The sequence below is a fragment of the Saccostrea echinata genome, unplaced genomic scaffold, assembly GCF_033153115.1.
Source record: "Saccostrea echinata isolate AGI-Se365-2 ecotype Australia unplaced genomic scaffold, CSIRO_AGI_Sech_v1 ptg000024l, whole genome shotgun sequence".
Classification (NCBI taxonomy): domain Eukaryota; kingdom Metazoa; phylum Mollusca; class Bivalvia; order Ostreida; family Ostreidae; genus Saccostrea; species Saccostrea echinata.
The window spans coordinates 877,501-941,798 of record NW_026889773.1 but is presented as its reverse complement, the minus strand read 5'-3'; the positions used below and the strand labels follow the sequence as shown (position 1 = coordinate 941,798).

At 33.3% G+C, this 64,298-nt stretch overlaps 1 protein-coding gene across 3 annotated transcripts; it reads left to right on the top strand.

The window, feature by feature from the left end:
• The first annotated feature begins 10,006 nt into the window (after positions 1-10,006).
• Positions 10,007-28,683, top strand: LOC133191684 (repulsive guidance molecule B-like). Of its 3 annotated transcripts, none has more exons than XM_061327417.1 (4): positions 10,007-10,492; positions 17,824-17,972; positions 18,309-18,820; positions 25,577-28,683. In XM_061327417.1, the coding sequence occupies exons 1-4, from the start codon at positions 10,464-10,466 to the stop codon at positions 26,255-26,257; spliced, it is 1,371 nt and encodes a 456-aa protein (XP_061183401.1). In that variant the 5' UTR covers positions 10,007-10,463; the 3' UTR covers positions 26,258-28,683. The 3 variants fall into 3 exon arrangements, with proteins under 3 accessions (XP_061183401.1, XP_061183400.1, XP_061183402.1); XM_061327416.1 differs by lacking the exon at positions 10,007-10,492 and adding an exon at positions 14,396-14,889; XM_061327418.1 differs by lacking the exon at positions 10,007-10,492 and adding an exon at positions 17,640-17,694.
• The last annotated feature ends 35,615 nt before the right edge of the window (positions 28,684-64,298 follow it).

Below are 64,298 nucleotides of genomic sequence, written 5' to 3'. Positions count from 1 at the left end.
AAATGCGACTGAGAAAAATAACTGTAAAGTGTGATTAAGTTGTATTCAGAGGATGTAAACGATATTCTATAACATGTCAGGTTTGTGGAGAAATCTAAAGGCACACCTGTGTCCGACAGTGAATTTTATTTTGGGCGTTGTTTCCAATCACCTGTTACCAAGTAAAAAGTGTCAGAAGAAAAGAAAGAAAATTATGTAATGATTTAAAGTGTTTTATTTACCAATGTTTATATTTCTTTTGTAACATATTCAAGTAATGAAGTAATAATGTTTTGTCAATTATATGGTATGCTTGAAGGAGTAAAATGAAATATCATTCTGACATTATGATTTTTCTTACATCTAGTAATATATATGTTACTAAAAACAATGGGAATAAGTAGGGGAAAATTTTCTATTTGTTTGTTTTGTAATAAAATTGTGAGAGTTATAATGAATGAAATAAATCATATGACAAATGTTTGAGAATCACCTACCGTCTAATCGCTCTTTAAGAAGAATCCCTTGGAAACATGCTTAGCTTAAAATAGTCACGTGATACTGGTGAGTATTTTTGTATAATTTGTCATAGTTCCGGTACACCCACACGTCTTTGATTGCAATTCTGTCAATTTGGCCTTGGAGCAACGTGTATTTTCTGAGACATGTGAATGCTAAACAAAAACTTAGCTATTCCACCCTATGTTTGACACTTGAAAGCTATTTTTATTTGGACATTAAATCTGTTAAAAATGCAGCTGCAGATCTTCTGATACGCTCTGTATCTCATTTCCGCAATAAAAAGTAGGAAACCTTGGAGAAATCGTTTCCACACAGTTGTTCTCAAGATGTTTTTACTCGAAATGAAAACAAATGATACCATGCACTCACTCTTTGAACCAGATACATGTATAAAGTACTTGTAAACGCTTGTTGTTCTCGACAAATTTTGAGACCAGGTACTGATTTTATGCTGGACAAATGGCCAGATTTGGTATAATGTACAATATTTCGTAAAACAACTGTAAACTTCAGTCGCTTTTAGAAGGAGTTGTTATGATGACGTACTCTCACACTTCTACATTCTAGAATCAGCAGCCTTCATCGCATCGACTTCGTGTCTCTCTTTTTCAGACATAGAGAACTCTTACAAAAATAAATCCACCTGGACTCGAGCAAATACAGAATCATATAGGGATATATTTACATCCACTGGCTATTTTCTCCATCAATGTTTATCTGAAGCAATTCTTTAAAACTAGTAAGATCCAGAATTTAAAGCCATTTGTATGAAAGATTTTTAAAGAATTCCATAGGTCAACAGACTTGTTCATGGCTCTTCCGTCAGTGTAACTTACGGATCATTTTATCTACTGTCACCAGTTTACCAACTTTGGATGAATAAATTTATGCAGATATAAATATGAAATATAAAATTGCTTTCTTTATTTACACGGGGACAAACGACTGCAATCACTGTGTATTTTTCTGCAATATTGAAACTGTTCTTCTCCGTTTAAACAAAGAAAGTATTTCGTTGTTTAAATACGTCTACTGAAAAAAAAATTTCCTGAAAAGCAACGCATTATGTTCCCTGTATCATATCAGAATTTGGTAAAACTAAAAGCATTAAACAGAACAATTCTTCCCGAATCACCCTTTTCTCTAGGTTCTTTCATATTCCAAGTGGTTCTCTCATCTCAAGATCTGTCAAGAAATTTTTAAAAAGTAAAATAGCCTAGATGTTACCCAAATATGGATAGATACCCTATAACAGAATTTGTGATCAATTAATATAATGTGCATAGCTTTGGTTATATATATATTTTTTCCTTTTCCGAACAGAGTTCACTGGGTGTAATTTTTGTCTATTTATCATGCAGTAAATTGAGAAAAAGTTATTTTAACAATTAAAAAAAACGAATTGTGATTTTTTTTTTACTTTTTATCCCCGTAAGAAATATGAACTGAATAGAGCAAAGAGAAAAGAGCTACCGACAGAATAGCTGCAGAACTGTGCCTCTCTGGTTGTAAAATTGTGATAGATGAACCAGAAACAACAGAACAGTTCACTTACTAATAAATAGGGTAAGATTAACAATAAGTACTACCCTGGATCCTATGAAGGATCCTAGCTGATACGTGTACATGTACAATACTTAATGTTTTATAAAATGCTGTACTTCCACAGAATTTTGTAGCATACAGCGTTATAAAATTTAAATCCAACATTAATTAAACTACTTTTGAAAAAGTTAAAATATAACGTTGAATATTTTGGAGCTTTATATTGGATATTGAGACTACTAATAGTATTAGAAATGAATGCCCGCAACAAAAATAACTTTTTCTTCATTGGTGTAGAGATCAATCTTAATTCTGCTTTCGTGTTCTTTTTCGTCATATACGAGTACTCAGCTATAAATAGCTTAGCCTACTACGATGAACATACATATCGAACACGATTAATTATTGTTGTTTTGAATATGATGTCCAGAATGTGCATTTAATTGTTGATAAAAGATTTTCTCGGGGGATAATGTATTTGTATTATATATTATAGGTACTTATATAAATATTATTTATCTTGTACATCGCTATTAAGTTAAAATATATACATGTAATTGTTCAGAGCGAGATCCACAGAACTTGATAAATACTCTGTAAGAACTGTGTAGAATAATTGTAACTTTGTGTCAATAATAACCACAGTTTGCTTAGATTTAGTTATAAATTATAAATATTTAATAAAACGGAACCATGGGCATATTAAAAATGAATACGGTGTAAATTTTTGGATGTGCATTGGTCATATATACAAACTCATCGTCATCTGAAGACAATTGCAACATGGCTATGATCATGAAACAGGGTCATCATTTATCAAAATTTTTACTTTAAACTTTTGACATCATTCTATATCCGTCCGAATGAAGGACGCTTCTCTGCTTACGACCAAATAACATTTTTTTATATAGTCCTAATAGTAGCGCTTCTTTTCCTTAAAGTTGGAGTCCTTAGGCGTGTTGTGAACAATTTCATATTTTCATATTCATTTGAAACACTGAATTACTTTTCTCCTATTTTTTACGAGTTGATGGTATCAACTCATGTTATGTGACTTGTAAGGGATTCCCCAATGTATCGAAACTAATCACATTTTCGTTTGAGTACTTTGCGTGCGGGTTCTTGTATAATATTGGTTTATTTACAGTTTTCGTAATCTACAGAACAAGAATATGTTTCCTGATATGCTTTGAAGTGTTTATAAACTTATATATTTATTATTGATTTTAATGGAATTTGTGTCTATCCGCTAGAGAAAATAGTGTTAGGGACATGCGGTCAACAAAAGTGACATATCGTGCAAACAAAGTTTTGATTTATAAATCAATAAATGTTTAATATAATAAGAAGTATTTTGAAAACAGATTTTTAAAGAAAATTTACAAAATTGAACATTGTACAAAAAAGGTTATTTTTACAAGATTGACGTGCTGGTGGTATATAAATAAACTAATATTCTTGCGCTGTTATGCTAATGAACAGAGCAGTTTTCCCGCGCTAGTGATGAATCGTTCAACACAGAGAACACTGCCTATGTTTGTAAACAAAGCGAGGAGTTTGCAGTAAAGAAGATCGAAGTAAACCAATTACTTATCTCAAACGGAAGAAATGAGCTGTACCAGTTGAAAAAAAAAAATTGAAATTAAAGTTCTGATTTCTTGTGCAAGCAACAAAAGATTTCGATTGCTTAAAGTGTTAGGGGTTAGATTTTTTCAGCAGCGGACAACTTTGTGTTCCAATTTACTTTTCCTTGTTAAAAACAGTGTTGAAAATTCCCGTCTTCCACAATCTAGATCTGTTTCACAGCAAGCTTTAAATACAGCAATGGTCACTTACTACGCCTGTGATTCTTATCTCATTAATTGTCGGCATTACACCGGAAAGTGGTTTCCTTTAATATGTGCAGCTGTGTTTTGCTATCAGATACTGACCATGTGATAAAGTGAATTAGTACTGTGAAGGCAATAAATAAAAACAAAATCAAAAAAAATTAAGAGGGTGTTACTGATAAATTAAATGTGAAATACATATTTATAAATGTGAAGAGATTAAGAAATCAAATTAATTCAAGAGTATAGACAGATCATGTAAATAGTCAATATCATGTCATTGTGATGAATTTGAAGTCTTCAGTCGAAAAGCCGAAAGAATTGAAATATCAAACGTGCATACATGTATCAATGAAAGTGAAGTAGTTGAATTTCAAGAAAGGCTAAACCGAGAGAAATGATGTATAAAATGTTCATGTATCAATTAAAGTCAAGTAGTTATATTTATTTCAAGAGTGACTAAACCAACGAAATGACATATAAAATGTTCATTTCAGTTAAAGTCAAGAAGTTGAATTTCAAGAGTAGCTATATCAAGATAATTAAAATATTTATTGTGCATATCAATGATCATAAAAGACAGGGTGCTGAATATCAAGAGTGGCTAAATCAAGAAAATTGAATTATAATACGTGCATGTAAATTTTGAAAGACAAGGAGTTGAATTTCAATAGTAACTAAATGAAGAAAATTGAATTATGTAATATACATTTAAACGAAAGTAAAAGATATGAATTTTAAGACTGGCTTAATCACGAGAATTGGAATATATTGATGTGCATTGAAAATGTCAAATTGTTTGTCAATTTAAGAAAGCAGTGAAAATGTTCAATGTACATGTTAATGAAATAATTCAATTTGCGCTATTTGTGAGTAATAATTCTCTACTTGTAATACTATTGTAGATTTTGCCAATTAGTTTGAGATATGTGTGTTTAAAGCTTTTTCTTGTTTTTGTCTATTTAGGAGTTGTTTTAGTTCTGTAATATGATTTTATACAACAGTTGTGCCATTTTTCCCTATATGAAATTTCTAGTCACTTGATATATAATATTTCTGTCAAATGATATTGCGTGCCCAAAAAATGTTCCCGGTAGTTTTAATGATGATATTCTGTGCTCTGTGACCATTTCAATGATGATAGTATCCTTTAATATTTTGTAAAAATACAAATTACTTTAAATGCAAGCTACATTGTCATTTTACAAAAAATCCTACAACTAATTACATGCGCGAATCTAGAAGGGGGGGGGGGGGGGTCCGAATCTTCCTGGAATTTGCAGAGTTACTAAAAGTATATACTGAAGCAAAATAAAATGACATTGGACCCCCCCCCCCCTTGAAAACATGGACCCCACTACCACGAAATAGGTGTTTTTCACGTTTTGGAAATGGATTTTAGGGGTTTTTTTGTTTTGTTTTTTTGTTTTTTTTTTGCATGTCAAGAAATTTTTGGGTTGGAAATTTTTTTCACTGGGCTGGACCCCACCCCCCCCCCCCCCCTGAAAAAAATTCCTGGATCCGCGCCTGAATTAGTATTACATTGTATTTGTTTTCTATATTTAAAGGTTCGATTTGTGATAAATTATTATACATTCCAGTAGATATTAAAAAAAAATAAAATACATTAAAAATGCACGATAGAAAAGGTGGAAATAAAATGATACAATTTTATTTCTCAAAGAAAACAAAAAGAAAAGATTAAGTGATAGTTTTCATCATTGCACATAATATCACATAATCCATATATGGACTAGAGACCTCAACTGATTTAACATTATATAATCAATACCATCAACTCGTAATAGTACTTTCAGTACTTTGATTTTTAGTTTCAAATGCAAACATTGAGATTTAACAGGAGCCTCTCTTCCTTGCGGTATCTGCACAACTTTTTTTGTAGTTTGAATGTGTAGTAGCCACGTCTTGGCATCGTCTTCACACCATCTGGAATTGAAATAATATCGTCTGAATAAAGAATTGATATTTATGACGCACAATTAGGCCGAGCAGAGCGATAAAACCCCGTTTTCGCGCGTTTTTATATCATCTGCAGATTATATCAGAGTTATGCAATTTAGGCATCTTTTCGCGTCAGGAATTAATCACATGGGATTATATAATCATCTCCTGTTAATTCTCCTTTTTCGCTTTAATACTTGCTTTTGGTCCCGATGATTAAGATTGATATTCCATTTCTTTGCTGACTTTATTATATTCCTGTATGACAAGATACCGGAATAATTGGACTATATGGCGTTTTAGCACTGTGGTCATACTCTCAAATTGGTAGCTGCTCCAAACATAAACCATAATCATGGAAGTCTGGCTGCTTCTGTCTTTTCCAATCGTACGTCATGTCTTTTGTTTCATCCATATAATTCAGTTTTATTTCATATTGCTAATCTACAGAGATTCATTTGATTTGTCAGTTCTTGAATAGAGTTAGCCAGATGTTCACACCAGCACATCTCAGTTAGACAGAAATGTTCCACTACTGTACCCTTTCTGTCTGGTTACAACAATTCCGGTTAAGAAAACAAACAAACAAACAAACAAAAAAAAACCATAACAACAACCAAAAAAAAAAACACCGTGAAAATGAGCTGATGTTGCCTATGAAAAAAAAAAGATTTCCGATCTCAAGTATATTTCTTTGAGTGATTATATCAACAAACCAAAATCTTTAGGTAGTCAGTGTGCTTGTTGGAGGGGTGGGAGGTTTGAATATATTAAGTATATAGTATTTCCCACCTGCCCACCCCACAATTTTAACAGTTGAAGTCTATCAATAAGTAACGCAGAATTATTAGATCTGGAAAATTATTTCTAACTTTACTTCATCAATCTAGATATATTATATAAATTAAATATAAAGATATTTTTAAAGTAATTCTGAGTATGTCTTGTCTTCCAGTTCAGGAATTGCAAAGACAAAGACATTCATGAAATTTTTGAGATGGAAAGTGTATAATGTAATTTTTTAATGCTTTCTTTTAAATTTCCACTTCGTTTAATAGTTTTAAAAATATTCTTTCAAAAGACACATATTATGGAATTTCATATACGACAGCTAACTGCTGAAATACCACTGCCAACTTCTCGCTGACACTGCTTATAGATAATATTGCATAATTGTTTTATCTTTAATACGCAATTACGCATGCTTTTCTAAACCATATTAAAGCAATAATATAATAACAATAAACAAGAGGGCCATGGGCCACAATGCTCACCTTAGTCACTATAGCCCTGCTGTGGCCCCATCCTACCTTCGGGCAATCTAATTAAAATTAGATCCTTGATCCACTCCAACTAGATTGACCTTCGGGGGTCATGGTTTGAATAAACTTGAAATTACACTACCTAAGGATGCTTAATATGACTCATCATGGCTTAGTTTTTCTTGAGTAGAAGATATTTTTTTAAAGATTTTTTCCAAATATTCCTATGTAAAATTTTGATCACCCATTATGGCCCCACCCTACCTGTTCTTGTGACCTGGGGGTCATAATTTGAACAAACTTGAATCAACATTACCTGAGGATACTTCCATATAAATATGATTAATCATGGCTTTGCTATTTTCAAGGAGAGGAATTTTGAAGATTTGTTCCTATACAGTGTATATATTTCTACTTAAACTTTTGATCGCCCATTATGGCCCCATCCCGTCCCCTTGGGTCATCATTTCAACAAACTTGAATCTACACTACGGATGTTTCCGTATAGATATGATTAACCAGGGCTTTGCTGTTCTTGTGAAGATTTTTAAAGTTTTATCCTTTATACTCCTAACTAAGTCTTTGATTGCCCATTGTGGCCCCATCCTACCCCGTGGGCTCATGATATGAACAAATTCCAATCTACACTAGCTGAGGGTGCTTCCATATAAATATGACTAATGTCTTTGCTGTTCTTGAAGAATTTTAAATACTTTTTCTTAAATATTCCTATGTAAATATTTGATGGCACATTGTGGCCGCACTTTCCCCTGGTTGGGTCATGATTTGAATAAACTTGAATCTACGCTACCTGAAGATGTTTCCTGGATGAAGATGTAAATATGACTTATCATGGCTTTGCTGTTCTTGTGAAGAAGGTTTTTAAAGATTTTTTTCTACATGTTATACTCCTTTTTAAAAATTGTATTACCCATTGTGTCCCACACTACCTTCGGGGGGGTCGTTCATGATTTGAACAAATTCTGGAGTTTGACCTACTTTTGAAAAACTTAAACCTTGGTCATAACTTTTGAACGATTGGTGCTTCAGCTTTCATATTTCACCAGTATATTTCTTGTGAGAAGGCCTTTCCTTTGACAACATTAATTTTGACCATTTGACCTTGACCTTGATGTTTGACTTACTTTTGAAAAACTTAAACCTTTTCCATATCTATTCAATGGTTGCTGCTAGGGCTTTCATATTTCACAGGTATATTCCTTGAGATAAGACCTTACTTTGGGTACCAACATATTTGATTTGCATTTGAGAAAGTTTAACCTTTGCTATAAGTTGCTATACGGGGGCATCATTGTTTCACAAACACATCTTGTTTTTGTTTAAAAAAAGAACAGGTTTATGAAATTCATGATCACTGGATCAGGGGTTCTGGTGCTAGGGCAGGGCTCTAACTGCACATGTAGGGAAAATGTTAGTCTATATTGAGGGAAAATTATTCAACTATCATAATGATAATTTATCACTGTAAATAATGCAGTTGATAGGTATATTGAATAAAAGAATCATACAAGAATTTGCAATATATAATACAAAAAGCATTTTTACAGTTTTAAATGGCCAGGTAAATTTATAAGTAATAAATAAATAAACATTAGACAAAAAATACTTTATATTTAAATTTGTATCAGAAATATTAGTGAAGAGCAGGAGGGATTGAAAGAAAGGGAGTGTGTTGGGTTTTCGCTGACTACACAAGACTAAATTGTTCTTATGATTGGTGATAGTGACAAATGGAAGTGTAGATAGCACTGGGATACACAGGCAATTAAACAAATCTTCTTTCAGAGTTGTTGCAGTTTACCATACAAATGATTATTATAATATCGATTCTTGATTGTCCCATTTCTCTCGATTCTGAGCAATATTTCTTCCTCTGTCAATTTTGTTTGCTTTATTATGTACTGATAATTATCAAAATTTCTATTCTATGGATCCTTAACAGGGTTATATCATACTCAGGTAACCGTTGAGCCCGTGGGCCTCTCTTACAAAACTTTCAGCTTATAAAGAGATTATTTGTGCATGTATGATAAAGATAACAGAGTTGGTTATCATAAGAAAGCAGTGGCAGTAAGCAGATTAGTGTACAGTTAACTTGCGCGGATTTAGAGTATTTGTTTGTGAAGAATCATCATTAACAATGTATAATTGGGCATAAAAAATTACCTCTTTTTTCTTCTTCATATATTAAACTCTCGTACAGAAGAAGCGTTTATAATTCCAGAGCTTGTTTCCAATCAATTTTACAATAATAAATTTATAATACAATGATAAAAAAAAAATCTTATTACTAAATTCGTGTGTGTGTGTGTGTGTGTGTTTGTTTGTTTAATTTTCTGCGATTTGAATATGATGAATAACAGTTTTGTGTACCTAGTTCGTTCTATGTATTAGAAAATACATTTTACGAAAACACGGAATGTTTAAATTAATTAAACAAGAAATGTTTGATCAGAATAAAAAGTAGACTAGTAATTTAAAGTCAGTATTTTTAAAATTTTTCAACCTCATAGAACAGAAACATTCTTGCAAATTTATATATACAATTCAAATGCAACTTCATTTTTTTAAAATCATAATTGTATCATGTTTGTTTGTTAGTTTGTTCTTTTTTATCAGGAAGCATTTTGCTTGATGTTGTAACGGACATTATATTTTTTTTTATTTTGGGTTTGTTAATAATTTACCATCGTAAGAATTCTTTATGTCGAGGTTACAACACTTGTATTGCATTACAGAAATGCAGCTTCTTTTTCCGTCGAGGAAAAAAATATCAAGTCATAAACAAATCCAGCACACATTAATTAAGATGTAGTTATTCATCCAGTCTTCAATAACAGTATCATATAATCAAAATGATGACAGACTCTCTGCTTTTATTTCCAGTTCAACCAAAATAAACAGGGGATGGCGGCGTATTACATTACACTGCTGGCTTAGTAATTTCTTGTTTTGGCCATCTTTATGTTGTTGGGATTGCGTGACAAAATGTCGTTCTCACTAATTCATTTGAAATGAAACTATCGGTAGATTACAATATTATAAGGTGGATATCTTTGTCGAGAATTTAATCACAGTCTGGCTGTTTGCGCAAAAAATAGTACTTTTGTGGAAGAAAATAAGAGCCAAGGCATCACTGCGCTAGGATCCAGAAAAAAAATGTGTGCACCTGGGTGAAATTAAATTCAGATTCAAATACTTCACCAGATGAAAGTCGGGATCATTTTAACGACTGGAATTTGCCTCATTTCGTCGTTTTTGAAATTTCAATGCACAAATACCGTGTATACTATTAAAACAAAGCATATAAGACCAACTGTGTCTTTAAGGCTAGTTGTGGAAGATGTCACGTGACCCTTCCTCGAGTTGCAGGTAAGTGGTTATTGTATAGTTTGCTCTAGATTTTACAGCTCGCAATTTTGAAATAATATGAAACAAAATTTCTTATGCTCTTTAATACTGTTTTTGTTCTTTTTTTCCTTCCCCCGAGGACGTACTGAACGCAGAACTCTTAATCTAAGTAAAAAACCATTAGGCCCAATGGGTTCCTAAGATGTCATTTAACAAAATGATTTGTCAGATGTTGATCTTGAGTCACAAAACATTTGGCATTTCTACTTTCAAAAGATTAACTTTGCTTAAAACAAAAATAAAAATTTATTGTCAAACTGGGGACCAGTATTTGAGGTCGCTGAAGCCTTAAGAAAGAAAATTATGAAGGCTTTGCTGGTCCATCAACTCCTCAAACCAGGAAAGGGTTCCAGCTTTAGAAAAAAAAGAAACTGATTTATATTTCTTTTTCTTATCTGTAGTACTTCTAGTATTTGTTGTTGTTTTTTTTGTTTGTGTATTTGTTTGTTTGTTCTTTTTTTTTTAATGTTACAGCTAACTGAATGCACAACTGGTGAAAATAAAATCAACCCAAAAGTTATGTGATGCAAAGTACTTAGGTTCACAGTTCGAATCTCGCATTTTTGGTGATCTTGGTTTATAAAATCTCAATATCAAGGGATGGGGAGAGTGGTCCTAGTTAGTTTACTATACACATTGTGACAGTATGCATTACTAAACAATTCAAGAAATTGTCTCAAATGTGTCCTCTATAAATGGTCTTGTATAATCCTACATATATCTATATAGATCTCGTAATTCTTACAAAAGAGGATGACGTTTGCCGTTCCTGATTATTGCTTAAAGCTTTCCTTTCTGGTATTCATATAGTCATGTTTAGAGGTTTGCCATTGGAATATTTCAGCAGATCATCTTTCTGAATCGTGTCAAATGTTCTTTTGAATTTCATGTCTGTTCTTGTTTTGACAGGATCTACTCTTTTTAATTTTTTGTGCTTAATCAAAGCTTAACCAAGTACGACATGATCATCACTTTTTATACAATATACAAAAAACAATATAGGAATTAGGTGTTACTTTACGCGATTCAATATGGTGCGAGACGTTCGAATACACTCCATAAATATTTTTTGCTGATATTGGCTCGTCCATAGCGAAATCTGATTTCATGGATACATCGCTGCAAGAATGGCTGTCGCCAACCAATGACAACTGGACAGCGAAATGCATTTTTTAAAGATTAAATGTTTACACTTGATCTGTGTTGCCTATGCGAATTTCAATTGGTTCTTCGGTTATTTTAATGTTGTATTAACATCCTCTCATTTTCAACTTAAACTAATGGTCCATTTACCGCCAAAGGGGTAGATGTTTCCATGGATCTTTTGAAAAATGTGTTTTATTCTGAATTTCAGAACTGAAGTATTTTTTTTTCTGGCGTTACTCACATTGGGTTCAGGGGAAAAGAAGTTAGGGTTCTTGCTTTGAAATGTCTGAATATCTGCATTGAACGCCCTGAATTTAACGTAGTAACCTATCTTGCCAACTCCATCCAAAAACGTTTGACTTTTTATTCTAGATAAATGTTGTGACTTATGAAAGAAATCAGCTATACGTACAGTTTGAAAACCGAATGCTTGTTAATTATACCTTCAACATGCGATTAAAGAAATAGACACCCACTTTAAATAACTTAATTCACAGCAGTTTAGAATTGACTGGGATTAACTTTTTTCCCTACAAAGATGTGTAAAAGTAACAATGTATAAAAGTAACGATGTACTGAATAACACGGCATAAAGTAACAAAGTATAAAAGTAACAATGTATTAAAGTAACGATGTACTGAATAACACGGCATAAAGTAACAATGTATAAAAGTAACAATGTATAAAAGTAACGATGTACTGAATAACACGGCATAAAGTAACAATGTATAAAAGTAACAGTGTATAAAAGTAACGATGTACTGAATAACACGGCATAAAGTAACAATGTATAAAAGTAACAATGTATAAAAGTAACGATGTACTGAATATCACGGCATAAAGTAACAATGTATAAAAGTAACAGTGTATAAAAGTAACGATGTACTGAATAACACGGCATAAAGTAACAATGTATAAAAGTAACAATGTATACAAGTAACGATGTACTGAATAACACGGCATAAAGTAACAATGTATAAAAGTAACAATGTATACAAGTAACGATGTACTGAATAACACGGCATAAAGTAACAATGTATAAAAGTAACAATGTATAAAAGTAACGATGTACTGAATAACACGGCGTAAAGTAACAATGTATAAAAGTAACAATGGGTGTTTTAAAGTAACAAAGTATAAAAGTAACAATGTATACAAGTAACGATGTACTGAATAAAACGGCATAAAGTAACAATGTATAAAAGTAACAGTGTATAAAAGTAACGATGTACTGAATAACACGGCATAAAGTAACAATATATAAAAGTAACAATGTATACAAGTAACGATGTACTGAATAACACGGCATAAAGTAACAATGTATAAAAGTAACAATGTATACAAGTAACGATGTACTGAATAACAAGGCATAAAGTAACAATGTATAAAAGTAACAATGTATAAAAGTAACGATGTACTGAATAACACGGCATAAATAACAAAGAATAAAAGTAACGATGTACTGAATAACACGGCATAAAGTAACAATGTATAAAAGTAACAGTGTATAAAAGTAACGATGTACTGAATAACACGGCATAAAGTAACAATGTATAAAAGTAACAATGTATACAAGTAACGATGTACTGAATAACACGGCATAAAGTAACAATGTATAAAAGTAACAATGTATACAAGTAACGATGTACTGAATAACAAGGCATAAAGTAACAATGTATAAAAGTAACAATGTATAAAAGTAACGATGTACTGAATAACACGGCATAAATAACAAAGAATAAAAGTAACGATGTACTGAATAACACTGCATAAAGTAACAAAGTATAAAAGTAACGATGTACTGAATAACACGGCATAAAGTAACAATGTATAAATTAAAGTAACAGTGTATAAAAGTAACGAAGTACTGAATAACACGGCATAAAGTAACAATGTATAAAAGTAACAATGGGTGTTTTAAAGTAACAAAGTATAAAAGTAACAATTTATAGTAAAAAAATTACATCATACAAAGCCATTTATAAATGTTAATTAATATTTGTATTTCAAATTTGTGTTATTCTTTGTTTATGTAGTTGCTTGATCCCATATGCGTGTAATTTGCAAATAAATATATAAAAGTAATAATGTATAAAATTACCAATGTAGAAAAGTAACGATGCAAATTTCTGTAGGATTCATGTACAAACACCACAGAGGTAATTGGGAAACATGGAGTATATGTTAAATCTGGATTTGTAGTTTCTTTTTTAGACATATATAAAGAATTCATTAAAATATTTCCGGAAGATGTATTGATCTCTTGGTATATACACTTTCAAAATGAGTACAATATATGTGCCTATTCGATTGCAGCACCATTTTCAAATCTTAATTAAAAAAAAAAAGTTTTGTCGTTACTATTTGACAAGGATCCCTTAGTCCTCCTTGACAGAAATGTAAGGGGCAATTTCTGTGTTTCATGTAATCCTGAACTCAAATACTTTTACTTTCTCAGCCTTGGCAAATAAAATGGTAACATTGTCGAGATCTTGTGAATCACTGAGTAAATAAAAAGGTGTGAGCCCCTTGTCTTTGATACGGCACGGAATATTTCCATTTATATCGCCACTTGTAACGACAAGGGTATTGTTAGTGAATTTATATATTTGATCTGGAAATTATTTGTGCATTGACAATATCCCCCCGAATGGAGGCTTCACGCCTTAAATGACAGGATTTTCCTTTTTTCTTTACAAGCTCTATTAGGGAGAGAGAGTAGAAGAGGCTATTGAGCAAACTGTAGGGAGGTTATTTGCACGTGGTTGCGCTTTAAAGAATTTTTTTCTACAGCACTTCAAGTATAAGCCGAATTGAACACAATGGCCGCATTATAAAATATGTGGTGAAGTTATATATTAAATTCCGCGCACCTGCCGGGAAAATTATAACTATATTATGACTGAAGCAAATGGTGCAAAATTCGACGGTGGCAAAAATCTGTTCACGTTGGGATTTGTCAAAAAAAATTTAGTTTTATGACATATTATAGTGTGTCAATTGGATATGATTTTTTCCTCCTTTGAGAGGCATGCATATAATGAAGTAAACAGCTGAAGTAATTCTGGGCAAAAGATTCAGATATGTTACTTTCGGTGAATCATTCAAGAGAAAATAAATTGTGAGAAATAAAATGTTTTACTGTTTTGTTGCAACTTGCAATGAACAGTTAAACATATGTTTGTCATTTTGAAACAGCCCCAGAGATTCAGGTAGGCGTCTTTTTAAGTATATTCAACTTTTCTGCAAAAATCAGAAGCTTGTTTATTTTTGTTTGAGGTAATTGTGTCAGATAGCATAACAGTTTATTACAATACGACCTGATAAAGGTCTGAATGTGCTGCTAATGTTTTCACTATATATTGAATGTTATCGCTAAAGGTGTGAAAAATTATTGTAAGCCTTTTGCATTTGTAAGAATTGTAATCCGTACGTCTTAAAACTGAATTGTATACCGTTTTTATTTTTCCAACTTGAAGTAATATTTGATAGAGATTGGCGCAAGAGGATTTACATGTTCTATTCTTCCTGGCCACTAGCGCGGAAGAAACTCAAAACTATCAGCTTAAAAATTTGGATTTCATTGAATAGAAGCTAGCCTCTTCACCCGTATACAGAAAGGATTACGATGTTATATACTCAGATAGGTCTGACAAGCAAACACGTGATTCTAATCCGACATTTGAAAAACGTTGAATTCCTATAATTCAGTGTGAATGTCAAGTCTGACTATGCGTGATTTTCAGACTTATGGTGTACACGTCTCCGATTTTTATTACTTTTGTTTTACTGTGTTCAATTTGTTTATAAAGAATTTATGGTTTGATGGATAACTGTTTTTTCCGCTTCATTTTTTCTGATATACAGCGCGGACGTCTTGGAACATAAACGCGGACGTCGTAGAAAAGTATTATATAATAAATGAAATAAATAAATGGTGCCATCGATCAATTAAAACTTGGCGTAAGAGTTAATCAAATAAATTCTATATTCAAAGAACAAGACAAGAAGTATTGCCAAAATAATGTTTCAGTTGATACTCATCATTGGCATCTGTGGCCAGGATGGTAAAGTACAGATTTCCAATTAGTTTTTACTTGCAAGTTTGATCTCGATAAAAAGCCGAAAGGCACGATATCGTTTGGCCATTTTTTGCTGGAGAGCAGTGCGGCATGTCTGCTGAAGAAATCTGCTAGTTTTCGGAAGAGCGTAGCTTGGTGGAATCTGAACCTCTTTGAAAGCATCATTAGCATAGTAAAGTGTTCAACAGATGTTTCAAAAGAGGCTTACATTTTAGGCGTGTTGAGGGAAACATTTGTATCGTGTATAAAGGCTTCGCTACATTCCTAAATGCGTGATAACTGAAATAAAAAGTTATAAACTAATTTATGGCTCCTTTTTGATGATATACATCAAGTAGATATATATCCATATCATGTGGTGGTTCCAAAAAATACTGTTCTAGTATACAATAGGCAGTTTACCTGAATCCTACATGCATAAATGTTTTATGTAAAGGGAGCGGATCAAAGCTGTATCATTTTTTTAATAGCAATTTACTTTGGAGGCAGCCAAGATTCCAAGCCTAATTCAAGCTCTGCATTGCAACATTCACCCTTCTGTCCTTACATTTGAAACAAAATTGATGAGATATGTCAACGTCATAACATTTCAAAATTATATTTGATTAGCATATCGCATGTTTGACATTCTACAGCTATACATTCCAGAGGTGTTGAGTGAATTAATAATGCGTGTATAGTAAAATAATCATAACAATGGAAGGATTAAATTGGTGCAATTTTCCATGCCTACTAATGTGCAAATCTTTAAATAAGCATTATAATACATATGCAATATATCAAGACGATATATTTTAATTAGACTAAAATGCGCGAGTATCATGGTCGATTCATTTATGGTGTGTTTTTTTTTTTGGAGGGGGTGGGGGGGGGGCAGTTTAAGACATCGCTAAATATAAAAGAACGCATTCTGGCATTCGACATAAAAGTTTTGTAAACATATATTACTCATTGAACGGCTCTCTCCATGTCACAGGTTGATTAAAAAAAACATAGAAGGAAGTTTTAATTAATACTCACTTAGTATTAATTGATCATATATAAGCGTAATAATTATCTCTGCGTGAGTCAATCATTACCTGGTCAATATAAGCAGAAATTAATTAAGCACAATTAATATATCAGCATGAGTTAATCAATAATGGGTTAGTGAAGGAAAGGTAAGTTTTAGGAGTTATTTCCCTTTCAATACTTAATCGTACAACAATACGGGTTTATGCACGGTAAAGCCGAAATTGTAATTTAAAAAAAATGATTTCTAATCAAGACTGTTGAAGACACCAATATATCGGTTCTCATGTTATTTTTAACTTAGTTCTTTTTAGTCGGCATTACATTTTTACACATAGGCCTAATCAGAGGTATAAATAACAACTGTTTTTTATTTCTCTTATATAATTTAATGAACACAATTCCATTTATCACAAAATTGTAGAAAGACCTTAACCTGTTAACGATAAAAGTATTTGTTAATACTAAAACTATTATCCCCAAAAAACTTTGCAAGACATTGTAAAAAAAAAAAAAAAACAAACAAACAAACAAACAAAACCAGTACTTTTCAGTGACCTTTTTCCGTATGTACTAACTTAGGGTTAGTATATCTATATATACGTCGCTGTTTAAGAAGCGTTAAATATATTAGGCATATTATTATTTTCTTTTCCTATCTCATTTGATCTAAGAAAATGGCAACTTCAATGTGTTAAAGCTATGTTTGTAATCTGTACGGTAAAAAGTTTATTCATAAGCAACACAGTTTCAACCAATAGGATTGTACCTCTTTCATAAAAAGTTTACATTGATTGACAGACCTTTTTAACGCCCCGCCCCCTGACCCATTTCGGCGGAATAATTCGCTAGCATATCAATACTTGGGATCTAACAGAGAAGTCATGTTGAAGAATGTGCCTCAAATTAGTGATAAATTAACACGTGTGTGAATTCAATAATGACGGAAATATAAATTTATTAATGGAATATGTTTATACCGTCACTTGACATAGGGTTTTGATCATGTGAAACTAAACTAGCGTTGAACTGATGGAGTTTCTTCTTTCACAGAGAGTATCGGAGTGAACGTACATCGGCTGGCCGAGTTCCCTCCGTCACATACGAATGGAAGGAGGGTATGGCCTCGCTGTCTTACCCACCTATGCCCCCTATTTTGAGCTTGGTGGTTATTTTCTTATTGGTATACTTAATCGATACAAGTAAGTATTTATTATTGAATTTTCAAGCGTTATTTTTACATTCCGTTATGGGACCTATATTTTTGGAGAAAGGAGTGTTTTTCCGTGATGAAGTTGTACGTTGAAATATTCGTGAATTTAGAAAAGCCATAATATTAGATGTGGAAATTGCAATTTACTTATGCAAATTGAACAGATTTACATTTGATTTCATGTATTTCATCAAATGTTTAATACTAAGTAGTTAGGAAAAGTTGAATGTTAGTATATACATCCCTGCTTGTTTTTATTCTGACAATGTAAGAAAAGGAATCTTTCTAACTTCTAAATGAACATGCTTTTGATGATTTATTAAAGGTAATGGATGTGGAATGCAATTGTGTCATGAACGTTGGCGGACTGCTCAGAGAGCAGCACATGGAGGTTTGATAAAACCACATAATGGAGAAGAACCTCTTTGTGTAGCACATAGGACTTATTTGGTGTGCCTGATTGCAGAAGAGGTGAACTGCAAAACCAATTTGCAATTTCAACTGACCAAGCGAGGTGTCATACTCAACATGAAAAGTTCAAAGTGTAATGATTATGGTGATACTTTTAATGTAACCACTGTTGTTAATGACCCTCTCATGGATCCATGTTTTCCAAATTCAATTTGCACATGTACTTTTCGAAGCAAAAATCCTAACACTCCAATAAAATATGAACACTGTGGATTATTTGGTGATCCCCATTTGAGGACGTTCAGGGATGATTTTCAGACTTGTAAAGTGGAAGGTGCATGGTCACTGGTTCAGAACAGATATATAGTGATTATGGTCACAAACAACCCAGTAAAAGACCATGCAGCAGCAACTGCCACAAGCAAGGTATATGATCTAATAATGTAAAATACTTATTTATTTGAGTGTGATTACAGTAAAATGTATGAAATGAAGACTAATAATCAAATATGATTTTTATGAGCATGTTGAAGAAGTTTGAAATTGGAATTTTTTTTTTTTTAATCAGTTTTAAACATTTTTAAACTATTGAAAATGGAGCACTTTAAGTACATTGTTTATGAATTATGATTTGAATAATACCCAAGTATGAACCATTCCTCTAAGCCATATAAAAGAGAAAAAATAGGTACAATTTAGTTATAGAATATCCCAATTGTGCTGAATTTGACTACCGCAGATATTTTATTTATATTTTGTGTATGATTCCATCAAAATGTCTTGAACCCTAATTCATAAAATGAAGTAGGAGCCCATTCAAACATGATGAAGATTTGTATTTGTGCATGTAAAAAATTATGCACATATATTATGCTAAGTAAAGTGCTTTTGCTGTCTTGCATCATACTCAATTTCTTGTACAGGAGTACATTCTTACAAGCATTTACAAATTGTCTTAATCCACATATGCATGAACATGTTCCACAAAACCAGTGGTTATCAGCCTTAGATTTTAGAAAGTGGAAGCTCTCTCACGTTTTCCATGGCTGGACATGTTTTTTTTTTTTTTTTTTTTTTTTTTTTTAAAGATAAATGTCCTGAGTAATTGGTACTTTATTAAGGACAGATGATACAAGCAAAAAATGGATGCCTGGATTGGTATATATTTTTGGACCAATTTTGATGGTAAATAATGCAAGCAACAAATTTCTAAAATATTAAGAATTTGTAAACTTTCTGTGATATTCAAAATTCTATCTTTCTGCAACCCTTCTTATTAATCTATACAATTTTTGAAGGCACATGAATTTGGTCCCAGAAAATGATTTAGATGTTTGTTTATATTCAAAGACAGTAAACTGTGTGTTTAAAAATGTAAGTTGGTAGGTGACAGCAAAGTGCAAATGTAGTATGATTACATTTGTTAATTATTATTTATTCATGGTACAGAAGAAGGTAAGGAATATATGAAGAAAATGTTCAGTTGACTAAACATCTTACATATAGATTTTGAACAAACATAAATATATGAACAATTAATTATTCCATGCAATGCAATTTGGGAAATGATATAATAAACACATTTTCAACAAAAGAATAGATGAAGAAGATGACCTAGAATTTTTAAATTAATCAGCACTGTAGTGAGCACTCCTTCTAATCAAGTGTCTTTTGGACATGTTCATTTAGTTTTCATATTTTAAAAGATTTATTTATCCTTTTTTAGCTGAAAAGGATAAATAAATCTTTAAAAGTATGAATATCAATGAAGTTGAGATGAACTTATGCTATACCACCAGACTGGTGTCTGTGTTTGCTTCGGTAAAGTTTTAGGAGCAAATCCATTCCCCATTAGCTATAAGGGCAACCTGGACCAAACTTGCTTGGATTATGCATCAAGGGGTGCACACTACAGACTTGCTTAGGATGTTGAATCTGACCTATATTTTTTGGATGAGTGATCAAGGATTAAGTTTTAGGAGCAAATCCATTCCCAAGTACCTGTAAGCCAAGTATGTAGACCCAACTTGCATGGGTGTTGCATCTAAGCATGCACACTACCAGACTTGCTTCAGATGCTGGATTTTGCCTACTTTTTTCAGATGACTAGATAGGTTAAAGTTTAGGAGCAGGTCCATTCTCAAGTAACTATAAGTCCTACCTGGTTCAAATTTGCAAAGATGATGCATAGATCTAGGGATCCATAGTGCTAGACTGGCTTCAGATGCTGGATCTGACTTAAATTTTCCAGATGATTAGGTTAAATTTTCTGGAGCAGGTTCTTACTCAAGTAACTATAAGCCCCATTTGAACCAAAGTTGCATGGATGATGCATTTAGGGATGCACACTATCAAACTTGCTTCAGATATTGGATAAATTGACCTGCATTATCCAGATGAGTAAAGCAGGTATATTCCCTTTCTGGACCAACCTAGCATAGATGATGCATTTAGGGATGCACACTACCAGACTCGCTTCAGATGCTGGATCTGACCTACATTTATTGATGCAGGTTCATTTCTAAGTAATTATAAGCCCTACTTGGACCATGGTTGATGCATATAGGGGTGCACACTACAGACTTGCTTCAGATTCTGGATCTAACCTACATATTTCAATGAATGAATTTTGAATGAACAAGTTTAAGTTATAGAGCTTGTCCATTCCCAAGTAACTGTAAGCCCTGTTGTGACTGAACTTGAATTGATATACATGTTACTACGGATGCAGCTACCAGATATGCTTTGGAAGCTGGATCTGGCCCACATTTACAGGGTCATTGTACAGTGACTAGTCGGAAACTGTCGGTCCTGTCGGCAAGGCCAGTAAAAATTAGTCTTTCAAGAAAGCGATGGTCCAAATGACCGTTTGAAAAAATTGAGCATGACGCAAATTTTAAAAAGATTGGGATCAGGGTGCACAGGTGAACATCACAAAAACAGAAGAGATGGCTGTGTGGTCACACTGCAGTGATGATTGTCGATGATATTTGTTACAGCCAGGGACCTAAATACTTGTCTACTGTATATACATCCCTGTTTCAGCAAAGACATGAAACATGTCATTTATGTCTCTGATTTAAGACTCTCTACCCTAAGAAAAGAAACTTGCAAGATTGAAGGCTGTTGAAAACAGTAAACAGTATTTTGAGCATTTATTTATTTTCCTTTCTCAGCATCAAAATAAGGTACATGCATGATCAGCATCTGGTCTGACAACATTTCGACAAGTCTGCTACTGTAGTACAGTTAAAGTTTTTGGAGCAGGTTCATTTTCAAGTATCTATAGATCCTACATGGACCAAACTTGTATAGTTATTGTATCTAGGGATGCACATTTAATACCAAAACATTTGTTTGGTGTGAGATCCTTACTTGTACATAACATCTGTCAAGATGAGCTTTGTTTATATCTTTGATAACCTACATTTTTTTAATTTTTCGTACAATATCCACAATGGTACACATGCACATGTATGCAACATTTTCTGAAAGAATGAAAAGTGTAGTGATGAATAAGCACTGCAACACTGAAAACTTGATGAATACATGCAAAGAACTGTGTGCATTTCATCACTCAAATCTCTGGTGTATTCACGGAGAAAAACAATTTAAATTGAAGATGAAGTCCTTGCTCATTGGAACATATACAAATCAAAATGGGCCCCATAAACAGAGCTTCGGTGTTTTCTTCATGTAAACAATAATAGCGTATACAAAGACTCTGTGTAGATCTGGTGTTATATTGGTTAATTAGATTTTTTTTATCTGGCATTCAAATTCAAGACAAGCATGATTAATAGACTATTACAAAGGCACTCTGGCATATATCAGATTTGTTTTATGTGCTAATATGCATTTTCTTATTTAGATTTAAATGAAATAAGAAAACAGGTGTAGGCTACTTCATTAGTTCCACATTACACACAAAAATGTACATACATATTCAGTCAAAAAGTTTGCTTTCTTACTTGGAGAAGTTAGAGTAGAGTGTAGTCTGTACTTTTCCATTAAAATGTATATGTTGTTTGCAATGGAACATATTTCTTTTCTTATTCTGTTCTTCAATGTTAGTAAAAATAACTTTTAAAACCTAATAAAGACAAATTTTGTTTAATAGGAAAAAAATTAACATCCATTTCACCAAAGTAAAGAATTCTTGCATTTAATAGGTTTCTGTTTGATGGTAGATAAATATGCCTATGAAGCACATTCTGTACATAAGTTGCTTTTTCTCTGCATCAATATCTTAACATTTTTTCAAGTATGAAGATGCAAAAAGCATTTTAAAAAAATCATTGGAAATAGAGTAGCTGCAGAACTGTAGCTCTCCGCAAAAAAAAAAAAAAAATACTGACAGACTGGAGAGCTACAGTGCCACCCATAGAGAAAACTGTATATTCATTGGGCACAACAAATTGCACTCGATTCTAAATTTATTTCTCCGTATATTTAAACTGCCATCTCAAAATATTACTAACTGTGTGTTCCTAACATATTTTAAACTATTTCGACAATGAAAACATTCCCCCATAAGTCATAACCGTTGGTAATAGCCCTCCTGGGCCTGAAATGGAGACCATCGAAAATTTTGCCTATTTATACTGCCATTTTGGGTGGCAAGACAATTCGGTCCACTGTGCTTCATGCAGATGTCAACTACATCTGTAGTTGACAGAGGTCTAAGGGATTTCTTGAAATCAAGCTTTTGTGCAGATAAGAATTTGGAGAAATAAATCCAGAATTGAGCACATTATTTTTTTTTTTTCGAAGAGCTACAGTTCTGCAGCTAGAATGGCTTTATACAGTTTGGTTCAATTTCAATTGTACACTTGTACGTACATTCAGAGGGTAAAGACTTAATATGCAAGTGGGTTTTTATATAGGTATATGAAAAATTTTATAGCTGTACTAAAATGTACAGTTGTGTCTATTTATTGTGGAAAGTGAGAGATCTAAATGTATATATATATATTGATTAATTACCAATCCTACAACTTTTAGACTTCCACACCAAGCATCCATGTTTGAGATGCCTATCCTATAACATAAAATACGTGAACACTGAATATATTTTTCTAAGTAAATAATGAAAAATGCCTGTAAAATGTCCTCAACAAATGATTATGTATTTGGGACAGGACAACGCAAGTGAAGTCGCGGTAAAGTAGTACGTGGGTGACAAAGCCATTCAGGATATTCACATATTAAAATTAACGTTTCTTGCAGTGTGAATTTTTGTTCTAAAGACACTCATTTCCATCTCAAAATGAAAGTCCACAATTCAATAATTAAAAAAGACGATGGGTTGCAGTTATGGCTAATACCCATGATTTGCAGGCTTCTGTACTTTATTCCAAACCATTGAACCTTAAATGTTTTAAAATACATGCAAACAGAGTTAATCATGTTGATTTATTTCCAGAGCACCTGGCTGGCTCATTAACATTGTGTCAAATATGAACAAATTTATGGCCCATTTACTTAGCATATTAATAAAAACTATACATAAGTTTAAGTACTGAAACAGTGGTGTAAATGGTAGAACTTAGTTCTGCATTTAGAAGCACCACATTTTTGCCATACATGTTGTTGTGAAGTAAACACCAGACCAAGACCAAGGGAGAGCCTTTATGAAAATATTATTCTGGAGCTGTGGCCATGCGAGATTAAATGTAGATTTATGTATGGAGGTTTTAAAGTTTGGCCAGGGTTTATTTGCTTGATATTTAAATCAACAGGACTAAGTGACGTATGTAAACTTGTCTTTTGACACCTGCACATAAAAAAAAATGTGAAATAGTGTATGTTTTGTTCTACAGATGTATGAACATATACATACTCAATAACTGTTTTTTCCAGTAATATATGTTAAAATGCATTTGCATAATCTTGACATGCCAAAAATCATTTTATTCAAAAATTTTCATCTGAGAATTAGAATTATACATATATACATGTGTAGATAGAAATATCTTGGCGAATACCTGTGTGCTTTTTTAAACAGGTCAGTGACTCTGCAGTAACTTATTTTGGTATTTGAAAATTAATATGCATATCAAAAGTCAGGATCACAATGATAGTGTTTTGATGCTTATCTTGAATCATTTGGTTGAGGGACCAAAAGGGAAAATTCATCAAATGATGTGAAGGCTTGCAATTTATTAGAATTCTGTTAAAAAAAAACAAAAACAAACATATAAAAAAAAAACTGTACAGCCATTGGGTAATATGAAAAGCATAGAGAATAAAATTTATGGTTGGTGTCTTTCAAATTTTATGTTGTTGATTAAAATTTGATGTAATCTTTCTGATTTTGGTCGAAATTTTGATGCTGAAAATTGACTCTGATTGGGAACTAGACTTGCTGTGTTTTATCATGTTTATTGCAAAAATTTTTGAGTTATTCAAACACACCACATAGAAGAGGAGTCCCGGGGTGGTCCACATTGGCTTTGATTAAGTGAGATTACCATCCAAACTTTTGTCTCCTGTTAAATGCATATCGACAGATACCAAGGAATGCAGTGTGCAGCATTGCATTTACCCAAGGTCGAAACACTTCCATTAACTTTTTAAATTGTCAAGCCAAATTTTCACTTCTCTTGCTGTAGCGTATTCTAAAGCTAGATAAATGAGTGTCTCTGGTTTCTTTATCCTGAACATGGTAAAATGCTGGCCTGTCTAGATGAATGTTGTGTACTTCTCATGAAGAAAATGTGACAGGTTTGGACAACGACTTGTTAGAGAGATCAGGAATGCAATGAAAATCTACAGAGAAACATATATTATAAAGACACAAGGAAATAGCTAGTACCAAGAGTTGTGAACATTTATAGACATTAAATGTGTACTTTTAGAAAAATAGACTTTTTAAAAGTGCATGTCTTAAGTTATTTAGTAATAAATTTATTTTAAAGACACACGCATTATTCAGGAATATATCAGTATTTATTTTGAAGCAACACAATAAAATTTTAGAAACATCTTATTCATTGAATATTTTTTTTCCCATGTTTTTAGAACTTTGATATAGATATAATGGTGCATTCCAACATGTTTAACCCTATATAAATTTTGTAATGGAAGAATTTACATTTATGAATCTTTAATATTATGTTTTTACATGTAGTTTAAGTAATGAGATAACTTTGTAACTGTTGATGTATTTTTTTTTTTCAGTTGACTGTTGTGATAAAGAAGAATGAAGACTGTGCTTCACGTGATTTTGTAACATACAAAGCTCACACAAATAACCTGCCAGGAACATTTGAAAATGGCCTATCTGCTGTAGGCCCTGATGAAAGTGTCGCCATCCGAGTGATGGATCCTGGGAAACATGTACAAATTTATTTAAGGTTCATTGATACAACCATACGGGTGCGACAAATTGGTCGCTATTTCACTTTTGCCATAAAAATGCCACAGGAAATTGTGGAACAGTCACTAGACAATGATACTCAGCAATTATGTGTGCAAGGATGCCCTGAACAAGAGCAAATTAATTATAAAAAATATCTGGCAGAAAAAAGGAGAATTATAGACGGGCATCAAGGGGACATCGCAATGACCAGTGATAAAGCAAGTGAATTGTGTCGGAAGTCACATGTTGTGGATTTTTACTTTGATTCATGTGTATTTGATCTCATGACCACTGGAGACGAAAGTTTTACTGTAGCAGCACAACAGTTGTCAAAAGATTTAACAGATCTTTCACCAGAAATTGTGAAAACTCAGGGAAACCGAACACGTTTGATAGAAATCCTTCCCTCAAGTGGCTGTAGAGTGAATAGTGACTTTATTCTGTGGACTTGTGCTTTAGCTGTTCTTTTATGTTTATTATTTCAACAAAGGACTTCATAACAAAGGTAACATATTCAGGCAATGGCAAGACATTCATGTCACTTTCAGTATATCTAGATACTTTTTTCTGGTAGTATTTGCCCAGTGCTGAAACAATAATGAAATTTTATGCATGGAAATTGTAGCAAAGCTAAATGCAAGGGACGAATGTTATTGGAGGGGGTGGTGGTGGTTGGTTTGGGGAGGGGTGCAGTAAGAGATCTGAAGATAAGACAATTAAGGCCATTCAAGTTTTTTCTCTGTTTCATGTTCACCTAATATGTTGACGGTGCGACCGTTGGGGCGAGCGCAGTATTCACTTCATTATTATGATCCGCCTCTTCAAACCGCACGAGACATTTGGAACGTCTAGACTGTGACGTCACATGACGTTGTATGTTAGCTGCATTTCCATAAACAAAGTTTAAAAAGTGCAAATATTTTAACAAAGAACGTTTAATCTACTATCTGCATGCAATATCCATTAAATTAAGGTGAGTTTTTTAGTTGTTGTCACGAAGCGTGAACGAAGTTAGCAGCGAGAACAAGAAGCGATGCATTGTGGGTCAGAATTACTGCGGAAAAAAATTCTATTGAATGAATGTGCAGTAGTCCGAATTTTCTCTTCGCCCAGGCGTTGTCGTTAGAGCTCGCAGTGACGAGCGGCGCTTTGCGCCGCTCGCTGCGCTCGCTATTATTCATGAACCTACCTATCTATTCACAAAAAACCCCCCACACAAGCCAAAATGTAAAACACAGATTTCATAGTTATAAAAATGACATCATTTGAAGGATTTTTGATTTCATTATTCTATTTTTCTGGTAGAAAATCTATTCCTTTGCAAATGAAGGTAGTAAAAATGCTAAGTATTTACTAATTTGACAGATTTTATTTCTAAAGAAATTGACAGAATTCAGAGGTCTCTATAAAAAAAAAAATCAATTCAGGACTTTTTGGTTTTTCTGATCCAAGTTGTGTAAAACCAAAACTCATGATGCTTAACACAGAAAAAAAACTTAGTATGGCCCAGTTGCATCATAGAAAAGAAAACAACCAGAATAATCACGTGAATTAATTTTTTTCTTATGTATCTGCCATTGCATAGTGCTTTGCAATCAATTTCTCTTAGATTGTTGACCTGGAGCAGCTGGGACTGCCCACCATTTGATTATACAACAAATAAAGATGATACTTCTGTAATGTAATATTACAGATGATAATTTTCCTGGCACTTATGAGAAAATTGTTCTTTTGCTTGGAATGATCCAATCAATTTCTTTTTATATCTCATGAAGTTGGCTCTGTAACATTTCTACTTCTCTATGCTGGTGTCAGAATGGAGATGCAAACACATGTAATTCAGCAACAAAGCAATTGATTTTTCTTTTTTCCCTTAGTTTTTAATGAAGACTATATATATTGGAAGTGACATGAATTTTTTGAAGCAGAGTCTGAATATGATTGTGTAATTTTTTTTGTTATGTGAGAAAACCACCCTTTTTCATGAGAATTAGAGACTTTGTTTGGATTAATGGATTACATATTATATGTATATGATACCCATTTATGATTGATGCCAAAAATACAGTATTTTGTTATATGCTGAATTAAAACAAAACCCACTTTAATTAAAATGTAGTGTCAGGGAATATATGTAATTGATAAGCTATGATTATAAAGGAAGTGGGTATGAATTTCGTGCATGTTTCTTTCTGTACACGGGTGAATGATGGATGTAGGGTGTACGAGATACACATTGTGTGAATTATGCATGTATATATGTGGAAACAGTGTGTGAAAAGTCTGGCATCAATGTTTTTGAGTCTGTGTATGTTATAAATGTATATAAAAATGCCAACTGCTGATTGCACTGAACAATTGATTATTTGTTATTGAAATTTTCAGTAGATTTAAGTATGTGAAACTTCATAGCTTGACAATTCAGAATATTGAATTCCATACATACACATGTACAGTTGTGTTCTGGCCCTCTTGTTCTTTGTGCCAGTCATGTTTAAATAAGCCCCCATATTGATTTTCTCATCTAAAATATCTTGGATTTTTAGAACCCCAGCCACAAAGATTTAGTGTTATTAGGTGTAAATTCTAGAGACCAGAGCTATCAAAAGATACCTAAGAAAGCTTTTTAAAACTGTTTGTTGAAATAAAGATCGAGCAACTTGTTTGCAACCTTTAGTTTGGTGTTATCAAACTTAACACAAACTAAGTATTGCATAATTTGGTCACACACTTTCAAGTAGGCATAAAATTGTAATTTCTCATTATTAACTTTATTGTTTTCTCAGTATATATATATATATATATCTTTTATTGGTAAATTATGAGAGGGCCTGAATCAACTGGAAAATGCAGAGTCAGTTTGTGTAGACTCCCCAACTCTTTCTGAAAAATGACAAAAAAGCAATAAAATTGTTGAGTATTTATACTTCCTTTTTTCTCATTTTTTCCCGATTGTTTACTCCGTAAGGCTGTTTGGTTTAATTAGAGCATTGCTGAAACAATTTGTCATCCAGTGACCCCATCCTGGCCTTGGACACGTGGAGTGTATACACAGGTATTGCAGGTGTAAAGCCCACAGCTACATCGTTCATGGTCGCTTTGTCCCCATGCCTAAGTGTTTCTTAGTTTAAATAACTTTCAAAAAAACATTGAGCATGGACAACAAGTACATGAATGGATAACCTAGAATCAACATCATCTGTGTTACGTTAGCTCTTCCACAGAGTGAACCATATTTATTGTAGTTTAGTTTACTTGTAGCTTGTACATGTTTAACATACATATTTTTTGTTATCGGAGCATCTACATTACGTATCAGTCTAATTTGCAGATGATAAAAATCTGATGCACGTTATTGCATTGATAACCACTTGAAAGTGTTTGATCTTCCTTGCAGTAAACTATCAGTCAGCTGGATGATAATAAGACATTTTTCCTTGCATGTAAAGGACAGCTTTCAAAACGTGACAACAACGGTGACATTCCTCGACCTGAATAAGACACAACACATCTTGACAATGGCAAGGGCCATAGAAAATTTTAATTCACTTTAATTTTGCCCCATAAAACGTAGTCCGTCGATAAGACTAGCCCAAGTAGAGATCCGCATGACCCTTTGTTCGTATTGAAAAATTCCCAACGTGATTTTCTTTAACCCCCGAAAGCCATAAAATGAAATTCATCTCGCCTTAATGGGCCACCCGGTCTAAATAGGCATACAACCCATACAAGGAACCGAGCTGACGCGATTTGATTTCCATTGTAACTTGAATACATTGGTCAGTGTTCCGTCTCGAGTGGGAGGAGACGAACTTTCATTATTTTCAGACATTGGGGGATTTTCTCCTGAGAAATGAATTTGAACTTCATTGTGTACAGGGGCTCTTTTGAAAGGAAAGTCGGAAAAGCATCATCAAAAATAATTACAACAAACGGTAGAAATAAAGTGACGATACTTAGACTACTTGAAAATTTTAATTGGCTTTTCTTTTTAACTTGAAGTTTCCTTGAATATCTTTTGTTTCATTGACATGTTGACCGTTCCATGAGTGACACACTGTGGCTAAAATGTTGGCGGTCATACCTTTGGCTATTGTTAGCAGAATTTTTCATTGCAGTTCAATTTGACCTCTCAGTTTCTTCAAAAGCAGCTAGCTGTACAGGTACAGTGAAAAACGCATCTCTTTGTTTTAATAGAGAAAAACCTTGTGCTGGAAAAGTTGTTATGAAGGGCGTAAGTGGAATATTTTGATTATTTGAAATTTTTGGACCCCTATGTGGAACGGATGCAATTTACATGCAGAATGAATGCATTTGTTTATTGGTACATGATGGCATTGCACACGAGTACATTCATTATCACCATTGTCTCCTTCTGTTTTATTGTTCAGTGACAGAATCGTCAAACTTCATATTTTTCATAGGAAAACAACAAAGCAAATCGATCGATCACTAAATAACCCAGTTCTCTGTCATATTTTTAGAGCTTAAACCGTATGTATATGTCTAAACAGTTTTTTAATTGGATGGAATTAGTTCCTCATTCAGTAAACATATAGGTTTTATTTCTAGGAAGGTTGTTGGTAATAAGTTAAAACATATGTATACAAACAACACAAGTTCTGTTTGGTTCAGGGCATTTTACCTAAAGGTTGAGCGTTATGGTTGCCGCTTATCAAGTACTTAATCTTGCTCGGGAGATTTGCACACCTGCACCGAAACACTGAATTATCTGCTGGGGCCCGTCAAAGGGAGTGAAAGAGGAGAAATAAAATCTGTGAAATTCGAGCTTAAAATTTATGTTTCAGATAATTGAATTATTCATGTCCAGGTATGAAAAGGCCAATGTTATATAATATATGCATGTTCCCGTGGATTCTGTGTTTAAGTTAGCACTGTTGAAAGGATTTTATGGTCTTGTTGAAAACAAAAAGGTGTCGCAAAGTTCGGCAGAAATTGAAATAAAATCTCTCCACGCCCTTCCTAAATAATGATATCCATTATACGTTTAAACAGCCCCTGTTCCCATTTTCCCCTTCTTCAAGTTGTATACTGGTATGTGGCTATTACGAAGTTTCCACGAGATAGAGATATAACCAAGATTTTCCTTTGAGATAAGTGTTTTAGTTTACTAAGTTGCATTATGTGAAAAGGCATTAATACTATAGTATTGCAGTTAACTGCATTTTAAGTAATCTAAAGACAATAGCACACGACGTTCTAACTCATTTAAGATCAAAAGAAAATCCCAGTTCCTCAAAAGGCCTGCATGGCATCAGTTTCATCTTTAAAAAATGTCATCATTGTTTTTCAAAGTTTTATAGCCCAAGCAAAATAAAGACTACGCTGAAAATTATACGGTATCATTCTATCGTGATCTCAGTGCGGGTTTTTCATGACTAAACCATTTTGTGAAAGGGATACACTTTATAAAGGTCCAAAAATTAACGACCCGCACATAGATTTTTTTCTGACTGAATGGGACTCAGACACGTAAACAGTTTGGTATTACCTTTTGACGTGTTCGGTTCGTGGAACTAGCTAGTTTGATAACATTAACAAAAATATATACCCATCCTGTGCTTAATGATGTTTATGCATCTTAATTTAAACCAAGGAAGAATACCATTTTTATGAAAGCTTCAGTTTTCCTCGTGTTCACTCAAAAAATAAAACATATTCCAATAGCGAAAATGGAGAATTAGAAAAATATGAATAACCTATAAGTTTTCGTTTAAGTTACACTGTACATGTACATATTAATTAACAGCTGGGCGTTTTTCTCTTTTGCAATAGAACAGATGGCAAATTACTTGTTGGAATTAAATGAGGCAGTTCTCATTTCCTGCTATTATATACTTTGCGTTACGATTTAATTTAAGATTTTTTGTAACGTTTGTTTTAATGGAATGTGTCAGAAGGCTAGTTCAGACTATCCGAGACAGTTAATAAGGGGGTTGTATTAAAGTTTTAGATATCAACCACACGTTCACTGGAAAAAAAACACACACAAGAGACTTTGTATAAAACATATTTGATAAAGTGGTAAAAAATCATTTTACTTGAAAAACAATTAAACCGTGTAGCTCGTTTATCATCAAATTGTTTTACTTGGGTGAATTATATATTTTTAGCCAGTGATTAATTGCTCTGCAATGAAAAGTACAATCTGATTTGTTATGTAATAAAAAAAAAATCCTGATGTGCGAAAATTACCAAACTTTGAAGTGAAAATCTGTGATAGTTTGCACCTTTTTAGCACAGCCTTCCACCAAATAATATGTATTTGTTTAGGAACACGCCGTATGGTTCCTCTCAGAACTCCGCTTTGAATCTGAAAAAAATCAAGTCATATTCTCTTATCTGATGGAAAATGTTCGTAACATCAAAACATAAGAAAATTTGTATATTTACAATGTAATTAAACCCTTATCCCAATACTGTTTCTACTAAACTCTAAACACCGATGATGCACACAGAGCATATTTTCATAAACTTTTGGATTTTTTTTATCTTGAAATCGAGAGGGGCAAATCATAGAATTTTTTTCTTTCTTTGTAAAGCATTTCTATCAAGGATTCGTATGTTATATATCATGGAAATTGCAGTTTTAGCATATGGCGTGGATTGTATGTAATTTTTATGTTCTTCGAGCATTCCGTTCCGCAGTTAAACGGACTAGGGCCCGTCTCTCCTCGAAACATCAAAAACATGTGCAAGAACTCGAGATCTACATTGAAAGTAATACGTTCTTTTCCCCTCTACAGCTGCGTTATCGACTCCAGATAAGAGGTTCCTCTGTTTCCTCTCCTATTTTTTTTACTCCTTTCACTCCAATGATTTCACAAAAAGGATGTGTAAAAGATTTATAGAATGGTTCGATTTTTCTCTTGTAAATCTTCCATGGTTACGCTTAGGAATGCTTTATATTATTTTTGGTTTCAAATATCTTAAAAAAGAGAACACATATATTAAATTATGGACATTTTTCAACTTTTTGATTAACTATCCTGGAGTCAAAAGCGACTCGCTTCAATTAGTTCTTTTTATTGAATAAAAAACAAACATTGCAAGAAAATGATTTGTCATGGGATAAAAAAAAATCATAACAGAATTCATAATTCGTGGATATATATCAGATATCAAGGTTGTTATCAAAATCAGATGTTTTGAATCACAATAACGTTTGACTGACAATCATTTTATAAAATCACATTAAACGTCTACATGTGAATACAATTTACGTACCTCCTGAAATAACCTTAGCAATGAACTCTTCTATGATGGAGGTAGAATTCTTTATCTAAAGTCTCGGTGACATTTGAGACGAGCATAGATCAGAACGCTAGACAAGAAAAGTGATAAAAGTTGGAAAAAATATATAACGAGAAGAATGCTTTGCAAGATCGCAGGTCATGCTACTGACTTGATTGGTAAGTTGATGCTGAATAATTTTGTCATTTATATGATAATAGAGTGAAAGAAAATGAAGTCACAAATACACTCCTGACAGAATGTTTTGAACACAGTTTTCTTTGGCATCTCCTTGCAAAGCTTCTGTTTGGCCTATCAAGCAATAAAAGCACATACCTTGCTGAAATTCTGATAAACCCTGTGATTTTTTCGTCTTTTTTGACAATTTTATTGCAGACACGTAAAAATCTAGTTTAATAGACACTCGCTTCATTGCACATGCCAGTTGAAGTTTGATTACAGTCAGACTTTGCATGGTCAACGTAGACGAGAAAGACTCATTGCTGCAATATATTGAACAAAAGAACAAATCCTGTGGAAGCGAAAAAAAAAACTTGATAAAATTATAAACACATAACGGCATATAAATGAGGTTTGTTGCTTATGTGCCCATCAATTATTTGTATCTTTATTTCGGATAATGCACTCTCTCAAGTCTTGCAAAAAGTGTGTAAATACAACTTGTACTCTTTGGAGAACAAAGTGCTACCTTGATTTCCATGACACATTTATTTAAAGAAAACGATCAATCTATTCATATAATCAAAGGTAAAGTGCATCCAAAAATTTCTCCCAAAAAATCACTTTCTATTGTTTTACGTTTTTCTGTAACCTTTTATATACTTTTACAAGAAGCGTGCATAGTATCTGTCAGTACCGATGGTTTACGAGGTTCGAGTGCGCGTAAGCAATTAAAAAATTATCTAAGACGGAGTGGAATCAAGAGTGAACGCACTGAAGCAATGAACAATTGTCATTTTACAACATATTACTTTTTTTTGGGTAAATATTGTAATTTGTGACCAAGAGGGAATAAGCAACTGGTTGATCTAAATTTGGCGCATCTAGAATTTGGTAGACAGTGACCAATGTTCCCTTTTTGTATGATTACAGGTCCAACTCCAGTCTGTTATTTTTTTTTTTCATGAAATTCCGAAATTCAAACCAGGTACGCAAGAGAAATATTGCAGGTGTACATACATTTAATTTATCGGACGACGAGTGCTTGATAGGAGTCTAGATTCTCACTACACCTCTTTCATTTGTTTATATTCTCTCAGATTTGGTGCGATATTAGGGGGTAAAAATGGGAGAAAATTAACCTTAGTAAGCGGGGTGCTCAATGGGTTGTTTTCGTCTTTGAGTGAACTTGCTTTAAGATGCTAGGTAGTAATTTCTTTGGGAGATTGGTGTGATGAATGAAATGTTTAAACACAGTTCATGGTAATATTTTCATTCACATAGATTGGGATTCCCCATAGAGGTTACAAAAGTATAGAAGAATTTACACTTATGTTGATGAAAATGTTATTTGTTCTTGCCATTCGCTACGAATAACTCTAAAAAGAAAAAAAGTTACCGCTGTAGTACACGTTTTTCTGTCCTTTTGTGCATGCACTTAAAGAGCTATGCTAATTACCACAACTTGAAAATCTGCATTTAAACATTGTGAAGTACACAAATCAATGTTTATTTTCTCTCAAAAATAACACTAAATTATCATAATAGACATGCCAAATTTTCATGCTTTATAATAGAAAGGAGTCCTCCCAATTTGATGGTTTGCTTAATAGTCATGTAAAAGGAAAAAAAAATGAGTGTTGAAATGTCTGTAGTGTAATAGAGAAAAAAGGTGTATATGTGACGTCAGTATTCATTCTGAAAAGTTTAAGGGTACACAAGACATTGAATGATAAGTTTTGGTATACATCATCAGGTGTGTTAAATAGAGGACCAGGTGTGCTTTAAGCTTCAAACAGCGACGATTTACGATACCATTGTCGAGCATTGGAGCAGGGACAAAAATTGTTAACATTCTTTTACATGTGATAAGTTATATACAGTTAAAAGCCAGCAAACCATTAAGCCATGTCATTTACATAGCCCCACATGCATTTAGGTCATCGTGTTCTATTCTTCCCTAGATCGGCTATCAACTACCGAAGATCTTTTGGATATTTTTTCATGCATTGTATTTCCATATAACAGGTGGTCATAATGAAACCCCGAAACCACTTAGTCACTCTAGAAGCACTAACGAAGAATCACGATTTACTCAGTTTGCATTTAGATCCTCTGTGTGACATAAAAAAAATACAGAAAGGAAGTCTGTACAAAAGCCGGGCATTTTCAGACAAATCCCCATGAAACCTCCCTATAAACGAAATTTAGAATATCTTGATAAATATGATACTGAACTTAATCCAAAATCTTAATGTTAACAAAACAAATTTCATGGTGCAGTGTGTATTGTGTTTCTAAATGTAAACATCTGTTGCGCTGAAATTTTAACAGCTTTGGTTCAGATTTCAAGAGTTTCCGAAGTGTGCAACACTTACTGAGTCCTCATATGTTATGCCTCTGTCCAAAGAACGGTTTTTACACTTATTCAATTTTTGACCAAAGTTAAGATTTTTCAGTTCATTTCTTTATTCCGTGGGACGTACATCCCATAAGCATTACAGTACAATATTATATATTTATAATATATTTATTTTAAGATGATAAGGAATGAGTAGCCGAAATTGACCAAAGGGCAACAAAAATAGAAAACGCTGTTAATATCACTAATGTTTCTGAAGGAACCGTTGCTATTGTGTCTGTACAATTCCTCTGTCCGACCCAGAACTGACCTTGATCTTGTCAATAAGATTTTATTGTAGATTCTGGGATTAAACCAATCTCACTTAGCCAAGATAAGGGTTTCAATATAAAAGAAATTTCTTAATTTGTATCTGTCCCACAGAGGGATAAATTTTAAGACAATTTTCTCTAGAACCAAAACTAATGAAATACCAAAGTGATTACAAAGTTTGTGCATCATTTTTGCTTTCTTTTTAATATATAGATTGTGAAAACTGGTCGTCTTTAAATACCGGGTAATAAATATGTAAAATACATACTAGTGATATCAGTTGATAAGGGTACAAATTGCTGTAAAAAGTTATATGTTTGAATTAAAATAAGCTTATAAACTGTTCAGAATCAATACATATTCACAAATATTTAATAATGAAATTTCTTTTGAAAATACGAGTATATTGCTTCCTAGTTTTTTTAAAATAAAAATCTTCCTTTTGAATAAAATACGCGTCTTATTCGATTTTGATCAATATTGCATCATATTGACCCTTTTCATGGATTTGTAATTAAAGATTTACGCAATTGATTTTATCTTATTGCCGAAGGAAATGCAATTCATTTCACTTAACAATAAAACATGTTTATAACCTTTTACATTCCTCTCAAAAACAGATATCACTTATGGCAAATTTAGATTTTTAAAAAAAATAATATATAATTACATTAGGAAATCTTTCTGCAAACATATTATGTGGAGTGAAAGTTGCATTTTCTGTGGGGGAAAACTTGCATGTAAGATTGGACCAAAACGGTCTGTTTACAATGTCTATAATGAAGGCAGTGGGAAAGAGAATCTCCAAACACCTTGTTTTTCAAAAAAGGAAGTTTAAGTAGATTTTTTACAGTCATACCGGCGACACAGACCTCTCTCTGTAAACTGGAGAGAATCGACACTCAGAAACAAGATTGGCTCGAACAAAAGAAAAAAACCTTAGTTAATATCGAGCGTTCAGGCACCTTTACGAATGTCAACACTTAAGCGAAATTCTATATGTTTAAGTTTTCTAAGCAAACTTTTTGACACAGTATAAGTCTTGGCAAATAACGGTTGCATTCAGAAACCTAAAACAGCCGAAGAATAAGCCCAAGATTTACTTAAGAAAGCTAATATTGATCTGAGAAGGAAATGCATTCATGTGTGCTTTGTGAAGTGATTACGCTCTGAAGATCTATACAGAACTGGAGAAAAAGAATGGGGAAAGAGAAAGTTTCCCAGACAGAGTGTTTTTTCCCGTTTGTCTCCCTTTATAGTAGAATTTGAAAAAGCTATACATAGACTTCTGATATTAACGCTTCAAGATTGACTATATCAATTTCTATTCTAAACAAACAAACAGGCAAAATATGCTGTGCAACAGATGTTTGCACAACCTACTTTAAATAGAGAACCAAATACATGTATTGAAATGAAGATGCAGATTACATAATTTTAAATCTGCCAATAAGATTTTGTACCTCTTACTATACGAAAATAGAATTTAAAAAGTTGTGTTTAGCGACGAATATTTGTTGGAAATTTTTTTTAATAATTTTCCGATTTTCATCACAATATATATCAGTAGTCCCGAATTATTGAAAGGGTCAGTATTAATGGAGTCTGTTTGGGCTTCTAATCTTCAACATTAAACAAGCGAACATGGGAGTGTTTACACGAGTTAGGGAACACTTGGCATATCGGGAAATGTCTCGATACTGTCAAGCAACAAGCCCTTCTTCCACACCTGCAAATCACACATAATATACACTTGATTCAATCTTGAGGGCAATTTAAAAAAATTGGTAGTCGCGGTCCTGCTATTACGAGGGACGTTTTCTTGGTATATCTTTTTTCCGTAAGCTGTACTTAACAAATGACAAAACCAACGAAGAGTAATTGAACTTATGCCTGATGTTGGAGAGAATTGCACTCCAAATGGAGGGATAGAATGATCGTGCAAAAATCCGAGCCCGTTCTTGAAAAAAAAATTAAAGTGTATCGTAATTTGACATTTTATTTCTGAATAATTGATAAGTCCAGACGATTGAGTTTCAAATACAATGGGGATCTTTTTTTTAGATAATGGAAAAAGCAATTATGACAGAAACTTTTTAACAGCATAAAACTCCAAACCCATTAGGGAGAATGGGAGATAGAGATCAAAATGTAATAACGTTGACTAAATTGAAAAAAAGGTCGCTGATCAGATGCTGTTAAGATATGCGACTGTGAAACGTACATGTATTCTCTCCGTCATAAACAAGACAGAAAACAGTCATATTGTCAAAACATTTATACAGGATTCGGAAAGAAAAACTTCGTGTTTTAGTGTTTAACCTGAGTTATAGTTCCATTCGGAGTTAACACCGAGTTACAATATATTTCCTTGTATGCATTGGGTTTATTGAGCCCCCAGTCAAGTGTGATGTGAAGGAATTTGAGTTCATAATTATTGATTTCTTTTATGACAATAAATAGAAAAGGGAATGTCCGACATTATAAACATTCATCGTATTTTTTCCCGAAAGAAATTTGTACCCAAACCATTGTGAATTCATTTACTATATAAATAAAATTTGCACAGACATTTTAATTGTGGTAATTTAGTCATTCTAGGATGACTATGCAATGACAGTTACAGTGCGGGTGCAGATTAGATATCATTTAAGGATAACCAAAATCCGGATTTAGTTGGAATGAGTAAACAGCGCAATTTACTTCGAGTGCCTTTGCATATAAATATATTTACATTCCACACGTATTTTGCATATAAAATGTGTGGAAAGCTATGACATTCAAAACACAATAACACGGACGGGGAGGTCAAAAGGTTAAAGTATGCGTTTTATTTTGACGTTACAAACGTTGAAAATTAAAATTCACGCTCACATTGGTCAAATTTTCATAACGCGAAAGCCATTACGCGCTAACGCGCGATATTCAATTTATTTGCACAAACCGTTGCAGTTATGAGGGTAAAAAATAACAATACTATAACTATAAACAAGTCGATCTTGATGCATAACTGTAAGTTATATATCTTTTCTGAATTAAGATGATGAAAACATCTTTTTTTTGTCAACAACAGGTAAAAATATGTTTTAAGTAAGGATATTGCAAGCGAATTTCGTAAATAATTTGATGAGTCTTAAATGCCGTATTATTTTAAAATTTCTCTTATTAGTTAACTCTGCAAAGTGACAATGCAATGTTTGTCAAATGTAAAAGAATGAACAGCGGATGGTCATTGTGGGTCATATGAAAGATGTCACTCTCTTTACACCTTAAAACATGTAATGTGTAACCTGGATGACTTACTGACCCCTCTAATCGCCTGTTCGTAAAACAATAAACACTGAATTTGTCAACGTAAGAGACAGCAGGTATTAGTGACTGTCAATTAAGTTTGAAGTGACACTGACACCTCTCCGCCATTTTTGATATCGATACGCTGCAGACGACATCATTTTACCAACTTATTGTATTTTGTACACTCTTGGTATTAAACTAGGCTTAACGATGTCGTTCACACTTAAATTCGTTTAACTTTTTGTGGAAATATTACTTACATCAATTCTTGTATTTATCTTTGGTTTCCTTAATACAAGATATTTCAATATCTGCTTATTTGTTAAGTATTTAACGTTGGCCATTGCTTTGTTTAGACAAACTTTACCCCATAAACTCTAATTTCCTACACAATGGAAAAATTGTTAAAAAGCAGTAATAAAATCAAAGATCCTAAATAAATGAATTATAATTTTTAAGAAATTTTTTGACAGAATGCTTTTCAGCTGTCGTAATTTTTGAATTTACTGGGTGGCAGTAAATACAGATACTATTAACTAGCTGGACATAACCCAAACTCCAATGATTTGTTGACAAATTTCAATAATACACCAAGTAAGAAAGTTTAACGATTTATTGAAAGCATTTACATTTGGTCTTGAGAAAAATATGGAATAGATATAAGTACATGTCACCAAAGAAATTTTATTTGATTATGAAAAAAAGGAATAGAATGCTAAGAACTCTTCGTACAAGCCTGGGATTCGCTCAAAATGTATGTTTAAAATCTTGACCCACTTCCTACATTGCAAATATCCACTTCTTATGTTGTTCAAAAACTGTTCCATTCAGACCGATGTATTAGTTCGATTATTGTTGCCCTCTTAAGTACCCGGTCATACGATTCGGTGGACGGGTATCTCAATTAAAAGTTTGTAATATTAAGGGAAAAATCTTCCTCTTAAGTGGGTTTACTAACACCCCTCTATTGTGAGAGCGGCCCAGCTATTCAACACATTTCTATTGTGTTCACACCTGTAGGGGAGACTTTATAAGTCTCCATTTTAAGGATTTTTTTCTCTCGCAATACGTAAAATCGGATATAGGCAAGGCCTCTTTGCATTCTTGCCATCTTGTAAACCTTCAACCCAACAAATGACTAAGGTTTTTAATAAACCATAATCAGATATTAACACTGCAATCTACTGATCTGAGAGATGAAATTTCACTACCATATCAGAAATTATTAAAATACACATCAAAAGACGTCAGGTTTATTTCTAATTTTGCCCTGAATAACCTACCGAAACATACAATAAATTTTGGACAAAATGCGTTAAAAATACGAGTGGTTATAAATACCAGTGTTGTGTTTATAGTTTGAAAAAGCTGTTGGAAGGAGCTTATGTAATATCTAAAAACTGAATTCAATCCCATTTCTAAATACACCTGTTAAAGTGTAAATCAGACAAAGATAAGCATGTTCATGATATACCCCGTATGAAACTTATTAACATTACATAAAATATTCACACTTGCTCTTGTTCAGAGGTCTTTGATGGTTCCGGTTTCTCTGTACTCTATTGGTATTTTTCTGACAATCGCATAAAAAAAATATCAATTATATGGGGAGAAGCATATGTTACGAAAAATCTTGTTTCTGTTCAGCCCCTTTGGCATCATTTTGGACAACGCGAAATCTTTCACCAGTTTTGTACCACCACGTAACCATGCCATAATCTTTCTTCACCACTTCCCTTGTATACATATTGTTACTTCTTATCTTTAACAAAAGAGCTGGTCGAATTTTAATTATAAATGTTCCCCTAAATCTGTATTACGCAACACCATCAACAATCTCCAAACACTTTTAGTCAAGAAACTCTCAAACTTCTCTTAACGAGCGTACAACAGGTGTCGCAAGATGAAAAGGCGGAAAATCGGATAAAATTGGGCTCTGGACACATGTATTGTGAAGAAAAACATTAATTAATTCTCTCCAGGTGTGAAACAGGTGCGAAATTTGGCACAACTCAAAGTAAATCCTTATTTGATGATAGCAGGCGATTTGTTTGCATTTTGGAAGCCGCGATATTACAGGGCCTCTCAATCCAAGTTTGTTTGACAGAAAATAGATTATTCACAGTTTCCAGTCGCGTTTATTGCCTTGAATCATGGTTTTTTGATAAGCGACACAAGCATTCGTAATGTGGAAACACCGTGTCTCTACCCGGCCTTAGCAATGAAAATCAATAGTGTACCCCAAATTCTTCCCTTAGACTTTCTGACAACTTCAATTTATATTACAGAAATTCACAGGAAGGTAAACGGATAGTATTCTCTAAAAGAAATGAGGTACAAACTGTCTGAAAATGTGTACTGGGTAAAAAAAAAAAAAAAAATCTGATTATCAAGATTATATCCCGATACCGCTGCCATAAAAATTTAACTTTTTTCCATACAAAGTTTATTTTCTCCTTCGATGTTAGAAATAGAGATGTTGCATTATATTGGGTGAATTCTTTCCAGACCTAGTAACGTGAATTTCTGACAGAACTGGTAGGATTACACATCATTGATCTTGGCTACTTTGTAGCCAATTTTAAAGTTAACTTCACGTTAATACAGAAAATATCACAAGTACCTAATGACATTTTATTGAGATATTGAGGCAATATTTTCTCTGAGTGGTATGGTTTAAGAAATATGAGGATGTAATTCCTGAAAGTTTTGAGGTTTACAGTTTATTGTTGATGTTTGTTTGTTTTTTTTAATGACTATTGACGTGTGCACAGAAAAATAACAATTAATGTAGTTATTACGTATAAAAAAGTAAATACTTACATTTATTACATTTTCAACAGCGAAATACTGTGATTTATTTATTGAATAAAAGTGATATTCTCTCACAGTGTGAAAGGATACCAAAATGATATTCTCTCACAGTGTGAAAGGATATCAAAGTAAGTAACAAATAATTTCTGGCCTGTCATAAGATAGAGATAGTAACTAAGCATCTTGATAGAGCTAAAACTGCAATTTTTTTCCCAAATATGTTGCTGAAATCCATGCTATGTAATGTTTTCAATCATACAACTGCTAAGCTATGACGTCTCAACCTCTCAACTATGACGTCAAGCCTATGACACTGTGTTAAGAAAAGACAGAGGCAAAGGGAAAATCAAAGAAAATGTAATAAACAGAAAATTCAATGTTTTGTAGATGAATATGGAATTTATTTCACTCGTGAGACAGGATTTTTTGATATTTTCACTCGTGCTTCGCACTCGTGAAAATATCAAAAAATCCTGTCCCACGAGTGAAATAAATTCCATATTCATCTACAAAACATTGAATATCCTCTATTCACTGAATATTTTCTCCTTTATTTCTTATGGAAACTACTTCCTTTAATCAATCCATTAACTCTTAACTAGTTAGGACCGGTTTTTCAAAGCCACGTGTATGAAAGATTTCCGAAGCAGTCAGCTCTTCCATCAATGAAACATACCGCAACGGTATTGTTCAAGTTGCTTCTTTTGTACAGTGACCATGCGGTACATCTTCACCTGAGGTTCTGTTGAGAGAGAGAGAGATTTGTATGTACTTAAACAGTATATGAAGTTTTTAATTACATAAATACTTTGTGCAAAAACAAATATGAGGAGTGAAGACAAGATGCCATGGTTGAATTAGCATGAACGCACGGGCATGCACGTGTGCTTCGTTCTGACTGGCGAGGTCCAAACTCTCGATAACTTCCACTTTTTTGACCAAAAAAAAAAAAAAAAAAAAAAATGAAATTTAATATATAGGTACATATTATCGTATGAAATTCTACGATATGTGCCATACGAAGTTTCATGTGCATATGTGCTGCAATTTCATTGGTTGAAACTAAATGGCCATAATTTTCAAAGTATTCACCAAAACAGGACGAACTTTTGAATATTGATAAGTATAATGTTTTCCTACATAATGATACTATCAAAACTGAATGCAAGGGCATGCATACACTGATTGGCTTATTCTTTAATGAATGTACCTCTATTTGATATCAATGAAATAGTGTGAAATTTAACACAGAGGTATATACATTATGGGACTCTATAAGAAGATGTACTAGTATATGAGATATTTAGAAAGCACGTGCATGCACGCGTTCTGAAATCTGATTGGCTAAAGCTATAAAAGGCTATAATTTTTTGTAGTTTTCAACGAAACAGTTCAAAGTTTAGGCAAATATATGCGTCCCTGCATTATGGTATCATCAGAAATAAACACAAGGGAATGCATGCATATGTGCTGAATTCTGATTGGTTAAAGCTATATATGGCGCTAAAAAATAAAAATACGAGATTGAGTGTAGATAAACATGATATATGTTATTTTCGTTCAAATTAGAATTTTCACCGATTTTGAACTTGAATAACCATGTTTCTATAGTTAAATTGACTTTAAACTGTGTCTGTTATTTACATGTAAATACGGAGTCGGTAAATAAATCTATTATTGTTTTAATTTTTTGATATCTTTGAAAAGCGATTGATTTAAATTGTATAATTTACAGGATATTCCTATCTTTATATAAAGTAATAAAATAAATAGAAAGATCTTTTTAATTTGAGTTAGTCTAAACTTAAAAAAAAATACGCCATATATGACTTTAATGATATTTCGATTCGACTGCTGTAACATTTAAAGTTTTCAATAAAATTCTTTGAATTTTGAAATGTGGCTCTATAATGTATATTACGAGACACTAAACAGATGATATATGTATATGACAATTCTTGAAAACATGCACATTAATATGAACAGAAATCTAACTGGCTAATACTCTAGCTGCAGAACTGTACTGTTATGTTTTAAATATAACACTACAGAACCCGTAATGCAAATATGGTGCGATTTTCTGCGCACGGTTGTGGATGTATTTCTCCGCTTTCCAGCAATTGTCAATCAACTACTTTTAATTCCCTAATTCTAGACATATTCTATGACCAACCTGTGAACATTGTATTTTTGTCCACCTCCTAACCCTTATAGTCGTCTCTACAGACCATTAAACTCGCGTTTTAAATTTTCTGCCATCTAAAAAACAAAAACAAAAACAAAACAAAAGCAAGTCTTGGTCTGTGGAGAACTATAAAGGGTTAGGGGATTGATAAGATGTACAGGTTAGGGGATGAAAAAGTAGTTGATATTGTCTTAATTTTTAATATAGAAATCACATAAAATTTGAATGTTTTTGAATTTTTTTTCCCTTTATGGTATTAATTTTGATTTTCAAGAATCATTTTCTAATAGATACTCGTTTAATGAATGAGTGAAATTTTGTCTAAGATTGCTTCATGATCCTGAGACCAGAAGAGCTTATGCGATGATAAGGTATCCTCTGTCATGTTTGCAAACAATTTTCGAAAAGATACCCTTTTTACAGTTTTGGTCTGATATTAATAAAACTTGGCATACAAAAAGACTTCAATAAGATACATATATATTCTGTTTTTCAGTTCTCAGGTTGATTGTAGAACTCTTTCAAAACGCTATACCCCTCCTATAGTTTTGGTTTGATTTCAATCATACTTGGTACTAACAATAATTTACACAATACTATATCGGTTTTGTTATTTCGATGAACATCGTTGCCATGAATATTTTTTTAAAAAGATAATAAGGTGCATTCATTCAAAACTGTGTTTCTCCTTTATATTCGATTTGATTTCAATAAAACTTAGTACACAAGTAGACTCAACCAATGCTCATAATTCTGTTCATCGGTTTAAGATTTTGATGAATACTAAATAGTGTTTCCATGGCTACTAAAAATCTGTGATAAGCTGCAAATATGCTACTTCTATAGTTTTGTTTCATTTCTTTAAAACCAGGTACAGGTTTAGAAAACATGGGGATATAGAATTCTGTAAAACAGAAAGGGGGGCCGGTGCGTCCTGACCCCCCCCCCCGGGATTTTCAGAGTTAAAATTACTATGTAAAATTAATAAAAGAATATCCTTGAACCCTCCCTGGAAAAACGGCACTCTCTTCAAATGGTAAGGGGAGTCATGTATCTGAAAAAAAACTTTTAAAAGTCATTTCTCCTATACCTCCAACCCCCGTCCTCACCCTCCGAAATAAGTTTTTCAGGTTTTGGGAAGTTGATTTATACTTTTTTTGGCTTGTCAAAAAATTTTGGAATCTAACACCTGTTACGGTTAATGTGGACTTCTCCCCCCCCCCCCTCCCTCCCCCACCCCCCACCCCCGGAAAAATTTCCTGGATATGACCTTGAATTGATATATTTTCCTACATAAGAAGAAAAAAAATATTTGTATGTCCTAAATGTACCACCGTAGAAACTTGTCCCTTCCACTATTACAAGAACAGTAGAGCTGCATTCTCATCAAAGACTTCTGGTTTTACATTGTGTCAGGAGGAGTTCTCATTTCACATTTGTTGGATGCCTCCTCTGTAAATTTTAAGATTTCCAAAGTTTATGACATTCTGATTTGATATTTTATGACCACACTTTCAAACATGAATTTAGAGTTAACAATTTTTGAGATACAAATGTATACTTATGAAATGGATTACTTTTCTCGTGTCATTCAGTTTTCAAATTCTTAAACAACATCAAAAATTATCACGGATATTTATATATACTTATGCAAATCTTGTTTTAACAAATACTCATATACATGTACATCCTACAACCATTTGGCATCAATCATACAAAGACATGAATTTCAAAATACTTGGTTCGAAATTTGTATAAACAGTCCATCATTAAAGTCCACATTATCAAAGTGATATATTTATGAATTTAGAGTTAACAATTTTTGAGATACAAATGTATACTTATGAAATGGATTACTTTTCTCGTGTCATTCAGTTTTCAAATTCTTAAACAACATCAAAAATTATCACGGATATTTATATATACTTATGCAAATCTTGTTTTAACAAATACTCATATACATGTACATCCTACAACCATTTGGCATCAATCATACAAAGACATGAATTTCAAAATACTTGGTTCGAAATTTGTATAAACAGTCCATCATTAAAGTCCACATTATCAAAGTGATATATTTTAGACCTGATAAGATTAAGTAATCACAAGTTTCTTTATTAATGCAAAACATGACACCTCTTCTTCGCCCTAATGACACTGGATAAACGAGATGAAATAAAATTTTAGTCCCAAAGAAAAGATAAAAAGCTTGAAAGGGCTCTCGAGATTACTGGGTTTGCGACAGGCAGTAATAATATCATACTATGTTAAATATTGATCCAATGGTTGTGCAGAAAGATGTTTGACATTTCACCCTTCTTCAAAGTGGGTCTTCTAGAACATGGGGTTGCCTCGGGAACGCGTCATGTGTTATGTAATACAGGCACATGTTTCAGACGACAGAGTATCAATTCTGCAATAAATAGACAAAATATTCCTTAGAAGAATTTTTGTGTTTCCTGTTCACTTATAGAAACAAAAAGATGCATATGGTATTTTTATTTCGAAGTGTGTGGGATGATTATAAATACCAAAAAGACGCAATTGCTCTCTGCTGGAAATACCTTCCAAAATCTACAATTCATAAATACTAATTTATTGCTAATGTAATTCTGAAAAATAAGGTTGACGAGCGACTTACGCATCTACTGTACACCAACGTAAAGGTCTTTACACGGCTCAGAATTATTGATTTCGATTTTCCGGCGAAAGTTTTTTTTCTTTTAAAAGTTCAAGAACATGCCTCTATATCTAGAAACTTATTATTAAGATAAATTCATACAACTGGAATTTTTATAAAACCATATTCAAGGCCTGATGCTGACATTCATTGTTTACTTAACCAAAAATATTCATAAAGGAATTCTTGATTATGTTAATTTTATTAAAAGTTGTGATTCAAGACAAACAAGTCAAATATCACAAGCACTGGGTATTTATTGGTTGTGTTAAAAGCAACCCCCTTTTTTGCCCAAAAAAAAAAATGATTTCAAGATGTTGAATTTAGCCTTGCGCAAAACATAAACTCTATTCATACAATCATATGTTAAACATACATGTAGTCTTAAGTTTTATAATTTTACAGCAGCGTTTTTATAGATATTGCTGTTATTAAGATGCTAAGTATTCATTTTCTCAAACTTTTGACCTTCTTTTAAAAAGAACATCTAAAACTATGGATGGTCTCTGAATTTTATTATAAAAATATTCTGGAAAGCCACATTTGAACTATGCATCGGTCCTAAATGCGAAATTGTACCTTGGATAGAAACGTTATTCCTGTTACAAATAACTTTCTAGTATAGAAATATTAGACAAAAACAGTGAATTACAAGAAGCTCTTCTATATCATTTATAAAAGCCAAATTTGAACATTGATTGTGATCTTGAATCATTTTCAGGAACTGCGCATATCTTCCTGAATGAAAGGCGATATCAAAAGTTCTGAATATGTATAAATCAAAGTTTTGCCTGATCCTATTTTGTTGTCATACATACTAAATATGAAAGCTTCTCATGTATTACCATCAAGCCCGTCTTCATTTGAGTCATGATTTTGTTTTTTGTTTCATTTTTCACCATGATTATATATTTATGACATCTATGCAACCCATGAGTCATTCGTAGTCAATAACCCGCATCATAATATCTCATTTATATTCCAATCTTCATATTGTGTAATATTTCAATGTTCTTTTATCATAGTTTGATATGGAATGAAAATAACTGATCCTTTAGGGTATAGGGCAATACACACTGTATGTGTAATTTAACGACCTGATTGCCATTTATTTTGATACTCTGTGTGAACATCTTTAGAACATGAGGCCCATGGGCCACAACACTCAGCGAGTCAACATTTTTTTTTCCTGACATATGAATATATATTTGAAGATAAACGAAATCCCCTATTGTTGAGGTTTAATGTGAACTTTACAAACCGAGGTCATTTTGTTCTTATGGATATCGGTAAATTTTTGTTTAAAATTTGTTCTCAAATTTAGAACACGCCATGGAATAATTCTGAACCTGCTGGTTTTAAGAAATTTTTTTTTATAAAGATTCATTCCTTATATATACTCTTGTCAAATGCTGATCCCATATTTTATATACATGTACATACATGTATACTCTTACTTTAGGCCCACCCTAGTCCCAGGGGTCTTGATTAAAAAAAATATTGTAAATGAGGATGAGGTTGCTTGCAAATCAATATGACTAATCATTCAATTACTGTCCTGCTGTTCTTGAAAAAAAGTATTTTTAATTATTTTTAAAGATATTTCATACATGTACACATTTCTATGTAAATCTTTGCCCCCAACTGCAGCCCCTTCCTATACCTAGAGATATGAAACGAACAAACTATATTAGGAAGCGTTTTTCCAAGATTTGTCCTTTGCAGTCCAATGGTTCTTGAATAGATATTTTAAATACCACAAAGTTTTCGCCATTTCTTAATTTTCTCCTTCTTGAAAGAGGATGTGAACCTTCATTTGAACAAATTTGAACCCCTTACCGCAGAATATCATGTAGAAGGTTTGTTGAAATTGATTCAGGGGCCATGGAGGAAAGTTGAACAATGAACAGTCTGCATACAACATTATGTCAAATAGATGGAAGCTGGACAATCAGAAAAGCTCGCATGAGCCTTGGGTTCAACCGAAATGTCCTTCAAAATCCCCAACCACTACACGCCATTTGTTAATGTTTCTGTGAAGACTTCGTTTGCTGTTACAAGCAAAATTCTGTTGATGATATTTGTAATAATTAGTTGTTTGTAAAATGTAGAATTCAAGTTTTGCATGCCTTCGACTAACCCTCGTGTACTTTTGGCATTAACAGAAAATCAATGAGGGAATTCTGGTTATAATAAGTTTTTTCACACTTTAAACTGCAGGAGGGAAGGCTTACTTATCAAAATTCAAATATTTTGCTAAAAAAATCTGAAGATCGTTCGGGTCTACGAAAATAATCATCTCGTCCTTGTTTATTTTTGCTATTTTCTCACATTCATTGGTTGTTTATTCAGATGTTTGAAAGTGGAGGCATTACGTATAAAATTTCAGACAAGAGAGGCAAAAAGGAAAAGGTGTTTTCCATCGCACACGAAAGTAATTAGGAGGTGTAAGTTGGGGGAAGCGAAAGACGGCTCTAAAAGAAGAAGCAACGAAGAAAAGGGAGTCACAATTTCGTTTGAATGATGACTACAGACAATTATACATGTACTCTGAGCTCACAGCCTGTCATAGACAGGAATGTTTGGTTATATATCGTGAAATACGACGTACCATACCCTCAAATGTTGACGGTTTTCACCAACAATTACACCATTGCTGACAGATCGACTTATTGCTCATTATGTAACCAGGAGTTTGTGCCCCACCAGTGCATCCGTTCCATATGTACACTGACATACACGTCTGACATTCTGGCGCGGAGGCGTCTGAGAAAACAGGTCGCAAAGTACTGTTGTTTCAGAGTCTCGATTATTTTAGGCCCCAAACATACTCATTTCTTGAGTAAAAATGAAATGTTCCGTCTAACATATTTCATTGTATAAAATGTAACTTGCAATATGATCGAATATGTTGAATTGTTTTATCCTACCTCAGACAAAATTATTCTAAGTCAGCACAATTCGACAGCCATTTTCAGGGCAGGTGGGTTGGGGGTAAATTTCGCCTCGGAAGCAGACTAACAGAGAAAAAGACTAGGAAAGTTTCTGGGACATGTGCGAAGATAAGACATTGCATTTTAGCTTCAAAGTGTTTAAGGCAGAATTTTTTTCATGAATTTTTCTTTGTGATCGAGTGCTTTATCCGGTTTAACGTATGCAAATTCATCAACTTGAGCGCTTTACGTGCACTACTTTCGTTGGACTTCCTCATTGCGCATTCTTTTAATTGAAGTCTTAATCCAATTCCACAAATCTTAAACAAATATTGGCTTTCTTATACAATAAGGATACAAAAGTAAAATTTTAAAATCATAGATATTTTGAAAAATCAGTGACTTATTGATTATTTGTATGTGAGGTGTGGCAGGTCATATTTCTCACGCCATATATTATCTGTATTAGTGTGCAACTATGATTAAACCTTCTTCCATGGATAATCTTCATTGCATATCAAGCTGTGATTGATAAATATCTGAAATGTATGTTGAACTTTTATATATTTGCTCAGAAGCCTTGTAGTTCGACACCCTTGAACAATGTGACAGCTTTCAACAAGGGTAAATACGACGCAAATCCTATTATGTTTGAAGTGCACGCATGATAAATGGTCTCTCCTGGACTAAAAAAGGTCCCCATCGCTGTCTGGAAGTTTTTATCTTGTGGCCCCAGCGACACCCATTTACATGGTTTCAAGCTACCCGCTGTTTACGCAAGCGGCCCAGTACTGCTTCGGGTAGCGATAAAGCACGGCATGTCGTGAGATTGACGATACCTTCCTACTGGACAGCCTGCGAACTCTTGGGAAATTCATTGGTTGTCATCATAGACGTGTTGCGTCGTTTCTGTGATAAAAAAGGAATCAATGTAGATATAAAAATACATGTTCTCACAAACGACTTGGCAAGTTAATTTGAGCCAGTTCTTAGGTCTAATCGGGGACAGACGATAAATAAATCAAGGCATATTTGCATTTCACACCATCCTAGACATTTATGATGAGGAATAAGAAAAGAATTGGTGAAGATAACCTCCATCCCAAACACATGTACATGAAGTGCATTGAATGTCAGTTCATTTATACCAAGTGGGGGAAACATATCGCCGTGACGCAATTCAACTAGAAGTAATGATATCCAAAGTCGATCTCATCGGGAAATGGCAAAAAAGCTCTACCAGTAATAATGGTTCATGAATGATATAGTGTAACTATCTAAAGAGCAATTTTGTTTTATTGATTAACTCTTAGTTTGAAGATTGAAGCAACTCTAGATGTCCTTGTAGATTTTACAGGTCTCTAAAAATATGAGAACATGATGTAATATGGCTGTTTCTGTATTACTTTATTGTCCATTTGCAAGTCAACGAGAGGAATGTTACTCATTTAAAGTCCATGAAAGGTTTTAACTTCCATATTAGACGCAATATCAATATAGAATTCATTGTTTCTTCATAATCTTCACGGAATCGCAAGCTCTCCGTATAGTAATAGATGCAACAGGGTTACATACTCTTCTTGTTAACCCTTTATCAACAAAGCACGAAAACACGCTCGTTTATACTTGACAATGTCTTAAGACTTCATTATCTAAATATGGTAATGAGTGTATTTTTACTTGTCAATAAATATGGAACATCTACAAACAAAAGATAGTATATTATCTATTATCTACAAATAGAAAATGAAAAGAATAGTCTTGGGGAAAAAAAAAAACATCGGTTAAATATCCCATCAGAATCACATTTAGTCTACAATATCAGAGCACGTGCAATGTGGTTTAGGACACGCCGACTTAAATTGCATATTCGTGCAGGGTGTGACTAGTACGTAGGTTTGGTCCTGGAAGTTTAATTAAGCATTATAATAGAAATTCATAATCCCAGAATATAAAGAAACTAAAGGTACTACAAATCATCTGGGTAAGGTACACGAGAAACAAACGAAGAGTGGCCCATACAGTAGGAATCCTTAGAGGTTCACCCCAGACAACTGATCAATGTTAAATATATAGATGGTATACAACATCATAAGCCTTAAATTAAAACTATCATAAAGCAAAAGGAAACTTCAAAGCTTGTAGGTATTACAAATGTATAATATAGGAATCCAACTTGAATAATTTTTTGAGAATTCCGATTCTGGTGTTAAAATTTTGAAACACAATTGTGAGTTATATAGAAGGGTGCCAAAAATGTAGGACGAGTTCCAATGACAAGGGAGCATAACGGGATGGAAATATACCCAACTCTTGACATGAAGTGCTAAAAATGTAGGCTTCCTTGTAGCCATGACACAGATACATTTTCGGTTTACAATAGTCATTAAGAGAGCGTAATTATAAGTATTTCATTTCATTACCCAGTTTATGCTAATGTTCCTTGATGATAAATGGCTTTTTCGTCTGATTAGCTACAATATATAAAGTATTACTAAATATAACTTTCATGAAATTATAATGATTGTCAATATTCAAATACCAAACACAAATAAGTATATTAAACATTGTTTAAAACGAAGGGCTTCAAGTGAGAATACTAGTAGTTTGTACAGAAAGGTAATATGGAAAAGTAAAAAGAAATACTTGATGCTCTCATAAACACTGTTACCGAAATGAGTACTTTAAGGAATTTCTAAGAACTGAACAAAGATTTTACTCTAATTCAAAGAGCAATGGATGCGGTGTCTTGAGCAGAGCCATCACCACCCTGGTCGGTTTTTGAATTTTGGCAAATTGAGACATGTGCGTATTCTATTACCCCCAGAAAACGCCTGATCAAGTTAGAGGGATTTTTTTTTAGTACAAAAATAGGCGAAAATTAAAAAAAAAAAATCGTTGTTAATTTTTAAAAAAGGAAAGAAAAAGTAACAAATTATTTGTAGATCAGTGTACCTGACAACATAAAGCAGTCTATAATAACGTAATGGCAGGGTATGTTCCAAAATGGTGGCCCTCAGAGGAGGTATAGCGGATGATCAGTGGATTATATAGTTTGTTTGCAGGACGAACAAAGAATGCTCTCTGTAAATAATATTTAATACCACGATAAAACGATACGAACGGATATGAAACAATAATCTGACAATCACATTAACTTTGGGAACTTGATAGAAAATGCGATACTCATAAGATAACGGCACACATGCAGACCGATCGAAGTTCGACAACAAAAATGTGCATAACTACGGCCATATTTCTGAATGAATTGGTAATCATGGATTTTACAGACTATATTTTCAGAAATATCATACACTCCAAAATTGCTTTAAAAAGTCAATGAAAAAACTAAGCTCAAATAGCATTACAGCTGCTTGAATATGAACTGTTGTATTGTTCTGAGTGTCACTCCAAAACTGGGACCAAATAGGAGTCTTCTTTGGCTGACGATCTTGTAAAACTAGTCAGTTATGTTCTTTTGACTACTTTTAATTTATCTTTTAAGGACGAAAATAACGTATTGCTTTAATCATAATATTGAGAATATAAACTTTCAAAAACCTTAATTACAGCATCGGCTAATTTTAATACATGTACTATATACTATTTTAATTACTAAACGGTGCACGCATTACTAGATTTAGATAAATCGGTTGAACTTTTAAGATGAATCAATTATTTTCAGCCACAGACTTGGTATAAGATATGGGTATAGGTGAAATATTTATTGTTTGTTCCATCTCTATGTTTCGTTTAATACCCGACCAACACCTGAATTTACGACAGATTCAACAGGTCAAGTATCGTTACAGGGAACCTAGGGAAGAGACCGTGCTGAAAGCTCTTCTACTCTCACTGACTGTTGATTTCACTTCAGAGGAGAAAAGAGTTACAACTTTCACGCCTTTGTCCCTCATGAAAAACAAACATAGATTTATTGATATATTGCCAATAAAAGCACAGAGAAGTGTTTTATTATATTTGTATAAATTCGCTCGTTGGGCGAAAAAGGAAAGGCACCCACAATTTAAAATTATACACAGATTTACGAGTATTTGCTCTAATGCAGTGATAAAGTATAGTTTCTGTTTTACATTCTTGAACCACTCACTATATGGCACTAACAGGAAATGGCCATCCGCACATTTTAAAAGTAACTAGTGGTACTATCATAGTATGAGCGAGTTCACAATGACACCCGCAAATTTTTCTCTCTTTCAAAGTTAGGGATCGAACACAATTTTACATTTTTTTCTGCCAGTGTCATTGAGCCTACCCAATGTTATGACACACCCTCAGGTCATTAGTAATCTTTATTTGAGGTATGAAATTCTAGTGTTTTTCTATTAAAAAATTCAGCACCGAACATGAATCAAACACATTTCTGTCAGTGACCTGGACTTGTCAAAATAGGTCCAAGGTCATGGTATTCCTTCAAGTCTTTGTGTCAATGAAGAGCTTCAAATGTTTCTCTATAACGCTTGCACAGACAAGTAGAGAGCTAGACAGACAGACAAGGTGATTTTCTATAACTCCCACCTCATCTTCATTTGCAGGGTATATAATAAGTAGACAGTGAATGTACTGTAGTGCTTTAGCATTAAGCCTCTATGTAACTGTTATTTTTTCGCCATTAGAAGACTCTCGCGGGTTAATAATTTTGAAATCAATACGATCTCTTCTTCAGATTCTTATAAGAATGTGATGTTGTTTCTCCCCCATTTATACTCCATTTTCTGATGGTGGAAACTTGGTAATTTCACTTTCTTTTCTCTCCCTATAGCATTTTATCATGGAAAGCTACAAATCAAAGTTCCCATTGGAGATCATGCGTAAAGATTTTTAGGGACGTAAAATGACTTAAATGAGCTAATATAGAGATAAGGAACTCATATTGCACGCTATCCTAAGAACCAGCACAGAAGATGTCAATCAGAAAACGACGCAAAATATGCGCGACTGAGGGAACGTTTTATGACATTGTTCTCGAACACCCGGATTCTTAATTAAAACCCAATTTAATCAATTTATTGTTTAAGTACTATTAAGACATAAAGATATTATCTCAAACTTGTTCATTGTATAGCGCTCTCATCATGTGTAGTTAGGTGGAGAGATTTTATGGGTTTTGTATGTGTATATGCGACTTGCAAGATCTTTTACTCTTTATGAAGATCAATAGTCTATAATTATTCCAGCATCTAATTTTGTCGTTTTTGTTTATTTCCGGTGCTTCAAATATCTTCAAATCTATCGGGTATCAACAGAAAAACAGATAGAGGAAGTTCCTGTTCCGAAGTCAGTAATCAACGTGGAGTACAAGGACAGAGGACACTCGAAAGATCAGATAAAGATCAAAGGTTATCAGCTGATTATGATGAGGACTTTATGACACGACATGAAGTTATCTTATTCTAGAGAATGGAGGAAAAGGATACTGACATTGTTTTTTAATGGGCTCTCTAAAAATGTCGAACAAGGAGGCACGAAGAACTGGACCAGATCAATTCAATGTTAAGACCTGACCACTTTGGTAAAGATAAAAAAATGTAGTGCTAGTTTTCTTGTATTTAAATATCAGCATAAATGCATCTACTGTAAAGATGTAAAAGCGATTTCAGATTTTTAACGGACACCATATTTAGCCTCAGAACAGATAAGTATATCTGTTAATAAGATAATGGACAATGATTCAAATGAATGCTGCATGGGGATCTCAACAAAGCATCCCCTTATCTACCAAGATATCTATCTATACGTGGTTTTCTTTGGAGGTACAGGTGTCTAGTCATTCAACAACAGCAAGTAAAATGGACTTACATGTATTCCAAGAAATTGGTCAAACTTTTCATGCTTTTTATTTGGTTTTGGACAGGATATTATTGCTTGGGAGTTTGAGAGCATGGTATCATAGGCCTTATTTCTCCTTTCTCTCTCCATTCTTTCGTTTTTTTTTAACTTTCAGTAAAATTAATTGAATGGTAAATACAAATTTCATTCTAGGTGTTCTTAATAAACCTGGCTATCAAGAGTAACCCTGCACATGTCATTTTACGATAAGAAGGTGCGTGATTACGTGCGTTTGGTGCCGCTTTGTTCAAGCAACAAGTGCACTGTTTAAACAAACTACTTTAAAAATCTGTTCCTGGGTCGTGAAATCGATATAAGATACCCTTTTACTCTAGACAGAAAAAGAAACCATAAAAAGATTTCCGTTATATCTATTACATACAAATCTAGTAAGTTCACGAATTTTTCGTACTAGCTGATGAAAACAGAAGTCGTATTATATCAATAATATAACATGTTATCTGTGTGCTTTGCAAATTTTTACAGAAACCTCTTACACTTTTGTTGTTATCGATACAAAAATACCTGGATTAAGGTAAATGGTTTATTATTGTGCAATTTGGAAAAGTTTCTCCGTTCCAGCAGCTCAGTATCGCAAGAGCAACTGATACACTATGGCTTATTGTTCCAGATTATCTGATTGGAGCAAATTTGTCATCCGGGTTATTTAATCTGACCTTTTTGAAGCCCCAGCAGACAAAGGGACGCCGAATCGGGTTGAAAAAGTAATCTAATGAGAAACAGCTTGGTGAGTGGGTCAGGGATTGATTTTTAAAAACTCTTCCTGCGCCAAAATATATACGTCGCGCAGGTTTCATAAATTTTGGTGATGGAATGTTTGTAGCCCGCTATCGAATATATTGACCGAGACAAGGATTTTGACGAGATATGGAGCCAGTGTGTATATGATATGAAAAATGATCTCGTCTCGATCAAACAAGGGAATTTTTGTCGGGTATCTATCGCAAGGTGTAAAGTTTGATACAGATTATTTTTAGAGCGATCTCTTCTGTTTATTTTTATTAGAGAAACACCTTAAAATGGGATGAAAGTGCAAATACAAGCAAACATGACAATGTTTCACCCATAGGTTATACAGATATACCCGATTGATGAAAGCTGCTATCGAGCGTTCAATATCAGGCGCTAGTTGTCACCATTGGGTGGCAATATTTGTTCAACCTGGACCCTGTAATCTATATTCGGCTGCAATATCAAAATATGTGCATTATGTATTCACCCTGAAATTTATACCTTTTCGTTAGGTCACTCTCGATATTCGCATAGTTTATGTCTTTAGTAGATTTACTTTTCTGCAGCCAAGAGTTAAAGCATGTAAGAAGAGAAGATTTTTTTTCACTGGAAATTCATCAGAACTAAGTGAACGTTTTGCTGGATGCTTTCCCTTTGCATCAATTTTACACAGCTCTTTGTTTCTTTAATTCTTGCTTGATGTATATTAATATTATGATATTAACATGTAGGTGTAAAGAAATGTTTGTGAAAGGCATTTTTAAGTGATGATCTTTTCATTCTTTTAGAAAGATTGATTTTAAATTATGGGTCGCCATGGTTTAGAACATTTTATTTAATATTTTTCAGGTTAATTTTACTGTGAACTCTTTTCGATTCCGTTGTACAATGTTCATATTTAATGGTTTTCGCTGACTGCAGGCCCGGAGCAACGGTTTCAAAAGTGGTGGGAGGGGGCAACCTCCAAAAGAATCTGACAAAAAACCCTCCTTAACTGTCCAAATCCTGGAATTTGCCAATGCTCCACCTTACAGCAACAAAAAAAGGGGGCCAACCAGTATCTGAAGCAAAATTCTATACTCAGAGAAAAGGGAGGGGCGCACACCCCCCCCCCCCCGTTTTACGGGTCTGGATCCGGAATTTTAATTAAAAGGGTATGTGTTTTATGCGTCTACTTTTTGACATTTGCCTTTTGCCATTTTATACATGTACAGACATAAATGCATCTGATAGAACACCGTTATGATTTGAAAGAAAACATGCCCTATACTGCACCCACTAAGCGAACAAAGAAGTAGACCTACCCAATCGAACCTTGCGCATATGAACCGAGATTTAAACATATACCAACTTCAGATAATATTGCTTTATGTTTGCTAAAATGACAATTACCAGTTTTCGAAAATTCAATGAGTTTGAGTAAATATTTTCTTGAGTTATGTTCTTCCCATTTCCAGCTGCTCCCTTGTCAATATACAATCATACTCAATGGTGTTCCTCTTTTGCTGGTCTCAAAGGTGCAAAAACTCAACTTAATAAATTGGTTTGAAATGCAAGTTTTTATGAGATAAAGGATTTTTGTCCATACCGAAATGAATAGTCATCGACTATCTTCTCAAACGTATCTTCTAGATACACCATTATAAACAATACTCTCTTGACTGAACCGCTGGAATACTTCTAATCATTTTTTTTTCATCTTGGATATCGAATAGAACAATGTTAATAAACAATAGGGAGAGAATTCTTAACAAACATCATATGATACATGGAGATAGAAAACAAGTGGTTTCTGTAAAGGATGACTGCACTTAAGGACATGCGGAATTTGCGACAAAATAAACTTTCAAAACAAGCATTTTTCTTTTCAATGCAAGAATGTTCAACATCCAATCTACAACTTTCTGTAATTACGTTTAATAAAAGTGTGTATTTACGAAGTTCGAATTTGTTTTCAAAGGCAGGGGTCATCACAATTTCTTGAATCTCCGTTCGATAATGAGGACGCGCACTTTTTCATTGACTTCATCCATAGTCAGCGCATGTTTGTCTATTGTTCTACGTTTAACAGTAGTTGTATATTTGCATAAATAATAATGTGTCAAAAGGAGATTTATAGACAAACATGCGCTCATGGTTAAAAAGAGAAAAAAACTGCTTCTTCTTACATTCGCTCTCTGTGTTGTAACCAAAGGGTGTGACATGTTGAATATTATAATTCACCACGTGATTTCTTACCTCAGGTAACTTTGTGAATACTAAATTCTGTCACTTGACTTGTAAGGTAGCATGTTTTGTGCTAACGAGGACGTTGGGTTCGAACACGTTAAGTCATCTGGCTTTATAAAATTTGAATTAAAATTGAGAAATTCATTTTCAATGTCCTAATCATTTGTCTCTCCACATTCGAAATGCACATCTTTGCAACAATATATATATATATATATATATATATATATATATATATATATATATATATATATATATATATATATATATATATATATATCTTTTCTTTTTAATGTGCATGTAGGTACTCAAAATCAGTATTGACAAAGCCTTCATATTTTAATCAACTTTAATCAATTTATTATGCCTTTGTATAAAATCTTAACAATATGTTATAATTCTTGAACATATTATTAATTTTGTCGAACTCTCTGAAGAGTGGGTGTTACCATACTGGTCGACCCGCATTGAAATTGGTATTATTAGAATTTAATTGATACCCCTTCTCCTTCCTCTTACAAGTATTCAAATATTCCGAGACACATATTCAGACCATTAGTTTTAAGGGTCTTTTTAGTCTTAAATATAAAAGTGCTTACTCTTCCTTTGAACAAAATTTCTTTGCAAAGGAAACTCATGGTTTTGTACGGAACAAAGCCAAACAAACAACGATTGAATTTGAGTAAAGAAAAGTATGCCGAGTCTTGGTCTCAACTGGTCTTGTTTACAAGATCTAGTAAAGGAGTCCTAATTAAACTTGGAAGTACAAGCCAAACTCTGGAAGGTGATAAAGCCGAGCAAACACTCACCGATCGACTGACATGCAGAGAATAAACACCGTTCAATATCCATACATCGCCTCAGTTTTTCATGTTTACTTTTTCAAGGGCTTAAAAGGAATTTATTTCGTTATTAAATAACTCTTTCCTCTTCATCGAGTTTTAATTAAAAGATTGAAAAAAATGTAATGGGAAAAAAGTATTATCAATTCTTATTCGTCTTGGATTTCTATGGAATATGCTTGAGTTTAAAAATATATGACAGATGGCCTGATTCCAATTAAATCTGTAGCTTGTAAAATGAATCTACATGTACAAATACTGTACATATTAATTGTGAAGTATTCAAAATTAAGTGAAAATATAGGTCACGAACTATTCAACGTAATTATGAAATAATATATGAAGTAATATCTGTTTCTCTATTTTTCGGTATTGTCATATTTGTGGTATTCTGGAATTTAGAGATTGAAGATTAAATATGAATCCCGTTTAAAAATAATTTAAAAACAATACGTGGATATAATCATCTGTATTGACAGTCAATGCTTCCGGGAAAACCTTGGTACAAATATTGTTTTAACAAGATGTATTTGTGAAACACTGATGCCCCGTATGGCAACTTATATTAAAGGTTAAACTTTCTCAAAGGTAAATCAAATATGTTGGTACCCAAAGTAATGCCTTGTCCCGAGGAATATACCTGTGAAATATGAAAGCCCTAACAGAAACCACTGAATAGATATGAAAAAGGTTTAAGTTTTTTCAAAAGCATGTCAAACATCAAGGTCAAGTAAAATGGTCAAAATAAATGGTGCCCAAGGAAAGGCCGTCTCCCAATACACAGATGAAATATGAAAGCCCTAGCACCATTCGTTCAAAAGTTATGACCAAGGTTAACGTTTTTCAAAATTAGGCCAAACTCCAAGGTCAAGGTCAATGGATTACAATTGTTGGTATCCAAAAGAAGGTCTTATCACAAGGAATACAAATGTGAAGTATGAAAGCCCTAGCACCAACTGTTCAAAGGTTCTGCCCAAGATTAAAGGTTTCATAAAGTAGGCCAAACTCCAAGGTCAAGGTCAAAGTTGTTGGTATGCAAAGAAAGGTCTTGTCGCATGGATTACACATGTGAATTATGAAAGCCCTAGCACCAACCGTTCAAAAGTATGGCCATGGTTAAAGTTTTGTAAAATTTTGCAAAACTCTAAGGACAAGGTCAAAAGGTCAAATATGATGGTACCCAAAGAAAGGTTTTGTTACAAGGAATACACATGTGAAGTATGAAAGCCATAGCTCCAACCCATCAAAAGTTATGGACAAGGTTAAAGTTTTTGTGGACAAATAGACAAACAGACAGACAGACGGACAGGGCAAAAACTATATACCCCGAATCTTTGATACGGGGCATAAAAAAAGAACAAAGACTTGTATATATTTGCTAAAAAGTAACAAATAAATGATAAAAGTCATATTATAAAAGACAAAAGTTCCCATCCACGAATGTCAGGTGTGAGAACACTCATGCAATGCACGATTGACTTGTTTCACGACGAAAGCTGTTCCATGTGAATTTAGTACACGTCTGGTAAATGGCTTTTCTCCTACAAAATCTCATTCAAAACAAAAACAAAACAACAACAACAAAATAATAAAGAAAAATTTAAAAATGGATGACTCGAAGGCAAGAACAGAGGAAGATTATTCCATGTAAGAATTATAATGAATATGGGAGTGTTTCAAACCTTTAATTTGGCCAAACATCCAGAAAATGTCTGTTACTTGCAGCATCTGTAATAGAACTGTTGGCGTGCTTCCCTAAATCATACCGGTAGTCCTTGCAAGTGTGGTTTAGGTAGAGATTATAGATACTTGGGAATGGTTTTTGTCCCAGAAGCCTAACATGACTGGTACTATTATATCTACAGGCTTTGGTCAGGTAACGCTATAGTTACGTAGGAATTGACCAGCTCCAAACAATAAACCTGGGACGCTAACGCACCGCAAAGATCATTTATACCTGCCATATCCCCGGTATCTTTGAGGTGAGCTAAAATGAATCAGAAATTTTTATTTGCTTGAGTTGAAACTGAAGAAAAATAAAGATCAAATAAAGTTGACAAATAATTCTCTAAAATATTAACTAAGAAAATGAAAAATCATGAATACTTATAGTTTATCAAAAGTAATTTTAGGTCTTGGCAATACCAAATCGTATCAAATTACATTGCATACTCTATTAAAGATGACAACTGAAAGTGTGAATCTCTTTCTTTAATCGAGCTCAGGGCCAGGATTCTTTTGAGCTTACAAGTACCATATTATAAAAATTCAAAGTTTGTTTTATGACCGCATTTGGATTCTTCAACACCAGAATACAGTCTGGACTCTGTGATTATAGATATTGCCAATTATAGTCTTTTTAGGCTGCCACGTTTACGGAAAACAAGAATTCTCAAGAAATCCTTCTGTTGCTTAAACTTGAATTTAAATGTCAGCGAAAGAAGTGACGCCGTAATATTAGTAATATTCCTGGTCACAAAAAGGATCCAGTCTTGTATTCCACCGTATTTTAAGTCGAAGTCCACATTTTGTATTTCATAAAAATATCCATCTACTTTTGCTTCTTAATTTTTTAATTACAAAAAAAAACTTCACAATGCCTAGATATCGTACATATGAAACATAATGTTCCTACGTAATCGTGTTCTCCTCTCTACAACTATATTCCTGCTGGACACGTCATTACTAGTGACGTGAATATAGTTAACAACGAGGACCTTTAATCATTTATTTTAAAGGAGCTAAAGTTAGGGAACCCTGATCTTGCAACTGGCGGCAAAATTCATGAATATTATGAATTCTGTCGAAGATTATGCCAGACGATGGGTTAAATATGATAAAAAGAAGACCTTGACAATATGGATTAAAAGTATAAGATGGATGTTGAAATCTAGTGTTAAGCTGTTGAGGGACAATATGAACACCGCCTATCCTTCTGTCTTTAATAATTCAGAAGTAAAAAAAAGAATTAAATAGATTACACGATCAATATGTACTGGTCCCAGCTGACAAAGCAGGTTAACAACATAGTTCTTGTTTGTAAGGCTCATTATTACAATTATTGCGTTTTAGAGGATAGACAGAGTTTGACACATCTGTTTCATATTTGAATGTTTTACACGAGAAAAACTGCAACTAAACTTTGTTATAAACGTGATAACTTCAACGTTTCTATCGTCAACTTCCCTTATTTATATAGCAATATACCTACAGAGTTTATGTCTCCCAGTTGATGCGATACACAAGATTATGTTCTACGTACGAATAATTTCTTAAACGAGGCAGGTTATTGACAAATAAGTTAGTGATTCAAGGATATCAACATTCTCGTTTAAAGACAAAATTTCGCAAATTCTATGGTCGATACAATGACCTTGTATGCAAATACAATCTGTTGTCAAGTCGTCTTTCGTACAAATTGTTAGGCCATTTTTTTCACACTGATTTTCCTTTCGTAAATAAACCCGATTATGACAAGGAGCATACGGTGGATGTGATCGGTCGACAGTATTCTTACTCCTCAGTGGCACCTGCATAATCGCATGCACCTCTGTTTTCAAAGGAACGAGTTGGCTCTACTTGTGGGAATTATCACTGCTCATAATCTTATACCAACACTCAAACTCATGAAACTTCAGACAATCTTATTGTTAAGAAAGACAACCCTAACGAATTAACTGATACTATGTACATTCATGTATTTTGTTGATGTCAAAAGAGAGACAACCCTTAACCCGTTTTCTTTTGGACTGAAAATTACCGCAATATTGTCTCAATTGAAATTTAAAAAAAAAATAGAAATGTAGTGGTCACAGTGACCTGGAACTCCCAATTGTTTTTAAAAAGTCATCCTCGCTAGCCAAGGTTGCTGAGCAGCAACATTATACATCTCTGACAGTAGATGTAGATTGTTTTTTGTGAAGATTTTATACAAAAGGCTCTGTAATCGGTACGAGTAACTGGACATAGAATGTAATATTTACAGCTCACAAAAAATCTTACGATTCATTTTCATCGTCGAGAAAACTTACGATTTTTTTTTCCTTTCATAAAAACTCTTGAGTAAAATTTATCGTAACTTTGTGAGAACTCTATCCTTCTTGTAAGTGTTTTAGAGCCGAATCTAATATAAAAATATAACAGATAAAAAACAAAATACATGTTCTCATAGTCTGTTTTTCTTGTAATTTTTCATTAGACTATGCAGAATGCGTATTACACACGCATATTGAAACAAACTATAGGAACTCTTTAAAAGGAGTTATAAGAACTACTACGTCATGGAAGCCATATAAGTGCTTGTTAGCTCACCTGAGCCGAAGGTTCAAGTGAGCTTTTCTGATCACATTTGTCCGGCGTCCGTTTGTCTGTCCGTCCGTCTGTCTGTAAACTTTTCACATTTTCGACTTCTTCTCAAGAACCACCGGGCTAATTTCAACCAAACTTGTCACAATTTATCCTTGGGTAAAAGGGGTTAAAGTTTATTCAAATGAAGAGCCAAATCGTCTTTCAAGGGGTAATAATTACGAGTTGGTGAAAAGTTAATGACATTTTTAAAAATCTTCTCAAGAATCAATGGGCCAGAAAATATGAATATGAAACTTATGTGAGAGCATCCTTAGGTACATGTAGTATAGATTCAAGTTTGTTCAAATCATGATCTCCGGTGATAGGGTGGAGCCACAATGGGCGATCAAAGCTTTACGAAGGAATGCATAGGAAAAATCTTTTAAAATCTTCCTCTCAAGACCAACAAAGCCACGATTGGTCATATTTAAAAGGAAGCATCTTGAATAGTTTAGAATTAATTTTGTTATTCAAGTCAAGACCCTCGGGGGGTAAGGAACGGTCAT

What these genes read in the sequence shown, in the direction of transcription:
- LOC133191684 (XM_061327416.1), top strand. Translation starts at nt 14,855, where the DNA reads ATGTTTGTCATTTTGAAACAGCCCCAGAGATTCAG. An exon ending in GGTATACTTAATCGATACAA is followed by an intron (nt 17,973 to 18,308) that starts GTAAGTATTTAT and finishes GATTTATTAAAG; the next exon opens with GTAATGGATGTGGAATGCAA. An exon ending in CAGCAACTGCCACAAGCAAG is followed by an intron (nt 18,821 to 25,576) that starts GTATATGATCTA and finishes TTTTTTTTTCAG; the next exon opens with TTGACTGTTGTGATAAAGAA.